At 57.1% G+C, this 61,129-nt stretch overlaps 2 protein-coding genes across 6 annotated transcripts; one reads left to right on the forward strand and one right to left on the reverse strand.

The window, feature by feature from the left end:
* Positions 1-1,879: 1,879 nt before the first annotated feature.
* On the reverse strand, positions 1,880-19,730 carry LOC137466379 (fructose-bisphosphate aldolase A). 4 transcript variants are annotated; one of them, XM_068178135.1, is made up of 9 exons: positions 19,598-19,730; positions 15,448-15,659; positions 14,028-14,082; positions 11,960-12,120; positions 10,321-10,404; positions 7,177-7,351; positions 5,028-5,227; positions 2,673-2,770; positions 1,880-1,901 (listed from the first exon to the last, which is right to left on the reverse strand). In XM_068178135.1, the coding sequence occupies exons 1-8, from the start codon at positions 19,707-19,709 to the stop codon at positions 2,675-2,677; spliced, it is 1,095 nt and encodes a 364-aa protein (XP_068034236.1). In that variant the 5' UTR covers positions 19,710-19,730; the 3' UTR covers positions 1,880-1,901; positions 2,673-2,674. The 4 variants fall into 4 exon arrangements, with proteins under 4 accessions (XP_068034236.1, XP_068034235.1, XP_068034237.1 ...); XM_068178134.1 differs by lacking the exon at positions 1,880-1,901 and adding an exon at positions 2,164-2,188; XM_068178136.1 differs by lacking the exon at positions 1,880-1,901 and adding an exon at positions 2,559-2,569.
* Positions 19,731-29,712: 9,982 nt separating this feature from the next.
* Positions 29,713-51,828, forward strand: TLCD3B (TLC domain containing 3B). 2 transcript variants are annotated; one of them, XM_068178140.1, is made up of 5 exons: positions 29,713-29,863; positions 37,787-37,870; positions 38,805-39,018; positions 42,234-42,329; positions 51,505-51,828. In XM_068178140.1, the coding sequence occupies exons 1-5, from the start codon at positions 29,793-29,795 to the stop codon at positions 51,775-51,777; spliced, it is 738 nt and encodes a 245-aa protein (XP_068034241.1). In that variant the 5' UTR covers positions 29,713-29,792; the 3' UTR covers positions 51,778-51,828. The 2 variants fall into 2 exon arrangements, with proteins under 2 accessions (XP_068034241.1, XP_068034240.1); XM_068178139.1 differs by lacking the exon at positions 29,713-29,863 and adding an exon at positions 30,705-30,945.
* The last annotated feature ends 9,301 nt before the right edge of the window (positions 51,829-61,129 follow it).

The raw sequence follows: 61,129 nt of genomic DNA on the forward strand, positions 1-61,129 counted from the left end.
ATTTGGGGTCACCCCCCAGATTTGGGTCACCCCCAGAGCCCCCGATTTGGGGTCACCCCCTCCAGACCCCCAGATTTGGGGTCACCCCCTGACCCCCAGATTTGGGGTCACCCCCTGACCCCAGATTTGGGGTCACCCCCCCAGATTTGGGGTCACCCCTCCAGATCCCCAGATTTGGGGTCACCCCCCCCAGATTTGGGGTCACCCCCTCCAGATCCCCAGATTTGGGGTCACACCCCAGAGCCCCAGATTTGGGGTCACCCCTCCAGATTTGGGGTCACCCCCAGAGCCCCAGATTTGGGGTCACGCCCCCAGAGCCCCAGATTTGGGGTCACCCCTCCAGATTTGGGGTCACCCCCAGAGCCCCAGATTTGGGGTCACGCCCAGATCCCCAGATTTGGGGTCCCCCCTCAGATTTGGGGTCGCACCCCAGAGCCCCAGATTTGGGGTCACCCCCAACCCCCCCCAGATTTGGGGTCACCCCCAAACACCCCCAGATTTGGGGTCACCCCCAGACTCCCCAGATTTGGGGTCACCCCCCCCAGAGCCCCCGATTTGGGGTCACCCCCAAACCCCCCCAGATTTGGGGTCACCCCTCCCAGATCCCCAGATTTGGGGTCACCCCCAAACTCCCCCAGATTTGGGTCACGCCCCAGATCCCCCCAGATTTGGGGTCCCGCCCCAGATTTGGGGTCGCACCCCAGAGCCCCAGATTTGGGGTTCACCCCCAAACCCCCCAGATTTGGGGTCACACCCAGACCCCCCCGATTTGGGGTCACCCCCCCCAGATCCCCAGATTTGGGGTCACCCCCTCCACACCCCCAGATTTGGGGTCACCCCCCCCAGAGCCCCAGATTTGGGGTCACCCCCAGATTTGGGGTCACCCCCCAGAGCCCCAGATTTGGGGTCACCCCCAGAGCCCCAGATTTGGGGTCCCCCCAGAGCCCAGATTTGGGGTCACACCCCAGATTTGGGGTCACCCCCAAACCCCCCCAGATTTGGGGTCACCCCCCCAGACCCCCAGATTTGGGGTCACCCCCCCCAGATCCCAGATTTGGGGTCACCCCCAGACCCCCAGATTTGGGGTCACCCCCAGAGCCCCAGATTTGGGGTCACCCCCTCCAGATCCCCAGATTTGGGGTCACCCCCCAGAGCCCCAGATTTGGGGTCACCCCCCAGAGCCCCAGATTTGGGGTCACCCGCAACCCCCCCCAGATTTGGAGTCACCCCCAGATTTGGGGTCCCCCCAGATTTGGGGTCACCCCCAAACCCCCCCAGATTTGGGGTCCCCCCCAGATTTGGGGTCCCCCCCAGCCCCGAGTCGTGCCCCAGCAGCAGCTCCGGTTCATCGCGACCTTTATTGCTCGCCAGGGGCAGCGGCCACACGGCGGCCACAGGGCGGCCACAGGACGGCCAGTGGCCACAGGGCGGCCAGTGGCCACAGGGTGGTCAGTGGCCACAGGGCAGCCACGGGGTGGTCAGTGGCCCAAGGGTGGTCAGTGGCCCAAGGGTGGTCAGTGGCCACAAGGCAGCCACAGGGTGGTCAGTGGCCCAAGGGTGGTCAGTGGCCCAAGGGTGGTCAGTGGCCACAAGGCAGCCACAGGGTGGTCAGTGGCCCAAGGGTGGTCAGTGGCCACAGGTGTGGTCAGTGGCCACAGGGCGGCCACAGGGCGGTCAGTGGCCCAAGGGTGGTCAGTGACCACAGGGCGGCCACAGGGTGGTCAGTGGCCCAAGGGTGGTCAGTGGCCACAGGGCAGCCACAGGGTGGTCAGTGGCCACAAGGCAGCCACGGGGTGGTCAGTGGCCCAAGGGTGGTCAGTGGCCAAGGGTGGTCAGTGGCCCAAGAGCAGCCCAGGGTGGCCAGCAGGTGGTCAGCAGTCCATAGGTGGTCAGTGGTCAGCAGGTGTCAGCAGTCCGAGGGTGGTCAGCAGATGGTCAGTGGCCCATGGATGGTCAGTGGCCCATGGATGGTCAGCAGATGGCCAGTGGCCCATGGATGGCCAGCAGATGGCCAGTGGCCCATGGATGGTCAGTGGCCCATGGATGGTCAGTGGCCCATGGATGGTCAGTGGATGGTCAGCGGTCCAAGGGTGGTCAGCAGTGGTCAGTGATGGTCAGTGATGGTCAGTGATGGTCAGTGATGGTCAGTGATGGTCAGTGGATGGTCAGTGGATGGTCAGTGGTCAGCGGTGGTCAGCAGTGGTCAGCGATGGTCAGTGATGGTCAGCAGTGGTCAGTGATGGTCAGCAGTGGTCAGTGATGGTCAGCGATGGTCAGCAGTGGTCAGTGATGGTCAGCAGTGGTCAATGATGGTCAGTGATGGTCAGCAGTGGTCAGTGATGGTCAGTAGCAGTCAGTGATGGTCAGTGATGGTCAGTGATGGTCAGTAGCAGGTCAGCGGTGGTCAGCAATGGTCAGTGATGGTCAGCGGTGGCCAGCGGTGGTCAGCGGTGGTCAGCAGTGGTCAGCGATGGTCAGTAGCCGTCAGAGGTGGTCAGCAGTGGCCAGCGGTGGCCAGCGGTGGTCAGTAGCAGTCAGCGATGGTCAGCAGTGGTCAGCAGTGGTCAGCGGCGGTCAGCGACGGTCAGCGGTGGCCAGCGGTGGCCAGCGGTGGTCAGTAGCAGTCAGAGGTGGCCAGCAGTGGCCAGCGGTGGCCAGCGGTGGCCAGCGGTGGTCAGTAGGCGTGGTTGGACACGAAGAGGGACTCGCTGGCCGCCGCCCCCGCGGTGCCACTCGGGCTGTACTTGCCCTGGCACGCCAGGGAGTTGGCCTGGGACAGAGGGACAGACGGACATCAGGGACAGACGGACAGAGGGACAGGGGGACAGAGGGACAGAGGGACAGAGGGACAGGGGGACAGGGGGACAGAGGGACAGATGGACAGGGGGACAGGGGGACAGAGGGACAGACGGACAGAGGGACAGGGGACAGGGGGACAGAGGGACAGGGGGACAGACGGACATCAGGGACAGGGGGACAGAGGGACAGGGGACAGAGGGACGGGGGACAGAGGACATCAGGGACAGAGGGACAGAGGGACAGGGGACAGAGGGACATCAGGGACAGACGGACAGAGGGACAGAGGGAACAGGGGGACAGAGGACAGAGGGACAGACGGACATCAGGGACAGACGGACAGAGGGATGGGGGACAGAGGGACAGGGGGACATCAGGGACAGACGGACAGGGGGGACAGGGGGACAGAGGGACAGGGGGACAGAGGGACGGGGGACAGAGGGACAGAGGGACATCAGGGACAGAGGGACATCAGGGACATCAGGGACATCAGGGACAGAGGGACAGGGGGACAGGGGACAGAGGGACAGGGGACAGACGGACATCAGGGACAGGGGGACAGAGGGACAGGGGGACATCAGGGACAGAGGGACAGGGGGACAGAGGACATCAGGGGGTTTTGGGGACATTGGAGGATTGGTGACACTGGGGACATTGTGGGGTTGGGGACATCGGGGTGTCAGGGACACTGTGGACATTGGGGGACACTGGGGACACTGGGGACATTGGGGACACTGGGGACATTGGGGACATCGGGGATGTTGGGGACGCTGGGGGACATTGGGGACACTGAGGACACTGGGGACATTGGGGACACTGGGGGACATTGGGGACACTGGGGACATTGGGACACTGGGGACTCGGGGGTGTCAGGGACACTGGGGACATTGGGGGACACTGGGGACACTGGGGACATCGGGGACACTGGGGACATTGGGGGACACTGGGGACACTGGGGACATCGGGGACACTGGGGACATTGGGGACATCGGGGACACTGGGGACATTGGGGACACTGGGGACATTGGGGACATCGGGGACACTGGGGGACACTGGGGACACTGGGGACATTGGGGACATCGGGGACATTGGGGACATTGGGGACACTGAGGACATTGGGGGACATTGGGGACACTGGGGACATTGGGGACATTGGGGACACTGAGGACACTGGGGACACTGGGGACACTGGGGACACTGAGGACATTGGGGACACTGAGGACATTGGGGGACACTGGGGACACTGGGGGTGCTGGTGTCCCCAAGGTTCCCCGTGACCTCCTGGGCCACCCTATCCCTGTCCCTGTCCCTGTCCCTGTCCCTGTGTCCCCCCACGTGTCACCCCCCAAACCTCCTGCCAACCCCACCACTGCCCTGAACCCCAATGTCCCCCGAGGTGTCCTCAATGTCCCCAGTGTCCCCAAGGTGTCCCCAGTGTGCCCAAGGTGTCCCCAGTGTCCCCACATCCCCTCTGACCCCACCTCAGATGTGGCTCCCACTTCTCCATGGCCGACCCAACCCGAGGAACACCCGAGAGCCCTCAATGTCCCCAAGTCCCCTCGATGTCCCCAAGTCCCCCCAGTGTCCCCAAGTCCCCTCGATGTCCCCAAGTCCCCTCGATGTCCCCAAGTCCCCCCCGTGTCCCCAAGTCCCCTCAATGTCCCCAAGTCCCCTCAGTGTCCCCAAGTCCCCCCAGTGTCCCCAAGTCCCCTCAGTGTCCCCAAGTCCCCTCGATGTCCCCAAGTCCCCTCGATGTCCCCAAGTCCTCTCGATGTCCCCAAGTCCTCTCGATGTCCCCAAGTCCCCCCAGTGTCCCCCAAGTCCCCTCAATGTCCCCAAGTCCTCTCGATGTCCCCAAATCCCCTCAATGTCCCCAAGTCCCCCCAGTGTCCCCAAGTCCCCTCAATGTCCCCAAGTCTCTTCAATGTCCCCCAGGTGTCCCCCAGTGTCCCCAAGTCCCCTCGATGTCCCCAAGTCCCCCCCCGTGTCCCCAAGTCCCCTCGATGTCCCCAAGTCCCCTCAATGTCCCCGGTGTCCCCAGTGCCACCTCCCAGGGCTCTCCTGCCCTTCTCCTCCTGGGCCACCTTGCTGCTGTCCCTGTCCTTGTGTCCCCAATGGTCACAACCGCAGATCTTCTCCTGCCCACCCCGATGTCCCCAAGTCCCCTCGATGTCCCCAAGTCCCCTCAATGTCCCCCCAGGTGTCCCCCAGGTGTCCCCAGTGCCACCTACCAGGGCTCTCTTGACGTACTCCTCCTGGGCCACCTTGGTGTTGTCCTTCTTGCCCGCCCAGGCCTTGAGGGCCGAGGCCTGCAGGGCGCGGCCGTAGGAGAAGGTCAGCGCCCAGGGCCGCGGCAGGGGACAGCGGTTGATGGCGTTGAGGTTCAGCGAGGCCTCCTCCTCGCTCTGACCCCCCGACAGGAACGTGATCCCTGTGGGGACACCGAGGGGACACTGAGGTGACATCAGCCTGGGGACACTGGGACACTCAGGGACACAGGGACACGGGGACACGGGGACACGGGGACAGCGGTTGATGGCGTTGAGGTTCAGCGAGGCCTCCTCCTCGCTCTGACCCCCCGACAGGAACGTGATCCCTGTGGGGACACCGAGGGGACACTGAGGTGACATCAGCCTGGGGACACTGGGACACTCAGGGACACGGGTACGGCACAGGGACACAGGGACACGGGGACACAGGGGACACGGGGACACGGGGACACGGGGACAGCGGTTGATGGCGTTGAGGTTCAGCGAGGCCTCCTCCTCGCTCTGACCCCCCGACAGGAACGTGATCCCTGTGGGGACACCGAGGGGACACTGAGGTGACACCAGCCTGGGGACACGGGGACACTCAGGGACACGGGTACGGCACAGGGACACGGGGACACAGGGACACGGGGACACGGGGACAGCGGTTGATGGCGTTGAGGTTCAGCGAGGCCTCCTCCTCGCTCTGACCCCCCGACAGGAACGTGATCCCTGTGGGGACACCGAGGGGACACTGAGGTGACACTGTTAGGACAGCCTGGGGACACTGGGACACTCAGGGACATGGGGACACAGGGACACCGGGACAATGACACACAGTGACACACAGTGACACACACAGTGACACACAGTGACACACAGTGACAGTGACACACAGTGACACACAGTGACAGTGACACACACAGTGACAGTGACACACAGTGACAGTGACACACACAGTGACACACACAGTGACACACACAGTGACACACAGTGACAGTGACACACAGTGACACACAGTGACACACAGTGACAGCGAGACACACAGGTGACACACAAGTGACAGAGGTGACACTGACCTGGCACGGCGGGTGGCACGGTGCGGCGCAGGGCGGTGACGGTGGCCATGGCACACAGTGACACACAGTGACAGTGACACACAGTGACACACAGTGACAGTGACACACACAGGTGACATGCAGTGACACACAGGTGACACTGACCTGGCACGGCGGGTGGCACGGTGGGGCGCAGGGCGGTGATGGTGGCCATGGCACACAGTGACAGTGACACACAGTGACAGTGACACACAGTGACAGTGACACACACAGGTGACACAGGTGACACTGACCTGGCACGGCGGGTGGCACGGTGCGGCGCAGGGCGGTGACGGTGGCCATGGCACACAGTGACAGTGACACACAGTGACACACAGTGACAGTGACACACACAGGTGACATGCAGTGACACAGAGGTGACACTGACCTGGCACGGCGGGGTGGCACGGTGCGGCGCAGGGGCGGTGACGGTGGCCATGGCACACAGTGACACACAGTGACACACAGTGACACACAGTGACAGTGACACACACAGGTGACATGCAGTGACACAGAGGTGACACTGACCTGGCACGGCGGGTGGCACGGTGCGGCGCAGGGCGGGTGACGGTGGCCATGGCACACAGTGACACACAGTGACAGTGACACACACAGGTGACAGAGGTGACACTGACCTGGCACGGCGGGGTGGCACGGTGCGGCGCAGGGCGGTGACGGTGGCCATGGCACACAGTGACAGTGACACACAGTGACAGTGACACACAGTGACAGTGACACACAGTGACACACACAGGTGACAGAGGTGACACTGACCTGGCACGGCGGGTGGCACGGTGCGGCGCAGGGCGGTGACGGTGGCCATGGCACACAGTGACAGTGACACACAGTGACAGTGACACACAGTGACAGTGACACACAGTGACACACACAGGTGACAGAGGTGACACTGACCTGGCACGGCGGGTGGCACGGTGCGGCGCAGGGCGGGGTGACGGTGGCCATGGCACACAGTGACACACAGTGACACACAGTGACACAGAGGTGACACGCAGTGACACACAGGTGACACTGACCTGGCACGGCGGGTGGCACGGTGCGGCGCAGGGCGGTGACGGTGGCCATGGCGATCTCCTCGGGGCTGTACTTGGTGGCACAGGCGTGTCCCCCTGTCACCATGTTGGGCTTCAGCAGCGTCCCCTCGAGGTACACGTGGTGGTCACTGAGCGCCTTGTACACCGCGGCCAGCACCTGGGGACATTGGGGACATCATTGGGGACACCGACGGTGACACCAGGGACAGTGACAGTGACACCAGGGACAGTGACAGTGACACCGGTCACTGAGCGCCTTGTACACCGCGGCCAGCACCTGGGGACACGGGGACATCACTGGGGACACCGACGGTGACACTGGGGACAGTGACAGTGACACTGGTCACTGAGCGCCTTGTACACCGCGGCCAGCACCTGGGGACATTGGGGACATTGGGGACACCGACAGTGACATGGGTCACTGAGCGCCTTGTACACCGCGGCCAGCACCCTGGGGACATTGGGGACATTGGGGACATTGGGGACACCGACGGTGACACCGGGGACAGTGACAGTGACACCAGGGACACCGACAGTGACACCGGTCACTGAGCGCCTTGTACACCGCGGCCAGCACCTGGGGACATTGGGGACATTGGGGACACCGACAGTGACACTGGGGACAGTGACAGTGACACCAGTCACTGAGCGCCTTCTACACCGCGGCCAGCACCTGGGGACATTGGGGACATTGGGGACATTGGGGACAGTGACAGTGACACCGGTCACTGAGCGCCTTCTACACCGCGGCCAGCACCTGGGGACATGGGGACATCACTGGGGACATTGGGGACACCAACAGTGACACCGGTCACTGAGCGCCTTGTACACCGTGGCCAGCACCTGGGGACACCATTGGGGACATTGGGGACATTGGGGACATTGGGGGACATTGGGGACATTGGGGACATTGGGGACACTGGGGACATCGAGGACATTGGGGACACTGGGGACACTGGGGACACTGGGGACATTGGGGACACTGGGGACATTGGGGACATTGAGGACACTGGGGACATTGGGGACATTGGGGACATTGGGGGACACTGGGGACATTGGGGACATTGGGGACACTGGGGACATTGGGGACACTGACAGTGACACCGGGGACAGTGACAGTGACACCGGTCACTGAGCGCCTTGTACACCGCGGCCAGCACCTGGGGACACCATTGGGGACATTGGGGACATCACTGGGGACATTGGGGACACCGACAGTGACACCGGTCACTGAGTGCCTTGTACACCGCGGCCAGCACCTGGGGACATTGGGGACATCATTGGGGACATTGGGGACATTGGGGACACCGACGGTGACACCGGTCACTGAGCGCCTTGTACACCGTGGCCAGCACCTGGGGACATGGGGACATCATTGGGGACATTGGGGACATTGGGGACACCGACGGTGACACCGGTCACTGAGCGCCTTCTACACCGCGGGCCAGCACCTGGGTACACCGGGGACATCACTGGGGACACCGACGGTGACACTGGGGACACCGACAGTGACACTGGGGACAGTGACAGTGACACCAGTCACTGAGCACCTTGTACACCGCGGCCAGCACCTGGGGACACGGGGACATTGGGGACACTGGGGACACTGGGGACATTGAGGACACTGGGGACATTGGGGACACTGGGGACATTGGGGACATTGGGGACATTGGGGACATTGGGGACATTGAGGACACTGAGGACATTGGGGACACTGGGGACACTGAGGACAGGCCAGGTGCCACCAAACCCCATCCAGGTGCCACCCTTGAGGTGTCACCTTGCCCTGCCAAACCCTGTGGGACAGCTGGAGGTGACACCGGGACAGCTTGGGGACACCAGGAGGTGACACCGGGACAGCTTGGGGACAGCTGGACATGGCACCAGGACAGCTGGAGGTGACTGAAAGCCACTCAGGTGCCACCAAACCCCCCCCAGGTGCCCACCAAACCCTCCCCAGGTGTCACCAAACTGCCCCAGGTGCCACCAAACCCCATCCAGGTGCCACCAAACCCCCTCAGGTGCCACCAAACCCCTTCAGGTGTCACCAAACCCTCCCCAGGTGCCACCAAACCCCCTCAGGTGCCACCAAACCCTCCTCAGGTGCCACCAAACCCTCCCCAGGTGCCACCAAACCCCCTCAGGTGCCACCAAACCCTCCTCAGGTGCCACCAAACCCTCCCCCAAGTGCCACCAAACCCTCCTCAGGTGCCACCAAACCCCATCCAGGTGCCACCAAACCCCCCCCCAGGTGCCACCAAACCCTCCTCAGGTGCCACCAAACCCTCCCCAGGTGCCACCAAACCCCCCCCAGATGCCACCAAACCCCCCCCAGGTGTCACCCAAACCCCCTCAGGTGTCACCAAACCCCCCCCAGGTGCCACCAAACCCCATCAGGTGACACCAAACCCCATCAGGTGTCACCAAACCTCCTCAGGTGCCACCAAACCCTCCCCAGGTGCCACCAACCCCCCCACAGCTGCCACCAAACCCCCCCAGGTGCCACCAAACCCCCCCCAGGTGCCACCAAACCCCCTCCAGATGCCAGCAAACCCTCTCCAGGTGCCACCAAACCCCCCCCCAGGTGTCACCAAACCCCCTCAGGTGTCACCAAACCCCCCCCAGGTGCCACCAAACCCCATCAGGTGACACCAAACCCCATCAGGTGTCACCAAACCTCCTCAGGTGCCACCAAACCCTCCCCAGGTGCCACCAAACCCCCCCCAGGTGCCACCAAACCCTCCCCAGGTGCCACCAAACCCCCCCCAGGTGCCACCAAACCCCCTCAGGTGCCACCAAACCCTCCTCAGGTGCCACCAAACCCTCCCCAGGTGCCACCAACCCCCCCACAGCTGCCACCAAACCCCCCCCAGGTGCCACCAAACCCCCCCAGGTGCCACCAAACCCCCCCCAGGTGCCACCAAACCCCCCTCCAGATGCCACCAAACCCTCTCCAGGTGCCACCAAACCCCTTCAGGTGTCACCAAACCCTGTCCAGGTGCCACCAAACCCCCCCCAGATGCCACCAAACCCCCCCCAGGTGCCACCAACCCCGTCCAGCTGCCACCCCCCCGGTGTCACCCCGAGGGCTGGGGACCCTCGGGGACGCCCGGGGGTGGCACTGACCTTCTCGGTGACGTACTGGCACGTCTTGAGGTCGTGGTCACCGTCCGGGAGGATCTCGGGCTCCACGATGGGGACAATGCCGTTCTGGGGACACCGTGGGGGACACGTCAGCGACGGCGGGGACACGGCGGGGACGGGGGACAGCCCCAGGGACACTGGGGACAGCGGGAGGGGAGCCAAGGGCACTGAGGTGCCACCAAACCCCTCCAGGTGCCACCAAACCCCTCCAGGTGACACCAAACCCCTTCAGGTGACACCAAACCCTCTCTAGATGTCACCAAACCCCTTCAGGTGACACCAAACCCTGTCCAGGTGCCACCAAACCCCATCCAGGTGACACCAAACCCTCTCCAGGTGCCACCAAACCCCCTCCAGGTGCCACCAAACCCTCTCTAGATGCCACCAAAACCCCTCCAGGTACCACCAAACCCTCTCTAGATGTCACCAAAGCCCTCCGGATGCCACCAAACCCCTCCAGGTGCCACCAAACCCTCTCCAGGTGCCACCAAACGCCCTCCAGATGCCACCAAACCCCCTCCAGATGCCACCAAACCCTCTCCAAGTGCCACCAAACCCTCTCTAGATGCCAACAAACCCTCTCTAGATGCCACCAAACCCTCTCCAGGTGCCACCAAACCCTCTCTAGATGCCACCAAACCCTCTCCAGGTGCCACCAAACCCCCTCCAGATGCCACCAAACCCTCTCCAGGTGCCACCAAACCCTCTCTAGATACCACCAAACCCTGTCCAGGTGCCACCAAACCCTCTCCAGGTGACACCAAACTCCTCCAAGTGTCACCAAACCCTCTCTAGATGCCACCAAACCCTCTCCAGGTGCCACCAAACCCTCTCTAGATACCACCAAACCCTGTCCAGGTGCCACCAAACCCTCTCCAGGTGCCACCAAACCCTCTCCAGGTGCCACCAAACCCTGTCCAGGTGCCACCAAACCCTCTCCAGGTGACACCAAACTCCTCCAAGTGTCACCAAACCCTCTCTAGATGCCACCAAACCCTCTCCAGGTGCCACCAAACCCTCTCTACACGCCACCAAACCCTCTCCAGGTGACACCAAACCCTCTCTAGATGCCACCAAACCCTCTCCAGGTGCCACCAAACCCTCTCTACACACCAACAAACCCTCTCTAGATGCCATGAAACCCTCTCCAGGTGCCACCAAACCCCCTCCAGATGCCATGAAACCCTCTCCAGGTGCCACCAAATCCTCTCCAGGTGCCACCAAACCCTCTCTAGATGCCACCAAACCCCCTCCAGATGCCACCAAACCCCTCCAGGTGACACCAAACCCTCTCCAGGTACCACCCAACCCTCTCTAGATGCCATGAAACCCTCTCTACATGCCACCAAACCCTCTCTAGATGCCACCAAACCCCCACCAGGTGCCACCAAACCCCCTCTAGATGCCACCAAACCCCCTCCAGATGCCACCAAACCCCCTCCAGATGCCACCAAACCCCCTCCAGATGCCACCAAACCCTCTCTAGATGCCACCAAACCCTCTCCAGATGCCACCAAACCCCCTCCAGGTGCCACCAAACCCCCTCCAGATGCCACCTGTTGGTGCCACCCCCCCTGCAGCTGCCTCCCGCGCCCTGGGCCAGCTGGGGCCAGCGGGTGACCTGCTGGCAGATGCTGGCGTAGCGCGCCAGGACGTTGGCGTTCTCCATGACGGCCAGGCGCGTCGGCGTGTGCGCCGAGATCTTCAGCACGCAGCGCCACTTGGCAAAGTCAGCGCCGTCCTTCTTGTACTGGGCACAGCGCTCCATGAGCCCGTCCAGCCCTGGGGACATCGGGGACATCGGGGACATCGGGGACATCAGGGACATCGGGGACATTGGGGACATTGGGGACTTCGGGGACATTGGGGACATCGGGGACATTGGGGACATTGGGGACACTGGGGACATTGGGGACATCGGGGACATTGGGGACATCAGGGACATCGGGGACATTGGGGGGATTGGGGACATTGGGGACATTGGGGACACTGGGGACATCGGGGACACTCAGACATTGGGGACATTGGGGACATTGGGGACATTGGGGACATCGGGGACATCGGGGACATTGGGGACACTGGGGACATCGGGGACACTGGGAGGATTGGGGACATTGGGGACATTGGGGACACTGGGGACACTGGGGACATCAAGGACATTGGGGACATCGGGGACATTGGGGACATTGGGGACACTGGGGACACTGGGGACACTGGGGACATTGGGGACATTGGGGACATCGGGGACACTGGGGACATTGGGGACATCGGGGACATCGGGGACACTGGGGACATTGGGGACATCGGGGACATCGGGGACATCGGGGACATTGGGGACATTGGGGACACTGGGGACATCGGGGACATTGGGGACATCGGGGACGTTGGGGACGTTGGGGACATCGGGGACAATGGGGACACTGGGGACACTGGGGACATCGAGGACATTGGGGACACTGGGGACATTGGGGACATCGGGGACATTGGGGACATCGGGGACATTGGGGACACGGTGCCACTTGGCAAAGTCAGCGCCGTCCTTCTTGTACTGGGCACAGCGCTCCATGAGCCCGTCCAGCCCTGGAGACATCGGGGACATCGGGGACATCGGGGACACTGGGGACACTGGGGACATTGGGGACATTGGGGACATCGGGGACACTGGGGACATTGGGGACGTTGGGGACATTGGGGACACTGGGGACATCGGGGACACTGGGGACATCGGGGACATTGGGGACTTCAGGGACATTGGGGACATCGGGGACATCGGGGACATTGGGGACATTGGGGACACTGGGGACACTGGGGACACTGGGGACATTGGGGACACTGGGGACATTGGGGACATTGGGGACACTGGGGACACTGGGGACATTGGGGACATCGGGGACACTGGGGACATTGGGGACATCGGGGACATCGGGGACATTGGGGACACCGGGGATCTTGGGGACATTGGTGACATTGGGGACATTGGGGACATTGGGGGACATTGGGGACATCGGGGACATTGGGGACATCGAGGACATTGGGGACGTTGGGGACACTGGGGATCTTGGGGACATTGGGGACATCGGGGGACATTGGGGACATCAAGGACATTGGGGACATTGGGGACACTGGGGACATCGAAGACATCGGGGACACTGGGCATTGCAGGGGCTCCAGGAGGCCACAGAGTCCTGGGGACGTTGGGGACATTGGGGACATCGGGGACATTGGGGACATCGGGGACGTTGGGGACATCGGGGACGTTGGGGACGTTGGGGACATCGGGGACGTTGGGGACACTGGGGACATCGAGGACGTCGGGGACACTGGGGACACTGGGCATTGCAGGGGCTCCAGGAGGCCACAGAGTCCTGGGGACATTGGGGACATCGGGGATGTTGGGGACATCGGGGACATTGGGGACATTGGGGACATCGGGGACGTTGGGGACGTTGGGGACATCGAGGACATCGGGGACATCGGGGACATTGGGCATTGCAGGGGCTCCAGGAGGCCACAGAGTCCTGGGGACGTTGGGGACATCCGTGGGACAGGGACACGGGCCATTGCGAGCGCCTTGGGGACGTCAGGGGACATCGGGGGACACGGGACCCCGTGGTGGCAGGCGCTGCGCTGGGAGGGTGACACAGGGACGGGGACAGGGCGGTGGCCTTGGGGACAGGGCTGTCACTCACCCTGGGTCGTGGTCTCGCCGTTGGTGCCAGCCAGGGGCACCACGCCCTTGTCCACCTGGGGACAGCGACACGGTCACCGGGGGACATCAGGGACATCAGCGTGTCCCCAAGGTCCCCAAGGTGTCCCCGATGTCCCCAAGGTGTCCCCAACATCTCCAAGGTGTCCCCAACATCTCCAAGGTGTCCCCGATGTCCCCAAGGTGTTCCCAATGTCCCCACTCACCCTCTGAACCCCCCCCAGATGTGGCTCCCCTGCTCCCACCTCTCCATGGCCAACCCAACCCAAGGAACACCCAACGTCCATCACGTCCCCACAACATCTCCAAGGTGGCCCCCATGTCCACAAGGTGTCCCCAACATCTACAAGGTGTCCCCAATGTCCCCAAGGTGTCCCCAATGTCCCCAAGGTGTCCCCAACATCTCCAAGGTGTCCCCGATGTCCACAAGATGTCCCTGATGTCCCCAAGGTGTCCCCAACACCTCCAAGGTGTTCCCAACGTCCCCAAGGTGTCCCCAATGTCCCCAATGTCCCCAACATCTCCAAGGTGTCCCCGATGTCCCCAAGGTGTCCCCAAGGTGTCCCCAAGGTGTCCCCGATGTCCCCACTCACCCTCTGAACCCCCCCCAGATGTGGCTCCCCTGCTCCCACCTCTCCATGGCCAACCCAACCCAAGGAACACCCAACGTCCATCACGTCCCCACAACATCTCCAAGGTGTCCCCAATGTCCCCAAGGTGTCCCCAATGTCCCCACTCACCCTCTGAACCCCCCCCCAGATGTGGCTCCCCTGCTCCCATCTCTCCATGGCCAACCCAACCCAAGGAACACCCAACGTCCATCACGTCCCCACAACATCTCCAAGGTGTCCCAAACATCTCCAAGATGTCCCCGATGTCCCCAAGGTGTCCCCAATGTTCCCAAGGTGTTCCCAACATCTCCAAGGTGTCCCCGATGTCCCCAAGGTGTCCCCAATGTCCCCACTCACCCTCTGAACCCCCCCCAGATGTGGCTCCCCTGCTCTCACCTCTCCATGGCCAACCCAACCCAAGGAACACCCAACGTCCATCACGTCCCCCCAACATCTCCAAGGTGTCCCCCATGTCCCCAAGGTGTCCCCAATGTCCCCAAGGTGTCCCCAAGGTGTCCCCAATGTCCCCAACATCTCCAAGGTGTCCCCGATGTCCCCAAGGTGTCCCCAATGTCCCCAAGGTGTCCCCAAGGTGTCCCCAATGTCCCCAACATCTCCAAGGTGTCCCCAATGTCCCCACTCACCCTCTGAACCCCCCCCAGATGTGGCTCCCCTGCTCCCACCTCTCCATGGCCAACCCAACCCAAGGAACACCCAACGTCCATCACGTCCCCAGGGTGTCCCCAAGCCCCGTGACGTCCCCGGGTTGTCCCCGATGTCCCCGAGTCCCACCTTGATGCCGACCAGGGCCCCCTTGTCGCGGATGACCTGGGGGAAGGGGCGCCCATCGTCGGCCTTCTGGTACATGGTCTCGTGGAAGAGGATGACGCCGCCGATGCACGGCTCCACGCGCTTGTCGGCCGTGAAGAGCAGCTGCCGGTACCAGCGCCGGTTCTCCTCCGTGTTCTCGGCGCCCACCGAGCTCAGCCGCTTGGCGATGCTGCCTGCGGGGGGCACCAGTTAGAACCAGTTTGGACCAGTTAGAACCAGCGTGGACCAGTTAGAGCCAGAGTGGACCAGTTAGAACCAGTGTGGACCAGTTAGAGCCAGAGTGGACCAGTTAGAACCAGCGTGGACCAGTTAGAGCCAGTACAGACCAGTTAGAACCAGTGTGGACCAGTTAGAACCACTGTGGACCAGTTAGAACCAGCGTGGACCAGTTAGAACGAGCATGGACCAGTTAGAGACAGCGTGGACCAGTTAGAACCAGAGTGGACCAGTTAGAACCAGTGTGGACCAGTTAGAGCCAGTGTGGACCAGTTAGAGGCAGAGTGGACCAGTTAGAACCAGTTTGGACCAGTTAGAGCCAGCGTGGACCAGTTAGAACCAGTATGGACCAGTTAGAGCCAGTGTGGACCAGTTAGAGCCAGAGTGGACCAGTTAGAGCCAGTGTGGACCAGTTAGAGCCAGAGTGGACCAGTTAGAGCCAGAGTGGACCAGTTAGAGCCAGTGTGGACCAGTTAGAACCAGAGTGAACCAGTTAGAACCAGTATAGACCAGTAAGAACCAGTGTAGACCAGTTAGAGCCAGCGTGGACCAGTTAGAGCCAGCGTGGACCAGTTAGAACCAGAGTGGACCAGTTAGAGCCAGTGTGGACCAGTTAGAACCAGTGTGGACCAGTTAGAACCAGAGTGGACCAGTTAGAACCAGTTTGGACCAGTTAGAGCCAGTGTGGACCAGTTAGAACCAGTTTGGACCAGTTAGAACCAGCGTGGACCAGTTAGAGCCAGCGTGGACCAGTTAGAACCAGTGTGGACCAGTTAGAACCAGAGTGGACCAGTTAGAACCAGAGTGGACCAGTTAGAGCCAGTGTGGACCAGTGAGAGCCAGCGTGGACCAGTTAGAGCCAGTGTGGACCAGTTAGAACCAGTGTGGACCAGTTAGAGCCAGCGTGGACCAGTTAGAGCCAGTGTGGACCAGTTAGAGCCAGTGTGGACCAGTTAGAACCAGCGTGGACCAGATAGAACCAGTTTGGACCAGTTAGAGCCAGCCTGGACCAGTTAGAACCAGTGTGGACCAGTTAGAACCAGTGTGGACCAGTTAGAGCCAGAGTGGACCAGTTAGAGCCAGAGTGGACCAGTTAGAGCCAGTACAGACCAGTTAGAGCCAGAGTGGACCAGTTAGAACCAGCGTGGACCAGTTAGAACCAGGGTGGACCAGTAAGAGCCAGAGTGGACCAGTTAGAACCAGAGTGGAGCAGTTAGAGCCAGAGTGGACCAGTTAGAGCCAGTGTGGACCAGTTAGAGCCAGTGTGGACCAGTTAGAGCCAGAGTGGACCAGTTAGAGCCAGAGTGGACCAGTTAGAGCCAGTATGGACCAGTTAGAGCCAGTGTGGACCAGTTAGAACCAGCGTGGACCAGTTAGAACCAGTTTGGACCAGTTAGAGCAAGCGCGGACCAGTTAGAACCAGTACAGACCAGTTAGAACCAGTGTGGACCAGTTAGAGCCAGCGTGGACCAGTTAGAGACAGAGTGGACCAGTTAGAGCCAGAGTGGACCAGTTAGAGCCAGAGTGGACCAGTTAGAGCCAGAGTGGACCAGTTAGAACCAGTTTGGAGCAGTTAGAACCAGTGTGGACCAGTTAGAGCCAGAGTGGACCAGTTAGAACGAGCATGGACCAGTTTAAGCCAGTGTGGACCAGTTAGAGCCAGTGTGGACCAGTTAGAGACAGCGTGGACCAGTTAGAACCAGAGTGGACCAGTTAGAGCCAGCGTGGACCAGTTAGAGCCAGTGTGGACCAGTTAGAACCAGAGTGGACCAGTTAGAGCCAGTGTGGACCAGTTAGAGCCAGTGTGGACCAGTGAGAGCCAGCGTGGACCAGTTAGAGCCAGTGTGGACCAGTTAGAACCGGTTTGGACCAGTTAGAGCCAGCGTGGACCAGTTAGAGCCAGCGTGGACCAGTTAGAGCCAGCGTGGACCAGTTACAGCCAGACTGGACCAGTTACAGCCAGACTGGACCAGTTAGAGCCAGTGTGGACCAGTTAGAGCCAGCGTGGACCAGTTAGAACCAGTGTGGACCAGTTAGAACCAGTGTGGACCAGTTAGAGCCAGTGTGGACCAGTTAGAACCAGCATGGACCAGTTAGAACCAGCATGGACCAGTTAGAACCAGTATGGACCAGTTAGAGCCAGCGTGGACCAGTTAGAACCAGAGTGGACCAGTTAGAGCCAGTGTGGACCAGTTAGAGCCAGAGTGGACCAGTTACAGCCAGAGTGGACCAGTTAGAGCCAGCGTGGACCAGTTAGAGCCAGCGTGGACCAGTTAGAGCCAGCGTGGACCAGTTAGAGCCAGAGTGGACCAGTTAGAGCCAGAGTGGACCAGTTAGAGCCAGCGTGGACCAGTTAGAGCCAGCGTGGACCAGTTAGAGCCAGCGTGGACCAGTTAGAGCCAGAGTGGACCAGTTAGAACCAGAGTGGACCAGTTAGAGCCAGCGTGGACCAGTTAGAGCCAGCGTGGACCAGTTAGAACCAGTGTGGACCAGTTAGAGCCAGCGTGGACCAGTTAGAGCCAGCGTGGACCAGTTAGAGCCAGTGTGGACCAGTTAGAGCCAGCGTGGACCAGTTAGAACCAGTTTGGACCAGTTAGAACCAGCATGGACCAGTTAGAACCAGTGTGGACCAGTTAGAACCAGTGTGGACCAGTTAGAGCCAGCGTGGACCAGTTAGAACCAGTATGAACCAGTATGGACCAGTTAGAACCAGTATGGACCAGTATGGACCAGTTAGAACCAGTATGGACCAGTGTGGACCAGTTAGAACCAGTGTGGACCAGTTAGAGCCAGTGTGGACCAGATAGAGCCACCGTGGACCAGTTAGAGCCAGAGTGGACCAGTTAGAGCCAGAGTGGACCAGTTAGAGCCAGCGTGGACCAGTTAGAACCAGTGTGGACCAGTTAGAACCAGTGTGGACCAGTTAGAGCCAGTGTGGACCAGTTAGAGCCAGCGTGGACCAGTTAGAACCAGTACAGACCAGTTAGAGCCAGCGTGGACCAGTGTGAACCAATTAGAACCAGTACAGACCAGTTAGAACCAGTGTAAACCAGTTAGAACCAGTGTGGACCAGTTAGAACCAGTATGGACCAGTTAGAACCAGTATGGACCAGTTAGAACCAGTATGGACCCTGTCCCAGTCCATTCCAGTCCATCCCAGTCCCTCCCAGTCCATCCCAGTTCACTCCCAGTCTGTCCCAGTCTGTCCCAGTCCATCCCAGTCCCTCCCAGTTCCCTCCCAGTCCCTCCCAGTACAAACCAGTGGACTCGTCGGCGGCCAGGATGCCCTTGCCGGGGGCCACGATGCGCTGGGCGATGGCCCCAGACTGTCCCAGTCCATCCCAGTCCGTCCCAGTCTGTCCCAGTTCACTCCCAGTCCATCCCAGTCCATCCCAGTCCCTCCCAGTCCATCCCAGTCCGTCCCAGTACACACCAGTGGACTCGTCGGCGGCCAGGATGCCCTTGCCGGGGGCCACGATGCGCTGGGCGATGGCCCCAGTCTGTCCCAGTCCATCCCAGTCCGTCCCAGTCCATCCCAGTCTGTCCCAGTTCACTCCCAGTCCCTCCCAGTCCATCCCAGTATGTCCCAGTACACACCAGTGGACTCGTCGGCGGCCAGGATGCCCTTGCCGGGGGCCACGATGCGCTGGGCGATGGCCCCAGTCTGTCCCAGTCTGTCCCAGTCCATCCCAGTCTGTCCCAGTTCACTCCCAGTCCGTCCCAGTTCACTCCCAGTCCATCCCAGTCTGTCCCAGTCCATCCCAGTCTGTCCCAGTTCACTCCCAGTGCATCCCAGTCCATCCCAGTCTGTCCCAGTCCATCCCAGTCTGTCCCAGTCCCTCCCAGTTCCCTCCCAGTCCATCCCAGTTCCCTCCCAGTCCGTCCCAGTACACACCAGTGGACTCGTCGGCGGCCAGGATGCCCTTGCCGGGGGCCACGATGCGCTGGGCGATGGCCGCCAGCTCCTTCTTCTGCTCGGGGGTCAGCGCGGGCACGGGAGGGGACATCCTGCAGGTGGCGCTGAGGGGACGCCGTGACGTCAGCACTGACGTCAGCGGGGCGGCCGTGACGTCACCTGCGCTGGGGGAGGGGCAGGGACACGGCCACGCCCCAGGGGGTCCCCAGGAAGGGGAGAGAGGGGCACTGGGAGGGACTGGGGGGGACTGGGAATGAACTGGGAGGGACTGGGGGGGACTGGGAATGAACTGGGAGGGACTGGGGGGGACTGGGAATGAACTGGGAGGGACTGGGAGGGACTGGGAATGAACTGGGAGGGACCGGGAATGAACTGGGAGTGAACTGGGAGGGACTGGGAAGAGATAAGGAGGGCAGCGATAAGGACTGGGGGCACTGGGAGTGAACTGGGAGTGAACTGGGAAGAGATAAGGAGGGCAGCGATAAGGACTGGGGGCACTGGGAGTGAACTGGGAGTGAACTGGGAGGGACTGGGAGTGGACTGGGGGCACTGGGAGGGACTGGAAGTGAACTGGGGGCACTGGGAGGGCACTGGGGGCACTGGGAGTGGTCTGGGGGCACTGGGAGGGACTGGGAACACTGGGAGTGAACTGGGAGGGCACTGGGAGTGGACTGGGACGTGACTGGGAGTGGACTGGGGGCACTGGGAACACTGGGAGTGAACTGGGAGGGGACTGGGGGCACTGGGAGTGAACTGGGGGCAGTGGGGGCACTGGGGGTGAACTGGGAGGGCACTGGGGGTGAACTGGGAGGGCACTGGGGGTGAACTGGGAGGGCACTGGGGGTGAACTGGGAGGGGACTGGGGGCACTGGGGGTGAACTGGGAGGGGACTGGGAGCACTGGGAGTGAACTGGGAGGGCACTGGGAGTGAACTGGGAGGGACTGGGACTGGACTGGGGACACTGGGAGGGGACTGGGGATACTGGGAGGGGACTGGGGACACTGGGAATGGAGTGGGGGCACTGGGGCTGAACTGGGAGGGCACTGGGGGCACTGGGGCTGAACTGGGAGGGCACTGGGAGCACTGGGGCTGAACTGGGAGGGCACTGGGAGCACTGGGGCTGAACTGGGAGGGCACTGGGAGCACTGGGAAGGGAGAACACCAAGATTCTGGGAGAAGAATGCCCAGATTTTGGGGAGGGGGATCCCAGGATTTGGGGAGGGGGATCCCAGATTTTGGGCAGGGGGATCCCAGGATTTGGGCAGGGGGATCCCAGATTTTGGACAGGGGGATCCCAAGATTTTGGGCAGGGGGATCCCAGATTTTGGGCAGGGGGATCCCAGGATTTGGGCAGGGGGATCCCAGATTTTGGACAGGGGGATCCCAAGATTTTGGGCAGGGGGATCCCAGATTTTGGGCAGGGGGATCCCAGATTTTGGACAGGGGGATCCCAGATTTTGGGGAGGGGGATCCCAGATTTTGAAGGGGGAAAAAACTCAAGAATTTTAGGGAAGAACACCAAGATTTTGAGGGGAAAACCCCAAGATTTGAGAGGGAAACTACCAAAATTCTGAGGGCAAACCCAAAATTTAAAAGAGAAAATCCCAAAATTCTGAGGGCAAACCCCAAAATTTAAAAGAGGAAATCCCAAAATTCTGAGGGCAAACCCCAAAATTTAAAAGAGGAAATCCCAAAATTCTGAGGGGAAAAAACCCAAGATTTTAAGGGGGAAATCCCAGGATTTTGAGGGGAAAACCCCAAGATCGGAAAGGGAAAACCCCAAGAGTTTGAGAGGAACGCCCAAAGATTTTGGGGGGAAAACTCCAGGATTTCGAGGGGAAACCCCAAAATTTTGAGGGAAAACCCCATGATCTGAAAGGGAAAAACTCCAAGATTTTAAGGGATAAATCCCAAGATTTTGAGGGAAAAACCCCAAGATTTTAAGGGAAAAACCCCAAGATTTTGAGCGGAAAAACCCCAAGATTTTGAGAAAAAAACCCCAAGATTTTAAGGGAAAACCCCAAGATTTTGAGGGGAAAAACCCCAAGATTTTGAGGGGAAAAACCCCAAGATTTTAAGGGAAAAACCCCAAGATTTTGAGGGAAAAACACCCAGATTTTGAGGGAAAAACACCCAGATTTTGAGGAGGAAAACCCCCAGATTTTGAGGGGAAACCCCAAGATTTTTAGGGTAAAACCCCAACATTTTGAAGGGAAAACCCCCAGATTCTGAGGAAAACCCCAAGATTTTGAGGGAAAAACCCCAGATTTTGAGGGGAAATCCCCAAAATTTTGAGGGGAAAACCCCAAGACTTTGAGGGGAAAACCCCAAGATTTTGAGGGTAAAACCCCCAGATTTTTAGGGTAAAACCCCAAGATTTTGAGGGGAAAACCCCCAGATTTTGAGGAGGAAAACCCCATGACTTTGAGGAGAAACCCCAAGATTTTGAGGTGAAAACCCCCAGATTTTGAGGGGAAAACCCCCAGATTTTGAGGGAAAAATCCCATAACTTTGAGGGGAAAACCCCACGATTTTGAGGGGAAAACCCCAAGATTTTGAGGGTAAAACCCCCAGATTTTGAGGGAAAAATCCCAAGATTTTTAGGGTAAAACCCCAAGATTTTGAGAGGAAAACCCCAAGATTTTGAGGTGAAAACCCCCAGAGTTTGAGGGTAAAACCCCCAGATTTTGAGGGGAAAACCCCCAGATTTTGAGGAGGAAAACCCCCAGATTTTGAAGGGAAAACCCCCAGATTTTGAGGTGAAAATCCCAAGATTTTGAGGAGAAAACTCCCAGATTTTGAGGAGGAAAACCCCCAGATTTTAAGTGAAAACGCCACAATTTTGAGGGGAAAACCCCAAGATTTTGAGGGGAAAAACCCCAGATTTTAAGGGAAAACCCCAAGATTTTGAGGTGAAAACCCCCAGATTTTGAGAGGAAAACCCCAAGATTTTAAGTGAAAACCTGCACTCTTCACTTCAAAATCTGCACTCTTCACCTCAAAACCGCCGCTTTTCACCTCAAAATCGCCTCTTTTCACCTCAAAATCGCCACTTTTACCTTCAGGATTTCATCCCAAACTCCAAAATTCCCAATTTTAATCTCAAAATCACTTTTTTTTACCTCCAAATCTCCACTTTTTACCTCACGATTTCCTCACCCACCACAAAATCTGCCCTAGATCCCTAAATCTGCACTTTTCACCGCAAAACCTGCACTTTTCACCACAACACCTGCACTTTTTACTTCAGGATTTCCTCCCAAACTCCAGAATTCGGTATTTTCACACAAAAATCTTTTTTCTTACCTCAAAATCTCCACTTTTTACCTCACGATTTCCTCACCCACCACAAAATCCGCCCCAGATCCCTAAATCTGCACTTTTTACCTCAAAACCCGCACTTTTTACCTCAAAACCCGCACTTTTTACCTCAAAACCCGCACTTTTTTTCCCCTCAGGATTGCCCTCAGCCCCCAAAACCTGCTATTTCCACCCCAAAATCCACTTTTCTACCTCAAACCCGCACTTTTTACCCCAAAACCTGCACTTTTCTACCTCAAAACCTGCACTCTTCACCTCAAAACCTGCATTTTTTACTTCAGGATTTCCTCCCAAACTCCAGAATTCGGTATTTTCGCCCCAAAATCTTTTTTCTTACCTCCAAATCTCCACTTTTTACCTCACGATTTCCTCACCCACCACAAAATCTGCCCCAGACCCCTAAACCTGCACTTTTTACCTCAAAATCTGCACTTTTTACCTCAAAACCCGCACTTTTTACCTCAAAACCCGCACTTTTTTCCCTCAGGATTGCCCTCCGCCCCCAAAACCTGCTATTTCCACCCCAAAATCCACTTTTCTACCTCAAACCCGCACTTTTCACCTCCAAACCTGCACTTTTCTACCTCAAACCCGCACTTTTCACCTCCAAACCTGCACTTTTCCCCTCACGACTTCCTCCAGCCGCCCCGGACACCCAAAATTCGCCTTTTTCCCACTCCAATTCCGCCCTTTCCCCCCAAATTCCGCCTGTTCCACCCCAGGCTGAGCCGGTTTTCCCTCACTGCTCCCCGCCCGACCCCAAATTCGCCCTTTTTCACCCCAAAATCTGCTTGTTTTTAACTTCAAAATCGGCTCCTTTTACCTCAGAATTTCCTTCCACTCGCCAGAAGCTGCCCCAGATCTCAAAATCTCCACTTTTTACCTCAAAACCCGCACTTTTTACCTCAAAACCCGCACTTTTTACCCTCAGGATTGCCCTCCGCCCCCAAAACCTGCTATTTCCACCCCAAAATCCACTTTTCTACCTCAAACCCGCACTTTTTACCTCAAAACCTGCACTTTTCACCTCAAAACCTGCACTCTTCACCTCAAAACCGCCGCTTTTCACCTCAAAACCTGCACTTTTCACCTCAAAACCTGCACTCTTCACCTCAAAACCTGCACTGTTTTCCTCAAAACCTGCCCTTTTTCACCCCAAAATTCCGCCCCCCCCAGCCCCCACCTGGGCTCCGCTGCGGCGCTCAAGGGGCGTGGGCGGGGCACACTGAGGTGACGTCACCGCCTACCCGCCTCTGAGTGGGCGGAGCCTTAAAAGGGCAACGCCGCGAGCTGAGTCACGGTGGGGCCCACCGGGGGTTTTTGGGGTCCCGGGCGGGATTTTGGGGTTACCGGGGGAATTTTGGGGGGGTCCTGAGGGGATTTTAGGGTTTCTGGCGGCTGACCCTGAGAGTTTTGGGGTGCCTCAGGAGTTTTGGGGTTCAGGGGGGGTCGTTTTTGGGGTCCGGGGTGGAGATTTTGGGGGTTCAGGGCCAGTTTTGGGGCATCCCTCGTGGGGTTCAGGGAAATTTTGGGGTTCAGGCTGCTCCATATTGGGGTTTTGGGGGTCAGTTTGGGGTTCTCGGGGGGATTTTGGGGGTCCAGGGGCAGTTTGGGAGTTCAGGGCGGGATTTTTGGGCTTCCCGGGGGGATTTTGGGAGTTCGGGGCCAATTTTGGGGTTCGGGGGGGGGTCACTGAGGAGAGTCAAGGGGGGAATTTTTGGGGCGCTGGGTCATTTTTGGGGGGGCTGGGTCAGTTCTGGGGTGCAGGGGGGCTCAGTTTGGGGGTTCGGGGTCAGTTTTGGGGTGCCCGGGATCAATTTTGGCCTCTGGACTCACTTTTGGGGGATGGATTTTGGGGTCCGGGGGGGGTTTGGGGTTCAGGAGGAATTTTGGGGTGTCCCAGCCCAATTGCGGGAGGAATTTTGGGGTTCCGGGGTCATTTTTGGGGTTCGGGAGGGATTTGGGGACAATCCCGGGGGATTTTTGGGGACAATTCCCCCCCCAGTGGGATTTTGGGGGATTTAGGGAATTTTGGGGTGTCCCTCCCTCCCCGGGCAGATTTTTGGGGTGTCCGTCTCTCCCCAGGCAGATTTTGGGTGATTTTAGGGAATTTTGGGCTCCCCTCCCTCCCCGGGCAGATTTTGGGTGATTTTCGGGGATTTTGGGCTCCCCTCCCTTCCCGGGCAGATTTTTGGGGTGTCCGTCCCTCCCCAGGCAGATTTTGGGTAATTTTCGGGGATTTTGGGGTGTCCGTCCCTCCCCGGGCCGATTTTGGGTCGTTTTAGGGGTTTTTTTGGGGCTCCCCTCCCTCCCCGGGCAGATTTTGGGTGATTTTAGGGATTTTGGGGTCCCCTCACTCCCCGGGCAGATTTTGGGTGATTTTCGGGGATTCTGGGGTCCCCTCTCTCCCCGGGCAGATTTTGGGTGATTTTCGGGATTTGGGGCTCCCCTCCCTCCCCGGGCAGATTTTTGGGGTCCCCTCCCTCCCCAGGCAGGTTTTGGGTGATTTTAGGGAATTTTGGGGTGTCCCTACCTCGCCAGGCAGATTTTGGGTGATTTATGGGAATTTTGGGGTGTCCCTCTCTCCCCAGGCAGATTTTTGGGGTGTCCCTCCCTCCCCGGGCAGATTTTGGGTGATTTTAGGGATTTTTGGGGTGTCCGTCCCTCCCCGGGCAGATTTTGGGTGATTTTAGGGATTTTGGGGCTCCCCTCCCTCCGCGGGCAGATTTTGGGGCGTTTTAGGGGATTTGTGGTCCCCTCCCTCCCCGGGCCGATTTCGGGGCGTTTTCGGGGATTTTGGGTTCCCCTCCCTCCCCGGGCCGATTTCGGGGCGTTTTTGGGGATTTTGGGCTCCCCTCCCTCCCCGGGCAGATTTTGGGTCGTTTTCGGGGTTTTTTTGGGGCTCCCCTCCCTCCCCGGGCAGATTTTGGGTCGTTTTCGGGGTTTTTTTTGGGGCTCCCCTCCCTCCCCGGGCAGATTTTGGGTCGTTTTCGGGGTTTTTTTTGGGGCTCCCCTCCCTCCCCGGGCCGATTTCGGGGCGTTTTCGGGGATTTTGGGGTGTCCGTCCCTCCCCGGGCAGGTTTTGGGTGATTTTAGGGATTTTTGGGGCTCCCCTCCCTCCCCGGGCCGATTTCGGGGCGTTTTCGGGGTTTGGGGCTCCCCAAATTTTCGGGGATTTTGGGGTCCCCTCCCTCCCCGGGCCGATTTCGGGGCGTTTTCGGGGATTTTGGGGTGTCCGTCCCTCCCCGGGCCGATTTCGGGGCGTTTTCGGGGATTTGGGGTCCCCTCCCTCCCCGGGCCGATTTCGGGGCGTTTTCGGGGTTTTTTGGGGCTCCCCTCCCTCCCCGGGCAGATTTTGGGGCGTTTTCGGGGATTTGGGGTTCCCCTCCCTCCCCGGGCAGGTTTTGGGGCGTTTTCGGGGATTTTGGGGTGTCCGTCCCTCCCCGGGCAGGTTTTGGGGCGTTTTCGGGGTTTGGGGCTCCCCAAATTTTCGGGGTTTTTTGGGGCTCCCCTCCCTCCCCGGGCCGATTTTGGGTCGTTTTCGGGGTTTTTTTGGGGCTCACTCACCGTGGGGTGTCCGGGGGCAGCTCGGGGGGCTCCGGGGGCTCCCCCTTATATCGGGGTGGGGGGGAGGGGACCCCCCCCGTGACCTTCTCGGGTCCCCTTTGCCCTTTCGGGAGCCCAAAATAGCCCCGCCCCTCCCCCACCCTGCGGGGCCGCGCTGGGGGAGGGGTGAGGCCGCCCCTCCCCCCCCCAGGCGATTTTGGGGAACCCCCTCCCCCCCTTTTGATTTAACCCCCGATTTTGGGGTTTCCCCTCCGTTTTTGGGGAGCCCCTTTTAGCCCCTCCCCCATTTTTTTGGGGGGGATCCCCCGCTAATTTTTTGGCTCCTCCTCCCCCCCCCCATTTTTGGGGAACCCCCTCCCCCCCCCCCCCAGTTCCCCAGTTTTGGGACCCTCCCCCCGCTTTTTTTGGGGTTCGCCCCGAATTTTGGGGTTCCCTCTTTTTACCCCGCCCCCATTTTGGGTTACAATCCCCCACCCCCTGTTGGCCACGCCCCCAAATTTTTAAGACCCCAAATTTGGCCCCTCCCCCCCTTTTTGGACCCCCCCCCCTCAAATTTTGGGGCCCCTCCCCCCCCCCCTTTTTAGGACCCCAAATTTTTGGCCTCACCCCCCTTTTTGGGACCCCAAATTTGGCCCCTCCCCCCTTTTTGGGACCCCAAATTTTAGGCCCCTCCCCCCCTTTTTAGGACCCCAAATTTTAGGCCCCTCCCCCCTTTTTAGGACCCCAAATTTGGCCCCTCCCCCCTTTTTGGACCCCAAATTTGGCCCCTCCCCCCTTTTTGGACCCCAAATTTGGCCCCTCCCCCCTTTTTGGGACCCAAATTTTAGGCCCCTCCCCCCTTTTAGGACCCCAAATTTTTGGCCTCACCCCCCTTTTAGGACCCCAAATTTTAGGCCCCTCCCCCCTTTTAGGACCCCAAATTTTAGGCCCCTCCCCCTTTTTGGGACCCCAAATTTTAGGCCCCTCCCCCCCTTTTTTTTGGGACCCCCAAATTTTAGGCCCCTCCCCCCTTTTTGGGACCCCAAATTTTAGGCCCCTCCCCCCTTTTTGAGACCCCAAATTTTAGGCCCCTCCCCCCTTTTTGGGACCCCAAATTTTAGGCCCCTCCCCCCTTTTGGGACCCCAAATTTTAGGCCCCTCCCCCCTTTTAGGACCCCAAATTTGGCCCCTCCCCCCTTTTGGGACCCCAAATTTTAGGCCCCTCCCCCCTTTTAGGACCCCAAATTTGGCCCCTCCCCCCTTTTAGGACCCCAAATTTTAGGCCCCTCCCCCCTTTTTTGGGACCCCAAATTTTAGGCCCCTCCCCCCTTTTTGGACCCCAAATTTTAGGCCCCTCCCCCTTTTTAGGACCCCAAATTTTAGGCCCCTCCCCCCCTTTTGGGACCCCAAATTTGGCCCCTCCCCCCTTTTTGGGACCCCAAATTTTAGGCCCCTCCCCCCCCTTTTTAGGACCCCAAATTTTAGGCCCCTCCCCCCTTTTTTTTTGGGACCCCAAATTTTAGGCCCCTCCCCCTTTTTGGGACGCCTAATTTTAGGCCCCTCCCCCCTTTTTAGGACCCCAAATTTGGCCCCTCCCCCCTTTTTGGGACCCCAAATTTTAGGCCCCTCCCCCCTTTTTGGGACCCCAAATTTGGCCCCACCCCCCTTTTAGGACCCCAAATTTGGCCCCTCCCCCCCTTTTAGGACCCCAAATTTGGCCCCTCCCCCATTTTTAGGACCCCAAATTTGGCCCCTCCCCCATTATTAGGACCCCAAATTTGGCCCCTCCCCCCTTTTTGGGACCCCCAAATTTTAGGCCCCTCCCCCCCTTTTTAGGACCCCAAATTTGGCCCCTCCCCCCTTTTAGGACCCCAAATTTTAGGCCCCTCCCCCCCTTTTTGGACCCCAAATTTGGCCCCTCCCCCCTTTTAGGACCCCAAATTTTAGGCCCCTCCCCCCTTTTTGGGACCCCAAATTTTAGGCCCCACCTCCCTTTTGGGGACCCCAAATTTGGCCCCTCCCCCCTTTTAGGACCCCAAATTTTAGGCCCCTCCCCCTTTTTTTTGGGACCCCAAAATTTAGGCCCCTCCCCCTTTTTGGGGACCCCTAATTTTAGGCCCCTCCCCCCTTTTAGGACCCCAAATTTGGCCCCTCCCCCCTTTTTGGGACCCCAAATTTTAGGCCCCTCCCCCCTTTTTTTTGGGACCCCCAAATTTGGCCCCTCCCCCATTTTTAGGACCCCAAATTTGGCCCCTCCCCCCTTTTTGAGACCCCAAATTTTAGGCCCCTCCCCCCTTTTTGGGACCCCAAATTTGGCCCCTCCCCCCTTTTTGGGACCCCCAAATTTTAGGCCCCTCCCCCCTTTTAGGACCCCAAATTTTAGGCCCCTCCCCCCTTTTAGGTCCCCAAATTTTAGGCCCCACCCCCCTTTTTGGGACTCCAAATTTTAGGCCCCTCCCCCCTTTTTGGGACCCCAAATTTTAGGCCCCTCCCCCCTTTTAGGACCCCAAATTTTAGGCCCCTCCCCCCTTTTAGGTCCCCAAATTTTAGGCCCCACCCCCCTTTTTGGGACCCCAAATTTTAGGCCCCTCCCCCCTTTTTGGACCCCAAATTTTAGGCCCCTCCCCCCTTTTTGGGACCCCAAATTTTGGGCCCCTCCCCCCTTTTTAGGACCCCAAATTTTAGGCCCCTCCCCCCTTTTTGGACCCCAAATTTTAGGCCCCTCCCCCCTTTTTGGGACCCCAAATTTTGGGCCCCTCCCCCCTTTTTAGGACCCCAAATTTTAGGTCCCTCCCCCCTTTTTGGGACCCCAAATTTTGGGGTTCCCCTTTGACCCCTCCCCCTCTTTTGGGGTTTTAATGAGGGGGCGTGGCCTGGGTGGTGCGAGGGGCGGAGCCGCCCCCGATTTCCCCAGTCAACATTAAAACTCATTAATATTCATGAGCGCACCCGAGTTAACCATTAAAAGCTCGTTAATATTCATGAGCGCAGCTCAGGTGATCGTCATTATGCTAAATAGCACAGCGAAGCCCCGCCCATCTCATAAATATGCATCAAAACGTCGCCGTCGCCATGGCAACCCCTCCCCGCGCGCTCCCATTGGCCGCCCGCCCCTCGAAGCCCGCCCTTCTCGTCTCAGCCAATCAGCGCCGCCGGCACCGCCCCGCTCTGCCCCGCGACTCTTTCTGATTGGCTGCCGGTCTCCGCCAATCAGCGCGCGCGGCGTTCCCGCCGTTGCTGTGGGGACGGCGCGGCCGCCTGAGGGGGCGGAGCGGCCCTCATGGGAATTCATGCAAATTCATGTAAATGAGCGGCGGGAGCGCCGCGCTGAATATTCATGAGGCGCTGAGGGAGGCCGCAGACCCGCCCGGGTGTCGGTGAGGGGGTTATTTATGCAAATTAAACCGGGGGGGAGCGAAAGATGGGTTGGGGCCATGGGGGTGGGGCGTATGGCTCGGCTCCTCCCCTTGCCTCAAAGCCATGCCCATTTGGTGACCTCACCTTTCGACCACGCCCCTTATTCCACTACAAGCCCCGCCCCCACACAGAGACACACCTCCTTCTTTTATGCAAGCCCCGCCCATCACCTAGAGACCACGCCCACTCCCCCGCGGCCCCGCCCCTCCCGCCATTCCTCAATCCCCTTATTGGCTCCTTTCCAGAAGCCCCGCCCCCTCAGTTCATTCCCGCTGTCCCCTTGTCCCCTCTATCCCCACCCCCACTGACCCCTCCCCATTAAGCCCCGCCCTCTTCCAGGCCCCGCCCCTTTCCCGTGTCCTCTGTGTAACCTTTGTCCCCTCCCCCTCAGGCCCCGCCCCCTCTGCTCCCACCCCCACTGACCCTCCAGCCTTGGCCACGCCCCCAACTCCCTCAAACCCCGCCCTTCCCCAAGCCCCGCCCCCGCTATTCCCGGTGTCCCCATCACCTTGGCCACGCCCCCCTTCCCAAACCCCGCCCTCCCCAAGCCCCGCCCACTTTATTCCCGGTGTCCCGTGTCCCCATCCCCGTGGCCACGCCCCAAGCCCCGAAGCCCCGCCCTCCCCAAGCCCCGCCCCGCCGTTCCCGGTGTCCCTCCCGGTGTCCCCTGGCCCCGCCCCCTCCGGCCATGCCCGCTGCCTGCGCGCTCCCCGCCGTCCGTGCCGCCGTCCGTGCCGCCGTCGTCGCGCTGTCCCCGCGCTGTCGCCGCGCTGTCGCCGCGCTGTCCCCTCGCCGCCCATCCCCCCTGACGCCCCTGCCCCGCCCCCCCGGCAGGCCCCGCCCGCCCGGCCATGCCCGGCGCCGCGGTGTCGCCGGTGTCGCCGGCGTCGCGCGCGGCGCTGCCGCTGTTCCCGGCGCTGCCCGCGGGGCTGCTGTGCCTGCCGGGGCTGCTCTTCTTCCCGGGGCTCTTCCTGCTGGCCCGCCGAGCGCTGGCCGCCATCGCCGGCTGTCCCCAGAGCCGCGCCACCGTGCTGGCCGCCAGGTGACACCGCGGGGGACAGGGGACAGCCGGGGGGATGGGGACGGGGACACGGTGCTGGCCGCCAGGTGACACCGCGGGGGACAGGGGACAGCCGGGGGGATGGGGACGGGGACACGGTGCTGGCCGCCAGGTGACACCGCGGGGGACAGGGGATGGGGACAGGGACACGGTGCTGGCCGCCAGGTGACACCGCGGGGGACAGGGGACAGCCGGGGGGATGGGGACGGGGACACGGTGCTGGCCGCCAGGTGACACCGCGGGGGACAGGGGACAGCCGGGGGGATGGGGACGGGGACACGGTGCTGGCCGCCAGGTGACACCGCGGGGGACAGGGGATGGGGACAGGGACACGGTGCTGGCCGCCAGGTGACACCGCGGGGGACAGGGGACAGCCGGGGGGATGGGGACGGGGACACGGTGCTGGCCGCCAGGTGACACCGCGGGGGACAGGGGATGGGGACGGGGACACGGTGCTGGCCGCCAGGTGACACCGCGGGGACAGGGGACAGCCGGGGGGATGGGGACGGGGACACGGTGCTGGCCGCCAGGTGGGCTTGGGGACAGCCAGGGGACAGGGAGGGGACAAGGAGGGGGATGGGAGAGGACAAGGAGGGGACAGGGATGGGGGCAGGGAGAGGTCAGAGACGGGGACATGGAAGGGACAAAGAGGGGACAGGGATGGGGAGAAGGAGGTGACGAGGAGAGGACATGGAGGGGACAGGGATGGGGATGGAGAGGACAAGGAGGGGACAGGGTTGGGGACACGACAAGGCCAAGGCTGGAGGTGGCCCTGGGCAGGGACAGGGCCGGGGACAGGGATGGGGACACTGCAGGGACAGGGCCGGGGACACTGCAGGGACAGGGATGGGGACAGGGAGGGGACAGGGAGGGGACAGGGCTGGGGACACTGCAGGGACAGGGATGGGGACAGGGATGGGGACACTGCAGGGACAGGGATGGGGACAGGGAGGGGACAGGGAGGGGACAGGGCTGGGGACAGGGCTGGGACAGGGCTGGGGACACTGCAGGGACAGGGCTGGGTGGCACTGGGACAGGGATGGGACAGGGCTGGGGACACTGCAGGGACAGGGCTGGGTGGCACTGGGACAGAGATGGGGACACTGCAGGGACAGGGGAGGGGACAGGGATGGGGACACTGCAGGGACAGGGCTGGGTGGCACTGGGACAGGGATGGGGACACTGCAGGGACAGGGCTGGGGACACTGCAGGGACAGGGCTGGGTGGCACTGGGACAGAGATGGGGACACTGCAGGGACAGGGGAGGGGACAGGGATGGGGACACTGCAGGGACAGGGCTGGGTGGCACTGGGACAGGGATGGGGACACTGCAGGGACAGGGAGGGGACAGGGATGGGGACAGTGAGGGGACAGGGATGGGGACACTGCAGGGACAGGGCTGGGTGGCACTGGGACAGGGCTGGGGACACTGCAGGGACAGGGGAGGGGACAGGGAGGGGACAGGGCTGGGGACACTGCAGGGACAGGGCTGGGTGGCACTGGGACAGGGCTGGGGACACTGCAGGGACAGGGGAGGGGACAGGGAGGGGACAGGGCTGGGGACACTGCAGGGACAGGGCTGGGTGGCACTGGGACAGGGATGGGACAGGGATGGGGACAGGGATGGGACAGGGCTAGGGACACTGCAGGGACAGGGCTGGGTGGCACCGGGCCAGGGAAGGGACAGGGCTGGGGACACTGCAGGGACAGGGCTGGGTGGCACTGGGACAGGGCTGGGGACAGGGCTGGGGACACTGCAGGGACAGGGGAGGGGACAGGTCTGGGTGGCACCGGGACAGGGATGGGGACAGGGCTGGGGACACTGCAGGGACAGGGGAGGGGACAGGGATGGGGACACTGCAGGGACAGGGCTGGGTGGCACTGGGACAGGGAGGGGACAGGGAGGGGACAGGGCCACCTCCAGGCCGGTGGTGGCCCGGACGGGGGGGATCAGGGACAGTGACAGTGACAAGGCCAGGCCGGGGGGGTTGGGGACAATCCGGGGGGGATCAGGGACAGGACAGGGACAATCCGGGGGATTGGGGACAATCCGGGGGGAGTTGGGACAATCCGGGGGGGTTGGGGACAATCCTGGGGGGGTGGGGACAATCCGAGGGGGGTTGGGGACAATCCGGGGGGGTGGGGACAATCCGAGGGGGGTTGGGGACAATCCTGGTGGGGGGGTGGTGACAGTCCTGGCGGGGTGGTGACAGTCCTGGGGGGGTTGGGGACAATCCTGGGGGGGTTGGGGACAATCCGGGGGGTTGGGGACAATCCTGGTGGGGGGGTGGTGACAGTCCTGGGGGGGTGGTGACAGTCCTGGGGGGGTTGGGGACATTCGGGGGGGTTGGTGACACTCTGGGAGGGGGTTGGGGACAATCCGGGGGGGGCAGGGCAGGATTAGCCGGTGACGCGGGGACAGCGCGGGAACACGGGGACATGGCTTAGGGACGTCAGCGCGGGCCCATCCCCCGCCGTGTCACCCGTGGCATCTGTGTCACCCTTGGGCCCATCCCCCGCCGTGTCACCCGTGGCATCTGTGTCACCCGTGTCACCTGTGTGCCCATCCCCTGCCATGTCACCTGTGTCACCCGTGTCATCTGTGTTACCCATGTCACCTGTGTGCCCATCCCCTGCCATGTCACCTGTGTCACCTGTGTCATCCGTGTCACCTGTGTCACCCTCGGGCCCATCCCCCGCCATGTCACCCGTGTCATCTGTGTCACCTGTGTCACCCGTGTCACCCGTGTCACCCTTGGGCCCATCCCCCGCCGTGTCACCCGTGTCATCTGTGTCACCTGTGTCACCCATGTCACCCGTGTCACCTGTGTGCCCATCCCCCACCGTGTCACCCATGTCACCTGTGTCACCCACGTGTCACCTGCGTGTCACCCGTGTCACCTGCGTGTCCCCCTCAGGTCCATCCCCCGCCGTGTCCCCCCGTGTCACTGCTGTCCCCACATCGTCCTGTCCCCGTGTCCCCCCATGTCCCCTCTGTGTCCCCCTGATGTCCCCCTGTCCCCGTGTCCCCCCGTGTCCCTCTCTGTCCCCGTGTCCCCATGTCCCCTCTGTGTCCCCCTGATGTCCCCCTGACCCCGTGTCCCCATGTCCCTGTGTGTCCCCCTCTGTGTCACCGTGTGTCCCCCCCTCTGCCACCCCCCCATCCCCTGTGTGCCCTCCTGTCCCCGTGTCCCCTGTGTCCCTCAATGTCCCCATGTCCCCCTGTCCCCTCTGTGTCCCTCAATGTCCCCATGTCCCCTCTGTGTCCCTCAATGTCCCCATGTCCCCATGTCCCCTCTGTGTCCCTCAATGTCCCCATGTCCCCCTGTCCCCTCTGTGTCCCCCAATGTCCCCATGTCCCCATGTTCCCCTGTCCCCTCTGTGTCCCTCAATGTCCCCATGTCCCCTGTCCCCTCTGTGTCCCTCAATGTCCCCATGTTCCCCTGTCCCCTCTGTGTCCCCCAATGTCCCCATGTCCCCATGTTCCCCTGTCCCCTCTGTGTCCCTCAATGTCCCCATGTCCCCATGTCCCCCTGTCCTCTCTTTGTCCCTCAATGTCCCCATGTTCCCCTGTCCCCTCTGTGTCCCTCAATGTCCCCATGTCCCCTCTGTGTCCCCCAATGTCCCCTGTGTGTCCCCCAATGCCCCTCAGTGTCCCTCAATGTCCCCATGTCCCCCTGTCCCCTCTGTGTCCCCTGTGTCCCCTCTGTGTTCCTCAATGTCCCCATGTCCCCCTGTCCCCCTGTCCCCTCTGTGTCCCCTGTGTCCCCTCTGTGTCCCTCAATGTCCCCATGTCCCCCTGTCCCCTCTGTGTCCCCTGTGTCCCCTCTGTGTCCCTCAATGTCCCCATGTCCCCCTGTCCCCCTGTCCCCTCTGTGTCCCCTGTGTCCCTCAATGTCCCCATGTCCCCCTGTCCCCTCTGTGTCCCCTGTGTCCCCTCTGTGTCCCTCAATGTCCCCATGTCCCCCTGTCCCCTCTGTGTCCCCTGTGTCCCCTCTGTGTCCCTCAATGTCCCCATGTCCCCCTGTCCCCCTGTCCCCTCTGTGTCCCCTGTGTCCCTCAATGTCCCCATGTCCCCCTGTCCCCTCTGTGTCCCCCAATGTCCCCTGTGTGTACATCAATGTCCCCTCTGTGTCCCGTGTGTCCCCCAATGTCCCCATGTGCCACCCACATCCCTCTGTGTCCCCCCACTGTCCCTCCCTGCACTGTCCCTGCTGTCCCCTGTGTCACCCCTGACTGTCCCCTGACTGTCCCTGTGTCCCTGTGTCACCCCAGACTGTCCCTGTGTCCCTGTGTCACTCCTGACTGTCCCTGTGTCCCTGTGTCACTCCTGACTGTCCCTGTGTCACTCCTGACTGTCCCTGTGTCCCCCCTGACTGTCCCTGTGTCCCCTGCTGTCCCCTGTGTCACCCCTGACTGTCCCTGTGTCCCTTTGTCCCTGTGTCCCTGTGTCACCCCTGACTGTCCCTTTGTCCCTGTGTCCCCTGTGTCACCCCTGACTGTCCCTGTGTCCCTGTGTCCCTGTGTCACCCCTGACTGTCCCTGTGTCCCTTTGTCCCTGTGTCCCTGTGTCACCCCTGACTGTCCCTTTGTCCCTGTGTCCCCTGTGTCACCCCTGACTGTCCCTGTGTCCCTGTGTCCCTGTGTCACCCCTGACTGTCCCTGTGTCCCTGTGTCCCTGTGTCACCTGTGTCACCCCTGACTGTCCCTTTGTCCTCTGTGTCACCCCTGACTGTCCCTGTGTCCTCTGTGTCACCCCTGACTGTCCCTGTGTCCCCTGTGTCACCCGACTGTCCCTGTGTCCCTGTGTCCTTGTGTCACCTGTGTCACCCCTGACTGTCCCCTGTGTCCCTGTGTCCCCTGTGTCACCCCTGACTGTCCCCTGTGTCACCCCTGACTGTCCCCTGTGTCACCCCTGACTGTCCCCTGTGTCCCTGTGTCCCTGTGTCACCCCTGACTGTCCCTGTGTCCCTGTGTCCCCTGTGTCACCCCTGACTGTCCCTGTGTCCCTGTGTCCCCTGTGTCACCCCTGACTGTCCCTGTGTCCCTGTGTCCCTGTGTCACCCCTGACTGTCCCCTGTGTCACCCCTGACTGTCCCCTGTGTCCCTGTGTCCCTGTGTCACCCCTGACTGTCCCCTGTGTCCCTGTGTCACCCCTGACTGTCCCTGTGTCCCCTGTGTCACCCGACTGTCCCTGTGTCCCTGTGTCCCTGTGTCCCCTGTGTCACCCGACTGTCCCTGTGTCCCTGTGTCCTTGTGTCACCTGTGTCACCCCTGACTGTCCCCTGTGTCCCTGTGTCCCCTGTGTCACCCCTGACTGTCCCCTGTGTCACCCCTGACTGTCCCCTGTGTCACCCCTGACTGTCCCCTGTGTCCCTGTGTCCCTGTGTCACCCCTGACTGTCCCTGTGTCCCTGTGTCCCCTGTGTCACCCCTGACTGTCCCCTGTGTCCCTGTGTCCCCTGTGTCACCCCTGACTGTCCCCTGTGTCACCCCTGACTGTCCCCTGTGTCCCTGTGTCCCTGTGTCACCCCTGACTGTCCCCTGTGTCCCTGTGTCCCTGTGTCACCCCTGACTGTCCCTGTGTCCCCTGTGTCACCCTTGACTGTCCCCTGTGTCCCTGTGTCCCCTGTGTCACCCCTGACTGTCCCTGTGTCCCTGTGTCCCCTGTGTCACCCCTGACTGTCCCCTGACTGTCCCTGTGTCCCCTGTGTCACCCCTGACTGTCCCTGTGTCCCTGCTGTCCCCTGTGTCACCCCAGACTGTCCCTGTGTCCCCTGTGTCACCCCTGACTGTCCCCTGACTGTCCCTGTGTCCCTTTGTCCCTGTGTCACCCTGACTGTCCCTTTGTCCCTGTGTCCCTCTGTCCCCTGTGTCACCCCTGACTGTCCCTGTGTCCCCTGTGTCACCCCTGACTGTCCCTTTGTCCCTGCTGTCCCCTGTGTCACCCCTGACTGTCCCCTGTGTCCCTGTGTCCCTGTGTCACCCCTGACTGTCCCTGTGTCCCTGTGTCCCTGTGTCACCCCTGACTGTCCCTGTGTCCCTGTGTCACCCCTGACTGTCCCCTGTGTCCCTGTGTCCCTGTGTCACCCCTGACTGTCCCTGTGTCCCCTGTGTCCCCTGTGTCACCCCTGACTGTCCCTGTGTCCCCTGTGTCCCTGTGTCCCCTGTGTCACCCCTGACTGTCCCTGTGTCCCCTGTGTCACCCCTGACTGTCCCTGTGTCCCCTGTGTCCCCTGTGTCACCCCTGACTGTCTCTGTGTCCCTGTGTCACCCCTGACTGTCCCTGTGTCCCCTGTGTCACCCCTGACTGTCCCTTTGTCCCCTGTGTCCCTGTGTCACCCCTGACTGTCCCTGTGTCCCTGTGTCCCCTGATGTCACCCGTGTGTCCCCATGTCCCTGTGTCTCTTTGTCCCCGTGTCCCCCGTGTGTCCCTGTCCCCAGGCTGGTGTCCTCGGTGCTGCTGTCCCCGTGTCCCCTGATGTCACCCGTGTGTCCCCTGATGTCACCCGTGTGTCCCCGTGTCCCTGATGTCACCCGTGTGTCCCCGTGTCCCTGTGTCACCCGTGTGTCCCTGTGTCACCCGTGTGTCCCCGTGTCCCTGATGTCACCCGTGTGTCCCTGTGTCCCCGTGTCACCCGTGTGTCCCCGTGTCACCCGTGTGTCCCTGTGTCACCCGTGTGTCACCCGTGTGTCCCCGTGTCACCCGTGTGTCTCCGTGTCACCCGTGTGTCACCCGTGTGTCCCCGTGTCTCCCGTGTGTCCCCGTGTCACCCGTGTGTCACCCGTGTGTCCCCGTGTCACCCGTGTGTCCCTGTCCCCAGGCTGGTGTCCTCGGTGCAGGCCGTGATGGCCTCCACGGCCGGGTACATCATCTCCAGCTCCTGCCAGCACGTCATCGATGACCAGTGAGTGACGCCGGGGACGCCGGGGACACCTGGGCACACCTGGGCACACCTGGGCACACCTGGGGAGCACCTGGGGAACACCTGGGCACACCTGGGGAGCACCTGGGGGGCACCTGGGGAACACCTGGGCACACCTGGGGAACACCTGGGCACACTTTGAGCACTCTGGGGCACTCCTGGGCACACTGGGAGCACACCTGAGCACACCTGGGCACACCTGGGGGACACCTGGGCACACTTTGAGCACTCTGGGGCACTCCTGGGCACACTGGGAGCACACCTGAGCACACCTGGGCACACCTGGGGGACACCTGGGCACACTTTGAGCACTCTGGGGCACTCCTGGGCACACTGGGAGCACACCTGAGCACACCTGGGCACACCTGGGGGACACCTGGGCACACTTTGAGCACTCTGGGGCACTCCTGGGCACACTGGGAGCACACCTGAGCACACCTGAGCACACCTGGGCACACCTGGGGGACACCTGGGCACACTTTGAGCACTCTGGGGCACTCCTGGGCACACTGGGAGCACACCTGAGCACACCTGGGCACACCTGGGGGACACCTGGGCACACCTGGGGCACTCCCGGGCACACTTTGAGCACTCTGGGGCACACCTGTGCCCACCAGGGCACATCTGGGCACACCTGGGGGACACCTGGGCACACCTGGGGGACACCTGGGCACACCTGGGCACACTTTGAGCACTATGGGGCACATCTGTGCCCACCAGGGCACACCTGGGCACACTTGGAGCACACCTGTGCCCACCAGGGCACACCTGGAGCACACCTGTGCCCACCTGTGCCCACCAGGGCACACCTGGGCACACTTGGAGCACACCTGGGGGACACCTGGGGGACACCTGTGCCCACCAGGGCACACCTGGAGCACACCTGTGCCCACCTGTGCCCCGCTGTGCCCCCCAGGCACTGGCTGGCCGCCGCCTACCCGCCCTTCGCGGTGCCCTACTTCGTGTACGACGTGTACGCCATGTACCTGTGCCACCTGCAGCGCGCCCAGGTGAAGGGGCACGGGCACGGCGGCCCCGCCCCGCGCGCCGCCGCCGCCTTCCTGCGCCAGGAGCTGCTCATGGTGCTGCACCACGCGGCCATGGTGCTGGTCTGCTTCCCCGTGGCCACCGTGAGTCACCTGGGCACACCTGGGCACACCTGGGATAGAGCTGGGCACCCCTGGGGCACCTGGGATAGAGCTGGGCACACCTGGGATAGAGCTGGGCACAGCTGGGATAGAGCTGGGCACACCTGGGATAGAGCTGGGCACACCTGGGGCACCTGGGCACCCCTGGGATAGAGCTGGGCACAGCTGGGCACGCCTGGGGCTCATGGTGCTGGTCTGCTTCCCCCGTGGCCACCGTGAGTCTCCTGGGCACACCTGGCACACCTGGGCACAGCTGGGATAGAGCTGGGCACACCTGGGATAGAGCTGGGCACAGCTGGGCACACCTGGGCACCCCTGGGATAGAGCTGGGCACACCTGGGCACGCCTGGGGCTCATGGTGCTGGTCTGCTTCCCCGTGGCCACCGTGAGTCACCTGGGCACACCTGGGATAGAGCTGGGCACCCCTGGGATAGAGCTGGGCACACCTGGGATAGAGCTGGGGGCACCTGGGATAGAGCTGGGGGCACCTGGGATAGAGCTGGGCACAGCTGGGATAGAGCTGGGGGCACCTGGGATAGAGCTGGGCACAGCTGGGATAGAGCTGGGCACAGCTGGGATAGAGCTGGGCACACCTGGGATAGAGCTGGGCACACCTGGGATAGAGCTGGGCATACCTGGGATAGAGCTGGGCACAGCTGGGATAGAGCTGGGCACAGCTGGGATAGAGCTGGGCACACCTGGGGGCACCTGGGCACACCTGGGATAGAGCTGGGCACACCTGGGATAGAGCTGGGGGCACCTGGGATAGAGCTGGGCACAGCTGGGATAGAGCTGGGGGCACCTGGGATAGAGCTGGGCACAGCTGGGATAGAGCTGGGCACAGCTGGGATAGAGCTGGGCACAGCTGGGATAGAGCTGGGCACAGCTGGGATAGAGCTGGGCACAGCTGGGATAGAGCTGGGCACACCTGGGGGCACCTGGGCACACCTGGGGACACCTTGGGGACACCTGGGGAGGATCTGGGGACACCTGGGGGAGTTGGGGACACTTTGGGGACACCGTGGAGACTCTTGGGGCTCCTCGGGGACACCTGGGGGCACCTGGGGACACCTGGGGACACCTGGGGACACCTGGGGGGTTGGGGACACCTGGGGCTCTGGGTGACATCTGGGGGGGCTGGGGACCCTGGGTGACCTTTGGGGACACTTTGGGGACACTTTGGGGACACTTTGGGGACACTTTGGGGACCCTGGGTAACTTTGGGGGGGCTGGGGACCCTGGGTGACCTTTGGGGACACTTTGGGGACCCCTGGGGACACTCTGGGGGGGTTGGGGACACTCTGGGGACCCTGGGTGACCTTTGGGGGGTTGGGGACACTTTGGGGGGTTGGGGACACTTTGGGGACCCTGGGTGACATTTGGGGGGGCTGGGGACCGTGGGTGACCTTTGGGGACACCTGGGGACCCTGGGTGACCTTTGGGGACACCTGGGGACTCTGGGTGACCTTTGGGGACACTTTGGGGACCCTGGGTGACTTTTGGGGGGGCTGGGGACCCTGGGTGACCTCTGGGGACCCCTGGGGACACCTCAGGGAGTTGGGGACACTTTGAGGGATTTGGGGACACTCTAGGGACACCTGGGGACACTTTGGGGGGGGTTGGGGACACTTTGGGGACCCTCTGGGGGTGCTGGGTGACATTTTGGAGGGTTGATGACACTTTGAGGGGTTGGGGACACCTGGGGACACTTTGGGGACCCTGGGTGACATCTGGGGGGGTTGGGACACTCTGGGGACATTGGGGGCACTTTGGGGGGGTTGGGGACACTTTGGGGGCATTGGGGACACTTTGGGGGGGTTGGGGACACCCTGAGGACACTTGGGGACACTCTAGGGACACCTGGGGACATTTTGGGGACACCTGGGGACACTTTGGGGGGTTGGGGACACCTGGGGACACTTGGGGAGCCCTGGGGACACTCTGGGGGGTTGGGGACACTCTGGGGACACTTGGGGACACTTCGGGGGCATTGGGGGGTTGGGGACCCATCTGGGGACATCTGGTGACACTTTGGGGGGTTGGGGACACTCTGGGGGCATTGGGGACACTCTGGGGAGCCCTGGGGACACTCTGGGGGATTGGGGACACTTTGGGGGGTTGGGGACACTTTGGGCACACTCTGGGGGGGTTGGGGACACTCTGGGGGGGTTGGGGACACTTTGGGGGGTTGGGGACACTTTGGGGGGTTGGGGACACCGGGGGATGCTTTGGGGACCCTGGGTGACATCTGGGGGGGTTGGGGACACTCTGGGGACACCTGGGGACACTCTGGGGGGTTGGGACCCTCTGGGGACACTTGGGGACCCTCTGGGGGCATTGGGGACCCTCTGGGGGGTTGGGGACACTCTGGGGACACTCTGGGGGGGTTGGGGACACTCTGGGGGGTTGGGGACACTTGGGGACACTCTGGGGGATTGGGGACACTCTGGGGACACTTGGGGACACTCTGGGGGATTGGGGACACTCTGGGGACACTTGGGGACACTCTGGGGGATTGGGGACACTCTGGGGACACTTGGGTCACTCTGGAGGCGTTGGGGACACTCTGGGGGCATTGGGGACCCTGGGTGACATCTGGGGGGGGGTTGGGGACACTCTGGGAGCCCTGGGGATACTCTGGGGGGGTTGGGGACACTTTGGGGGGTTGGGGACACTTTGGGGGGTTGGGGACACCGGGGGATGCTTTGGGGACCCTGGGTGACATCTGGGGGGGTTGGGGACACTCTGGGGACACTTGGGGACACTTCGGGGGGCATTGGGGGGTTGGGGACCCTCTGGGGACACTTGGGGACCCTCTGGGGGTTGGGGACACTCTTGGGACACTTGGGTCACTCTGGAGGCGTTGGGGACACTCTGGGGGCATTGGGGACCCTGGGTGACATCTGGGGGGGGTTGGGGACACTCTGGGGAGCCCTGGGGACACTCTGGGGGGATTGGGGACACTTTGGGGACCCTGGGTGACATTTGGGGGGTTGGGGACACTTTGGGGGGTTTGGGACACTTTGGGGACACTCTGGGGGGGTTGGGGACACTTTGGGGGGTTGGGGACACTTTGGGGACACTCTGGGGGGGTTGGGGACACTTTGGGGGGTTGGGGGACACTTTGGGGACACTCTGGGGGGGGTTGGGGACCCTCGGGGACACGTGGGGACGCTGGCGTGCCCCGGTGTCCCCAGCTGTGGCGGCAGGGCAAGGGCGACTTCTTCCTGGGCTGCCTGCTGATGGCCGAGCTGAGCACGCCCTTCGTGTGCCTGGGCAAGGTCCTCATCCTGGTGAGATGTGTCCCCAAATGTCCCCAAATGTCCCCAAGTGTCCCAAAAACCCAAAAAAACCCCGAAAAAATCCCACGGAAAACGGGCAAAATGGAAAAATCCCATCAAAATCCCCTAAAATCCCATCAAAATCCCATAAAATCCCATCAAAATCCCCTAAAATCCCATCAAAATCCCCTAAAATCCACTCCCAAACCTGGGCCAGGTCCTCATCCTGGGGAGATGTCCCCAAATGTCCCCAAGTGTCCCCAAACCCCAAAAACACCAAAAAACCCCAAAAAAATCCCACGGAAAACGGGCAAAATGGAAAAATCCCATCAAAATCCCATCAAATCCCATCAAAATCCCCTAAAATCCACTCCCAAACCTGGGCCAGGTCCTCATCCTGGTGAGATGTCCCCAAATGTCCCCAAGTGTCCCCAAGTGTCCCCAAACCCCAAAAACCCCAAAAAAACCCCAAAAAATCCCACGGAAAATGGGCGAAATGGAAAAATCCCATCAAAATCCCATCAGAAATCCCCTAAAATCCCATCAAAATCCCCTAAAATCCACTCCCAAACCTGGGCCAGGTCCTCATCCTGGGGAGATGTCCCCCCGCGTCCCCAAGGATGTCCCCAAGTGTCCCCAAGTGTCCCCAAACCCCAAAAAACCCCAAAAAACCCCCAAAAAATCCCATGGAAAATGGGCAAAATGGAAAAATCCCATCAAAATCCCCTAAAATCCCATCAAAATCCCATCAAATCCCATCAAAATCCCATCAAAATCCCCTAAAATCCACTCCCAAACCTGGGCCAGGTCCTCATCCTGGGGAGATGTCCCCAAATGTCCCCAAGTGTCCCAAAAACCCAAAAAACCCCCCAAAAATCCCACGGAAAACGGGCAAAATGGAAAAATCCCATCAAAATCCCATCAAATCCCATCAAAATCCCCTAAAATCCCATCAAATCCACTCCAAAATCCACCCCCAAACCTGGGCCAGGTCCTCATCCTGGTGAGATGTCCCCAAATGTCCCCAAGTGTCCCCAAACCCCAAAAACACCAAAAAAACCCCAAAAAAAATCCCACGGAAAACGGGCAAAATGGAAAAATCCCATCAAAATCCCATCAAATCCCATCAAAATCCCCTAAAATCCACTCCCAAACCTGGGCCAGGTCCTCATCCTGGGGAGATGTCCCCAAATGTCCCCAAGTGTCCCCAAACCCCAAAAACCCCAAAAAACCCCAAAAAATCCCATGGAAAATGGGCAAAATGGAAAAATCCCATCAAAATCCCATCAGAAATCCCCTAAAATCCCATCAAAATCCCATCAAATCCCATCAAATCCCATCAAAATCCCATAAAAACCCATAAAATCCCATCAAAATCCCATCAAATCCCATTAAAATCCCATCAAAATCCCATCAAAATCCCATCAAATCTCATAAAAACCCCATCAAATCCCATAAAAACCTATAAAATCCCATCAAATCCCTTCAAAATCCCATAAAATCCCATCAAATCCCATCAAAATCCCGTCAAATCCCATCAAAATCTCATCAAATCCCTTCAAAATCCCATAAAATCCCATCAAATCCCATCAAATCCCATCAAATCCACTCCAAAATCCACCCCCAAACCTGGGCCAGGTCCTCATCCTGGGGAGATGTCCCCAAATGTCCCCAAGTGTCCCCAAGTGTCCCCAAACCCCAAAAACCCCAAAAAACCCCCAAAAAATCCCACGGAAAACGGGCAAAATGGAAAAATCCCATCAAAATCCCATCAAAATCCCCTAAAATCCCATCAAAATCCCCTAAAATCCACTCCCAAACCTGGGCCAGGTCCTCATCCTGGGGAGATGTGTCCCCAAATGTCCCCAAGGATGTCCCCAAATGTCCCCAAGTGTCCCAAAAACCCCAAAAAACCCCGAAAAAATCCCACGGAAAACGGGCAAAATGGAAAAATCCCATCAAAATCCCATCAAAATCCCCTAAAATCCCATCAAAATCCCATCAAAATCCCATAAAATCCCATCAAAATCCCATCAAAATCCCATCAAATCCACTCCAAAATCCACCCCCAAACCTGGGCAAGGTCCTCATCCTGGTGAGATGTCCCCAAGTGTCCCCAAGTGTCCCCAAGTGTCCCCAAACCCCAAAAACCAAAAAAAAACCCCCAAAAAAATCCCATGGAAAACGGGCAAAATGGAAAAATCCCATCAAAATCCCATCAAAATCCCCTAAAATCCCATCAAAATCCCCTAAAATCCCATCAAAATCCAATAAAAATTCCATCAAATCCACTCCAAAATCCACCCCCAAACCTGGGCCAGGTCCTCATCCTGGGGAGATGTCCCCAAGTGTCCCCAAATGTCCCCAAGTGTCCCAAAAACCCAAAAAAAAAACCAAAAGACCCCTGAAAATCCCACGGAAATGGGCGAAATGGAAAAATCCATCAAAATCCCATCAAATCCCATCAAAATCCCATCAAATCCCATCAAAATCCCATAAAAACCTATAAAATCCCATCAAAATCCCACCAAAATCCCATAAAATCCATAAAATCCCATAAAAACCCATAAAAATCCCATCAAATCCCATCAAATCCCATAAAAACCTATAAAATCCCATCAAAATCCCATCAAAATCCCACCAAAATCCCATCAAAATCCCATCAAAATCCCATCAAAACCCCATCAAATCCATCAAAATCCCATCAAAACCCCATAAAATCCCATCAAATCCCATAAAATCCCACCAAAATCCCATCAAAATCCCACCAAAATCCCATAAAATCCCATCAAAATCCCATCAAAATCCCATCAAATCCCATCAAAATCCCACCAAAATCCCATCAAAATCCCATCAAAATCCCATCAAATCCCATCAAAATCCCACCAAAATCCCATCAAATCCCATCAAAATCCCATCAAATCCCATAAAATCCCATCAAAATCCCATAAAATCCCATAAAATCCCATAAAAACCTATAAAACACCATCAAAATCCCATCAAATCCCATAAAATCCCATCGAAATTCCATAAAATCCCATCAAAATCCCATCAAAATCCCATCAAAATCCCATAAAAACCTACAAAATCCCATCAAATCCCATAAAATCCCACAAAAACCTATAAAATCCCACCAAAATCCCACCAAAATCCCATAAAATCCCATCAAAATCCCATCAAAATCTCATAAAAACCCATCAAATCCCATCAAATCCCCTAAAATCCCATCAAAATCCCATAAAATCCCATCAAAATCCCATAAAATCCCTTCAATTCCCATCAAAATCCCATCAAAATCCCATAAAAACCCATAAAAATCCCATAAAAATCCCATAAAATCCCATCACAATCCCATAAAAAACCCATAAAAATCCCATAAAAATCCCATAAAATCCCATCACAATCCCATAAAAACCCATCAAATCCCATAAAAATCCCCTAAAATCCCATAAAATCTTATCAAATCCCATAAAATACCATAAAAATCCCATCAAATCCCATCCAATCCCATCAGAATTCCAAAAAAATCATGAAAATTTCCCAAAAATCCCCAAATTTTCCCCATAAATCCCTGCGAATAAAAAAAATCCTCTAAGAAATCCCAAAAAATTCAAAAAAATCCCGAAAGTCCCGAAAAATCCCCTCAAAATCCCAAAAATCCCCCAAAAATTCCCAAAAAAAATCCCAGAAAAAATTCCCCAAAATCCCCAAAAAATCCCCAAATTCCCAAAACAATCCCACAAAATTCTAAAAAATCCCCAAAAATCCTCAAAAATCCCCAAAAAATTCCCAAAAATTCCCAAAAATCCCCAAAAATTCCAGAAAAAAAACCCCAAAATTCCCCCAAAAAAACCCAAAAAAATCCCCAAAAAATCCCAAAAATTCCACTGAAAAATCCCCAAAAATCCCCAAAAATGTACAAAAAATCCCCAAAAATCCCCAAAAATTCCCAAAAATCCCCAAAAATTCCCAAAAATTCCCCAAAAACCCCAAAAAAAATCCCAAAAATTCCACTGAAAAATCAAAAAAAAAAAAAAAAAAAAACCCCAAAAATTCCAAAAAATCCCCAAAAAATCCCCAAAAATTCCCGAAATTTCCCAAAAAATCCCCCAAAATCCCCCAAAACAATCCCAAAAAATAAAAAAAATCAAAAAATCCCCAAAAATCCCAGAAAAAAACCCCAAAAATTCCCAAAAATTCCCAAAAATTCCCAAAAATTCCCAAAAATCCCCCAAAAATCAAAAAAATCCCAAAAATCCCCAAAAATTCCAATGAAAAATCACCAAAAATTCACCAAAAAATCCCCAAAAATCCCAGAAAAAAATTCCCAAAATCCCCCAAAAATCTCCAAAAATTCCCAAAAATAAAAAAAATCCCAAAAAATCCCCAAAATTCCCAAAAATCCCAGAAAAATCCCAAAAAATCCCAAAAATATCCCAAAAAATTCCACTGAAAAATAAAAAAAAAAAAATCCCAAAAGAAACCCCAAAAATCCCCAAGAAATCCCAAAAAAATCCCCAAAAAAATCCCCAAAAATCCCCCCAAAATTCAGGAAAAAATCGCAAAAATAAAAAAAAATCAAAAAAATCCCCAAAAAATCCCCCAAAATCCCCAAACTCCCCCCAAAAAATTCCCAAAAATCCCAAAAAATCCCCCAAAAATCCCAAAAATAAAAAAAAATTTCCCAAAAAATCCAATGAAAAATCCCCAAAAATTCCCAAAAATCCCAGAAAAAAATTCCCCAAAATCCCCAAAAAGTCCCCAAAAATTCCCAAAAAAAAAAAAAAATCCCCAAAATTCCCCCAAAATTCCCAAAAATCCCAGAAAAATCCCAAAAAATCCCCAAAAAAAATCCCCGGAAATCCCCGAAAACCCCAAAAATCCCCGAAAAAATCCCCAAAAATCCCAGAAAATAAAAAAATCCTCTTAAAATCCCAAAAATTCCTCAAAAAATCCCCCAAAATTAAAAAAAAATCAAAAAATCTCAAGAAATCCACAAAAATCCCAGAAAAAAATCCCAAAAAATTAAAAAAAATTCCCAAAAAAATCCCCCAAAAATCCTAAAAATACCGAAAAATTGCCAAAAAAAACCCAAAAATCCCCAAAAATCCCCAAAAATCCCCAAAAATTCCCAAAAAAATCCCCCCAAAATCCCAAAAATACCGAAAAATTCCCAAAAATTCCCAAAAATAAAAAAATCCCTAAAAAATCCAAAAAATTCACAAAAAATCCCCAAATATCCCAGAAAAAAAATCCCAAAATCCCCAAAAAATTCCCAAAAAATTCACCAAAAATTCCCAAAAATCCCCCAAAATTCCCGAAATTTCCCAGAAAATTCCCAAAAATCCCCCCAAAAATCCCAAAAAATAAAAAAAAAATCAAAAAATCCCCAAAAATCTCAGAAAAAAGCCCAAAAATTCCCAAAATTTCCCAAAAAATCCCAAAAAAACCCCAAAAATTCCCCAAAATTCCACTGAAAAGTCTCCAAGAATCTCCAAAAATCCCAGAAAAAAACCCCAAAAATTCCCAAAATTTCCCAAGAATTCCCAAAATTTCCAAAAAAACCCAAAAAAATCCCAAAAATCCCCAAAAATTCCAATGAAAAATCACCAAAAATTCCCCAAAAAATCCCCAAAAATCCCAGAAAAAATTCCCCCAAAATCCCCCAAAAATCTCCAAAAATTCCCAAAAATAAAAAAAATCCCAAAAAATCCCCAAAATTCCCAAAAATTCCCAAAAATCCCAGAAAAAATCCCAAAAAAAATCCCAAAAAAATCCCAAAAAAATCCCCCAAAAATCCCAAAAAAATCCCAAAAATTCACAAAAAATCCCCCAAAAATCACAAAAATTCCCAAAAATTCCCAAAATTTCCCCAAAAATCCCAAAAAATCACAAAAAATCCCCGGAAATTCCCCGAAAACCCCAAAAATCCCCGAAAAAAATCCCCAAAAATCCCAGAAAAATCCCAAAAAATCCCCCAAAATCCCCCAAACCCCCTGAGATGTGACCACCACGGGTTCTTCATTGTCCTCCTGAACCCCCTGAGATGTGACCACCACGGGTTCTTCATTGTCCTCCTGAACCCCCTGAGATGTGACCACCACGGGTTCTTCATTGTCCTCCTGAACCCCCTGAGATGTGACCACCACGGGTTCTTCATTGTCCTCCTGAACCCCCTGAGATGTGACCACCACGGGTTCCCCATTGTCCTCCTGAACCCCCTGAGATGTGACCACCACGGGTTCCTCATTGTCCTCCTGCCCCCGGGTCCCTGTGAGGTGTCCCCGTGTCCTCCAAGCCGTGTAGACCCCAGAACCACACCGGGATTTCCATTCCCACCCCTCACTTGTGCTCCTGGAACCCCCTGAGATGTGACCACCACGGGTTCTTCATTGTCCTCCTGAACCCCCTGAGATGTGACCACCACGGGTTCTTCATTGTCCTCCTGAACCCCCTGAGATGTGACCACCACGGGTTCCCCATTGTCCTCCTGAACCCCCTGAGATGTGACCACCACGGGTTCCCCATTGTCCTCCTGAACCCCCTGAGATGTGACCACCACGGGTTCCCCATTGTCCTCCTGAACCCCTGAGATGTGACCACCACGGGTTCCTCCCCTCCTCCTGAACCCCCTGAGATGTGACCACCACGGGTTCCCCATTGTCCTCCTGAACCCCCCGAGATGTGACCACCACGGGTTCCCCATTGTCCTCCTGAACCCCCTGAGATGTGACCACCACGGGTTCTTCATTGTCCTCCTGAACCCCCTGAGATGTGACCACCACGGGTTCCCCATTGTCCTCCTGAACCCCCTGAGATGTGACCACCACGGGTTCTTCATTGTCCTCCTGAACCCCCCTGAGATGTGACCACCACGGGTTCCCCATTGTCCTCCTGAACCCCCCTGAGATGTGACCACCACGGGTTCCCCATTGTCCTCCTGGAACCCCCCTGAGATGTGACCACCACGGGTTCCCCATTGTCCTCCTGAACCCCCTGAGATGTGACCACCACGGGTTCCTCCCCTCCTCCTGAACCCCCTGAGATGTGACCACCACGGGTTCCTCATTGTCCTCCTGCCCCCGGGTCCCTGTGAGGTGTCCCCGTGTCCCCCATGCCTTGGAGACCCCAGAACCACATCGGGATTTCCATTCCCACCCCTCAATTGTCCTCCTGGAACCCCCCTGAGATGCGGCCACCACGGGTTCCTCCCCTCCTCCTCACCCCACAAGCCGCTTTGATGTCCCCATGGATTTGTCACCCTCCAGAGACCCCAGAACCACATCGGGATTTCCCTTCCCACCCCTCACTTGTCCTCCTGGAACCCCCCTGAGATGTGACACCACGGGTTCCCCATTGTCCTCCTGAACCCCCCTGAGATGTGACCACCACGGGTTCCCCATTGTCCTCCTGCCCCCCGGGTCCCTGTGAGGTGTCCCCGTGTCCCCCAAGCCGTGTAGACCTCATAACCACATCGGGATTTCCCTTCCCTCCCCTCAGTTGTGGTCCTGGAACCCCCCTGAGATGTGACCACCACGGGTTCCTCCCCTCCTGCTGCCCCCCGGGTCCCTGTGAGGTGTCCCCATGTCCCCAAAGCCTTGTAGACCTCATAACCACATCGGGATTTCCATTCCCACCCCTCAATTGTCCTCCTGGAACCCCCCTGAGATGTGACCACCACGGGTTCCCCATTGTCCTCCTGCCCCCCGTGTCCCTGTGAGGTGTCCCCGTGTCCCCCATGCCGTGTAGACCTCATAACCACATCGGGATTTCCCTTCCCTCCCCTCAGTTGTCCTCCTGAACCCCCCTGAGATGTGACCACCACGGGTTCCCCATTGTCCTCCTGAACCCCCTGAGATGTGACCACCACGGGTTCCCCATTGTCCTCCTGAACCCCCCTGAGATGAGACCACCACGGGTTCCCCATTGTCCTCCTGAACCCCCTGAGATGAGGACCACCACGGGTTCCCCATTGTCCTCCTGAACCCCCCTGAGATGTGACCACCACGGGTTCTTCATTGTCCTCCTGAACCCCCTGAGATGTGACCACCACGGGTTCCTCCCCTCCTCCTGAACCCCCCTGAGATGCGACCACCACGGGTTCCCCATTGTCCTCCTGAACCCCCCTGAGATGAGACCACCACGGGTTCCCCATTGTCCTCCTGAACCCCCCTGAGATGAGACCACCACGGGTTCCCCATTGTCCTCCTGAACCCCCCTGAGATGTGACCACCACGGGTTCCCCATTGTCCTCCTGAACCCCCCTGAGATGTGACCACCACGGGTTCCCCATTGTCCTCCTGAACCCCCCTGAGATGTGACCACCACGGGTTCCCCATTGTCCTCCTGCCCCCCGGGTCCCTGTGAGGTGTCCCCGTGTCCTCCATGCCGTGTAGGCCTCATAACCACATCGGGATTTCCCTTCCCTCCCCTCAGTTGTGGTCCTGGAACCCCCCTGAGATGTGACCACCACGGGTTCCCCATTGTCCTTCTGCCCCCCGAGCCCCTGTGAGGTGTCCCCGTGTCCCCAAAGCCTTGTAGACCCCAGAACCACATCGGGATTTCCATTCCCACCCCCTCACTTGTGCTCCTGGAACCCCCCTGAGATGCGGCCACCACGGGTTCCTCCCCTCCTCCTCACCCCACAAGCCCCTTTGATGTCCCCATGGATTTGTCACCCTCCAGAGACCCCAGAACCACATCGGGATTTCCATTCCCACCCCTCAATTGTCCTCCTGGAACCCCCCTGAGATGTGACCACCACGGGTTCCTCCCCTCCTCCCGCCCCCTGAGCCCCTGTGAGGTGTCCCCGTGTCCCCAAAGCCTTGGAGACCCCAGAACCACACCGGGATTTCCATTCCCACCCCTCAGTTGTGCTCCTGGAACCCCCCTGAGATGCGGCCACCACGGGTTCCTCCCCTCCTCCTCACCCCACAAGCCCCTTTGATGTCCCCATGGATTTGTCACCCTCCAGAGACCTCATAACCACATCGGGATTTCCCTTCCCACCCCTCACTTGTCCTCCTGGAACCCCCCTGAGATGTGACCACCACGGGTTCCCCATTGTCCTCCTGCCCCCCGGGTCCCTGTGAGGTGTCCCCGTGTCCCCCACGCCGTGTAGACCCCAGAACCACACCGGGATTTCCCTTCCCTCCCCTCCCTGTGCTCACGGCGCCGTGTCGCGCAGCTGCGGCGGCAGCACACGGCGCTGCACAAGCTCAACGGGCTGGCGCTGCTGGTGACCTTCCTGGGCTGCCGCGTGCTGCTCTTCCCGTACCTCTACTGGGCCTACGGTCGCCACCGGGGCCTGGCCCTGCTGCGCGTCCCGGCCGCGCTGCCCCCGGCCTACAACGCCGCCGCCGCCGCCCTGGCCGCGCCCCAGCTCTACTGGTTCGGCCTCATCTGCCGCGGCGCCTGGCGGCTCTTCCGGCCCGCGGGGAGCCCGCCCCGGCCGCCCTGAGGGGACAACCCGGGACGGCCCGGGGGAAACCCGGGGGGGACCGGGGAGAACCTGGGGACGACCTGGGGACAACCCGGGACGGCCCGGGGGGGACCCGGGGGGAACCTGGGGACAACCTGGGGACAACCCGGGGGGAACCAGGGACAACCCGGGGAGAACCTGGGGACAACCTGGGGACAACCCGGACGGCCCGGGGAAACCCGGGGGAGACCCGGGGAGGACCCGGGGGGGGACCTGGGGGGAACCTGGGGACAACCTGGGGGGAACCCGGGACGGCCCGGGGGAACCCGGGGGGGAACCGGGGGGAACCTGGGGACAACCTGGGGACAACCCGGGACGGCCCGGGGGAACCCGGGGGAGACCCGGGGGGGACCCGGGGGGGACCCGGGGAGAACCTGGGGACAACCTGGGGACAACCTGGGGACAACCTGGGGACAACCCGGGACGGCCCGGGGGAAACCCGGGGGGGACCCGGGGGGAACCCGGGGGGAACCTGGGGGGAACCTGGGGGGAACCTGGGGACAACCCGGGACGGCCCGGGGGAACCCGGGGGGGACCCGGGGGGAACCCGGGGAGAACCTGGGGAGAACCTGGGGAGAACCTGGGGGGAACCCGGGACGGCCCGGGGGGACCCGGGGGAGACCCGGGGGGAACCCGGGGAGAACCTGGGGAGAACCTGGGGGGAACCTGGGGGGAACCCGGGGGGAACCTGGGGGGAACCCGGGACGGCCCGGGGGAACCCGGGCTGGGGGTGGAGGGCCCGGAGCGCTGGGGGAGGGGATGGGGTGGGGTGGGGTGGCCTGGAGGGTCCTGAGGGGTCCTGGGGTGGCAGCGGGGCACCCTGAAGGGGACACCCCGGGGTGGCGCTGGGACATCCATGGGACACCCCGGGGTGGCGCTGGGACATCCATGGGACACCCTGAAGGGGACACCCCGGGGTGGCGCTGGGACATCCGTGGGTGGCTTTGGGACACCCTGGGACACCCTGGGACAACTGGGGTGGCTTTGGGACACCTGGGGACACCCATGGGACACTCCTGGGACACCCCCGGGACACCCATGGGACACCTGGGGACACCCATGGGACACCTGGGGACACCCTTGGGACACCCATGGGACACCTGGGGGCACCCATGGGACACCCATGGGACACCTGGGGGCACCCATGGGACACCTGGGGACACCCATGGGACACCCATGGGACACCCATGGGACTCCTGGGGACACCCATGGGACACCCATGGGACACCCATGGGACTCCTGGGGACACCCATGGGACACCTGGGGACACCCCCGGGACACCCATGGGACACTCCTGGGGGCACCCATGGGACACCCTTGGGACACCTGGGGACACCCATGGGACACCCCCGGGACACCCCTGGGACAACCCATGGGACACCTGGGGACACCCATGGGACACTCCTGGGGACACCCATGGGACACCCATGGGACACTCCTGGATCTCCCCGCCCCTCCCCCATTAAAGCTCCGGCACTTCCGGGTTCTGAGAGGAGGCTCCTGCTTGGGGGAGGGGCGGGGCCGGAGTGACCACGAGTGACCCTGAGTGACCACCGAGTGACCCTGAGTGACCCCTGACCTCTGAGTGACCCTGAGTGACCACCGAGTGACCCTGAGTGACCCCTGAGTGACCACTGAGTGACCACTGACCTCTGAGTGACCCTGAGTGACCACGAGTGACCCTGAGTGACCCCTGAGTGACCACTGAGTGACCCTGAGTGACCACTGAGTGACCACCGAGTGACCCTGAGTGACCACTGACCACTGAGTGACCCTGAGTGACCACTGAGTGACCCCTGAGTGACCACTGACCCCTGAGTGACCCTGAGTGACCCCTGAGTGACCACTGACCCCTGAGTGACCCTGAGTGACCACTGAGTGACCCTGAGTGACCACTGACCCCTGAGTGACCACTGAGTGACCACTGACCTCTGAGTGACCCCTGAGTGACCCCTGAGTGGCCCCTGAGTGACCACTGAAAATTGCGTCAGAAAATCCAAATCGACGGAAAAGGGAAATCCCCCGAAAGAAATGGGAAAATTCAGGGAAAATGGAAAATTCCGAATGAAAAATTCCAAAGGAACGAAAAAAAAACTCTGGAGAAAAAATTCGGTTTAAAAAAAAATATATATATATATTAAATAAAAAAAAAATCAAAGCAAAATTCCAAATAAAAATACTAAAAAATTTTTAAAAATCCAAATAAAAAATTCCAAAGCAATACCAAATTCCCAATAGAAATTGAAAATAAATTTAAATTTCCAAAGAAATAAAAATTCCGAAGAAATAAAAAAATCAAAATTAAAAAAACAACTAAGGAAAAAAATCCGGACAATAAATTCCGAATAAAATTAAAATTCGGAATAAATTAAAAAAATCCAATCGAGGAAAAAATTCCGCATTGAAAATTCCCCAATAAATAAAAATTCGGAATCAATTTAAATGGATTAAAAATTCGGAATAAATTTAAATAAATTAAATATTCCCCAAAAAATTTAAAATCCCAAATCAAAACAATTCCAACAAAAATTCGGACGAAATTTTTCCATTCCCAAGAAATCAAAAACGCCGGAGGACGCGGGGAGGGCGCGGCTGAGGGAGGGAACGGGGTGGGAACCCGGATTTGGGGTCAAGAAATGGGATTTGGGGTCAAAGGGGGAGGGGAGGGCAAAAAAATGGGCGGAGACCCCAAAACATCAGAAGAAGAACCCCAAAAATCCCGAAGAGACCCCAAAAATCCCGAAGAAACCCCAAAAATCCCGAAGAAACCCAAAAATCACAAAGAGACCCCAAAAATCCCGAAGAAACCCAAAAATCCCGAAGAGACCCCAAAAATCACAAAGAAACCGCAAAAATCACTAAGAGACCCCAAAAATCACGAAGAAACCCCAAAAATCCTGAGAAACCCCAAAAATCGTGAGGAGACCCCAAAAATCCCGAAGAAACTGCAAAAATCCCGAAGCGACCCCAAAAATCACGATGAGACCCCAAAAATTGTGAGGAGACCCCAAAAATCACAAAGAAACCCCAAAAATCACAAAGAAACCCCAAAACTCCTGAAGAGACACCAAAAATTACGAGGAAACCCGAAAAATCCTGAAGAGACCCCAAAAATCCCAAAGAAACCCCAAAAATCCGGAAGAAACCCCAAATATCGTGAGGAGACACAAAAATCCCAAAGAAACCCCAAAAATCCCGAAGAAACCCCAAAAATCACAAAGAAACCCCCAAAATAACAAAGAGACCCCAAAAATCCCGAAGAAACCCCAAAAATCACAAAGAGACCCCAAAAACCCAGAAAAGACCCCAAAAATCCCGAAGAAACCCCAAAAATCCAGAAAAGACCCCAAAAATCACGAAGAGACCCTAAAAAATCCCGAAGAAACCCAAAAATCACAAAGAAACCCCCAAAATAACAAAGAGACCCCAAAAATCATGGAGAAACCCCAAAAATCACAAAGAGACCCCAAAAATCCCAAAGAGACCCCAAAAATCCCGAAGAAACCCAAAAATCACAAAGAGACCCCAAAAATCACAAAGAGAACCCAAAAATCCCGAAGAAACCCCAAAAATCCCAAAGAGACCCCAAAAATCCCGAAGAAACCCAAAAAATCCCGAAGAAACCCAAAAATCCCGAAGAGACCCCAAAAATCCCAAAGAGACCCCAAAAATCCCGAAGAAACCCAAAAATCACAAAGAGACCCCAAAAATCACAAAGAGACCCCAAAAATCACAAAGAAACCGCAAAAATCCCGAAGAGACCCCAAAAATCCCGAAGAGACCCCAAAAATCACAAAGAGACCCCAAAAATCCCGAAGAAACCCAAAAATCACAGACCCCAAAAATCGCGAAGAAACCCAAAAATCACAAAGAGACCCCCAAAATCCCGAAGAAACCCCAAAAATTGTGAGGACAACCCCAAAAATCCAGAAAAGACCCCAAAAATCACGAAGAAACCCCAAAAATCCCGAAGAGACCCCAAAAATTCCGAAGAGACCACAAAAATCCCAAAGAAACCCAAAAATCACAAAGAGACCCCCAAAAATCCCGAAGAGACCCCAAAAATCGCGAAGAAACACAAAAATCCCGAAGAGACCCCAAAAATCACAAAGAAACCGCAAAAATCCCGAAGAGACCCAAAAATCACAAAGAGACCCCAAAAATCACAAAGAAACGGCAAAAATCCCGAAGAGACCCCAAAAATCCCGAAGAGACCCCAAAAATCGCGAAGAGACCCCAAAAATCACAAAGAAACGGCAAAAATCACAAAGAGAACCCAAAAATCCCGAAGAAACCCAAAAAAACCCGAAGAGACCCCAAAAATCCCGAAGAAACCCAAAAATCACAAAGAGACCCCAAAAATCCAGAAAAGACCCCAAAAATCATGAAGAGACCCCAAAAATCCCGAAGAAACCCAAAAATCACAAAGAGACCCCAAAAATCCAGAAAAGACCCCAAAAATCACGAAGAAACCCCAAAAATCCCGAAGAGACCCCAAAAATCCCGAAGAAACCCAAAAATCCCAAAGAAACCCCAAAAATCCCGAAGAAACCCCAAAAATCGCGAAGAAACCCAAAAATCCTGAAGAGACCCCAAAAATCCCGAAGAGACCCCCAAAATCCCGAAGAAACCCCAAAAATCCAGAAAAGACCCCAAAAATCACGAAGAGACCTCAAAAATCCCGAAGAAACCCCAAAAATCCAGAAAAGACCCAAAAAATCACGAAGAGACCCTAAAAATCCCGAAGAAACCCAAAAATCACAAAGAAACCCCCAAAATAACAAAGAGACCCCAAAAATCATGGAGAAACCCCAAAAATCCCAAAGAGACCCCAAAAATCCCAAAGAAACGCCAAAAATCCCGAAGAAACCCCAAAAAACACAAACCCCAAAAACCACGAAAAGACCCAAAAATCATGAAGAAACCCCAAAAATCACAAAGAAACCCCAAAAATCGTGAGGAGACCCCAAAGAAACCCCAAAAATCATGAAGAAACCCCAAAAATCGTGAGGAGACCCAAAGAAACCGCAAAAATCCCGAAGAGACCCCAAAAATCCCGAAGAAACCCCAAAAATTGTGAGGAGAAACCAAAAATCCTGAAGAAACTCCAAAAATCCCAAAGAAACCACAAAAATCACGAAGAAACAACAAAAACCACGAAAAGACCCCCAAAATCATGAAGAAACCCCAAAAATCCCGAAGAGACCCCAAAAATCACAAAGAAACCCCAAAACCCACAAAGAAACCCCAAAAATCCGGAAGAAACCCCAAATATCGTGAGGAGACCCCAAAAATCCCGAAGAAACCCCAAAAACCACAAAGAAACCCCAAAAATAACAAAGAAACCCCAAAAATCCTGAAGAGACCCCAAAAATTACGAGGAAAACCCAAAAATCCCGAAGAAACCCCACAAATCACAAAGAAACCCCAAAAATCCCAAAGAAACCCCAAAAATCGTGAGGAGACCCCAAAGAAACCGCAAAAATCCCGAAGAGACCCCAAAAATCACAAAGAGACCCCAAAAATCCTGAAGAAACCCAAAAATCCCGAAGAGACCCCAAAAATCGCGAAGAAAAACCAAAAATCACAAAGAGACCACAAAAATCCCGAAGAAAACCCCAAAAATTGTGAGGAGACCCCAAAAATCACAAAAAAACCCCAAAAAATCCCGAAGAAACCCCAAAAAAACACAAACAAACCCCAAAACCCACGAAGAGACCCCAAAAATCCCAAAGAAACCCCAAAAATCCTGAAGAAACCCCAAAAATCGTGAGGAGACCCCAAAAATCCCGAAGAAACTGCAAAAATCCCGAAGCGACTCCAAAAATCACGATGAGACCCCAAAAATTGTGAGGAGACCCCAAAAATCCCAAAGAAACCCCAAAAATCACAAAGAAACCCCAAAACTCCTGAAGAGACCCCAAAAATTACGAGGAAACCCCAAAAATCCTGAAGAGACCCCAAAAATCCCAAAGAAACCCCCAAAAATCCGGAAGAAACCCCAAATATCGTGAGGAGACACCAAAAATCCCAAAGAAACCCCAAAAATCCCGAAGAAACCCCAAAAATCACAAAGAAACCCCCAAAATAACAAAGAGACCCCAAAAATCCCGAAGAAACCCCAAAAATCACAAAGAGACCCCAAAAATCCAGAAAAGACCCCAAAAATCCCGAAGAAACCCCAAAAATCCAGAAAAGACCCCAAAAATCACGAAGAGACCCTAAAAATCCCGAAGAAACCCAAAAATCACAAAGAAACCCCCAAAATGACAAAGAGACCCCAAAAATCATGGAGAAACCCCAAAAATCCCAAAGAGACCCCAAAAATCATGGAGAAACCCCAAAAATCACAAAGAGACCCCAAAAATCCCAAAGAGACCCCAAAAATCCCGAAGAAACCCAAAAATCACAAAGAGACCCCAAAAATCACAAAGAGAACCCAAAAATCCCGAAGAAACCCCAAAAATCCCAAAGAGACCCCAAAAATCCCGAAGAAACCCAAAAAATCCCGAAGAAACCCAAAAATCCCGAAGAGACCCCAAAAATCCCAAAGAGACCCCAAAAATCCCGAAGAAACCCAAAAATCACAAAGAGACCCCAAAAATCCTGAAGAGACCCCAAAAAATCCCGAAGAAACCCAAAAATCACAAAGAAACCCCCAAAATAACAAAGAGACCCCAAAAATCATGGAGAAACCCCAAAAATCCCAAAGAGACCCCAAAAATCATGAAGAGGCCCCAAAAATCCCGAAGAGACCACAAAAATCCCAAAGAAACCCCAAAAATCCCGAAGAAACCCCAAAAAACACAAAGAAACCCCAAAAATCGCGAAGAGACCCAAAAATCCCGAAGAAACCCAAAAATCACAAAGAGACCCCAAAAATCCCGAAGAAACCCAAAAATCACAAAGAGACCCCAAAAATCCCGAAGAAACCCAAAAAAAACCCGAAGAGACCCCAAAAATCACAAAGAGACCCCAAAAATCACAAAGAAACCGCAAAAATCACTAAGAGACCCCAAAAATCACGAAGAAACCCAAAAAATCCCGAAGAAACCCCAAAAATCGTGAAGAAACCCAAAAATCCCGAAGAGACCCCAAAAATCGCGAAGAAACCCCAAAAATTGTGAGGAGACCCCAAAAATCACAAAAAAAAACCCCAAAAATCCCGAAGAAACCCCAAAAAAACACAAACAAACCCCAAAAACCCACGAAGAGACCCCAAAAATCCCAAAGAAACCCCAAAAATCCTGAAGAAACCCCAAAAATCGTGAGGAGACCCCAAAAATCCCGAAGGAACCCGCAAAAATTCCGAAGCGACCCCAAAAATCACGATGAGACCCCAAAAATTGTGAGGAGACCCCAAAAATCCCAAAGAAACCCCAAAAATCACAAAGAAACCCCAAAACTCCTGAAGAGACCCCAAAATTACGAGGAAACCCCAAAAATCCTGAAGAGACCCCAAAAATCCCAAAGAAACCCCCAAAAATCCGGAAGAAACCCCAAATATCGTGAGGAGACACCAAAAATCCCAAAGAAACCCCAAAAATCCCGAAGAAACCCCAAAAATCACAAAGAAACCCCCAAAATAACAAAGAGACCCCAAAAATTCCGAAGAAACCCCAAAAATCACAAAGAGACCCCAAAAATCCAGAAAAGACCCCAAAAATCCCAAAGAAACCCCAAAAATCCAGAAAAGACCCCAAAAAATCACGAAGAGACCCCAAAAATCCAGAAAAGACCCCAAAAATCCCGAAGAGACCCTAAAAATCCCGAAGAAACCCAAAAATCACAAAGAAACCCCCAAAATAACAAAGAGACCCCAAAAATCATGGAGAAACCCCAAAAATCCCAAAGAGACCCCAAAAATCATGAAGAGGCCCCAAAAATCCCGAAGAGACCACAAAAATCCCAAAGAAACCCCAAAAATCCCGAAGAAACCCCAAAAATCACAAAGAAACCCCAAAAATCCCAAAGAAACCCCAAAAATCGTGAGGAGGACCCCAAAGAAACCCCAAAAATCATGAAGAAACCCCAAAAATCGTGAGGAGACCCAAAGAAACCCGCAAAAATCCCGAAGAGACCCCAAAAATCATGAAGAAACCCCAAAAATCCCGAAGAGACCCCAAAAATCACAAACCCCAAAATCCACAAAGAAACCCCAAAAATCCGGAAGAAACCCCAAATATCGTGAGGAGACCCCAAAAATCCCGAAGAAACCCCAAAAACCACAAAGAAACCCCAAAAATAACAAAGAAACCCCAAAAATCCTGAAGAGACCCCAAAAATTACGAGGAAAACCCAAAAATCCCGAAGAAACCCCACAAATCACAAAGAAACCCCAAAAATCCCAAAGAAACCCCAAAAATCGTGAGGAGACCCCAAAGAAACCGCAAAAATCCCGAAGAGACCCCAAAAATCACAAAGAGACCCCAAAAATCCTGAAGAAACCCAAAAATCCCGAAGAGACCCCAAAAATCGCGAAGAAAACCAAAAATCACAAAGAGACCACAAAAATCCCGAAGAAACCCCAAAAATTGTGAGGAGACCCCAAAAATCACAAAAAAACCCCAAAAATCCCGAAGAAACCCCAAAAAACACAAACAAACCCCAAAACCCACGAAGAGACCCCAAAAATCCCAAAGAAACCCCAAAAATCCTGAAGAAACCCCAAAAATCGTGAGGAGACCCCAAAAATCCCGAAGAAACTGCAAAAATCCCGAAGCGACTCCAAAAATCACGATGAGACCCCAAAAATTGTGAGGAGACCCCAAAAATCCCAAAGAAACCCCAAAAATCACAAAGAAACCCCAAAACTCCTGAAGAGACCCCAAAAATTACGAGGAAACCCCAAAAATCCTGAAGAGACCCCAAAAATCCCAAAGAAACCCCCAAAAATCCGGAAGAAACCCCAAATATCGTGAGGAGACACCAAAAATCCCAAAGAAACCCCAAAAATCCCGAAGAAACCCAAAAATCACAAAGAAACCCCCAAAATAACAAAGAGACCCCAAAAATCCCGAAGAAACCCCAAAAATCACAAAGAGACCCCAAAAATCCAGAAAAGACCCCAAAAATCCCGAAGAAACCCCAAAAAATCCAGAAAAGACCCCAAAAATCACGAAGAGACCCTAAAAATCCAGAAAAGACCCCAAAAATCCCGAAGAAACCCCAAAAATCCCGAAGAGACCCCAAAAATCCCGAAGAAACCCAAAAATCCCAAGAAACCCCAAAAATCCCGAAGAAACCCCAAAAATCGCGAAGAAACCCAAAAATCCTGAAGAGACCCCAAAAATCCCGAAGAGACCCCCCAAAATCCGAAGAAACCCCAAAA

This window comes from Anomalospiza imberbis, unplaced genomic scaffold, assembly GCF_031753505.1.
Source record: "Anomalospiza imberbis isolate Cuckoo-Finch-1a 21T00152 unplaced genomic scaffold, ASM3175350v1 scaffold_194, whole genome shotgun sequence".
NCBI lineage: Eukaryota > Metazoa > Chordata > Aves > Passeriformes > Viduidae > Anomalospiza > Anomalospiza imberbis.

Bases quoted from the DNA above. Each gene is read 5' to 3' on its own strand.
- LOC137466379 (XM_068178135.1), bottom strand. From the start codon at position 19,709: ATGTCCCCTCCCGTGCCCGCGCTGACCCCCGAGCAGAAGAAGGAGCTG. The intron at 15,660-19,597 runs GTGTGTACTGGG...TGCCCCCCGCAG, and splicing joins GGCCGCCGACGAGTCCACTG to GCAGCATCGCCAAGCGGCTG. The intron at 14,083-15,447 runs GTGGGACTCGGG...CGCTGTCCCCAG, and splicing joins GGGCCCTGGTCGGCATCAAG to GTGGACAAGGGCGTGGTGCC.
- TLCD3B (XM_068178139.1), top strand. From the start codon at position 30,755: ATGCCCGGCGCCGCGGTGTCGCCGGTGTCGCCGGCGTCGCGCGCGGCG. The intron at 30,946-37,786 runs GTGACACCGCGG...CCCTGTCCCCAG, and splicing joins GCCACCGTGCTGGCCGCCAG to GCTGGTGTCCTCGGTGCAGG. The intron at 37,871-38,804 runs GTGAGTGACGCC...TGTGCCCCCCAG, and splicing joins CAGCACGTCATCGATGACCA to GCACTGGCTGGCCGCCGCCT.